General features: G+C 38.1%; 1 pseudogene; it reads right to left on the reverse strand.

Annotated features, from left to right (window-relative positions):
- Positions 1-5704: 5704 nt before the first annotated feature.
- On the reverse strand, positions 5705-38099 carry LOC144249035 (cytochrome P450 3A4-like; annotated as a pseudogene).
- Positions 38100-72089: the final 33990 nt, after the last annotated feature.

The following is a 72089-nucleotide window of genomic DNA, read 5'->3' on the forward strand; positions in this document are numbered from 1 at the left end:
AGGTCCTTGATCCACTTTGATTTGAGTTTTGTGCATGGTGAGAGACAGGGTTTAATTTCATTTTGTTCCATGTTGATTTCCAGTTTCCCTCGCCCCATTTTTTTAAAAAGCTATCTTTTCTCTAATATAATTTTTGGCTTCTTTGTCTAGTATGAGATAACTACATTTATATGGGTTTGTCTCTGTGTCATCTATTCTGTACCATTGGTGCCAATACCATTCTGTTTTGGTTACTGTTGCTCTATAGTTTAGTTTAAGTTCTGGTGTAATGATGCCACCTGCCTCACTCTTCTTTGTAATGTTTGCTTTACATATTCTGGGTCTCTTATTTTTCCAGATGAGTTTCATGATTGCTTTTTTTATTTCTATGAGGAATGTCATTGGAATTTTGATGGGATTGCATGAAATCTGTATAGTGCTTTTGGCAGTATAATCATTTTGAAAATATTAATTCTGCCTATCCAGGAGCATGGGAGGATCTTCTATCTTCTGAGGTTTTCTTCAATTTCTTTCTTTAGTCTTCTGTATTTTTATTTTAGTGGTCTTTCACCTCTTTCATTAAGTCAATTCCCAAGTATTTTATTTATTTATTTTGAGGATATTGTAAAAGTGGTGATTTTCCTTGTTTCTCTTTCAGATGATTTGTCACCATGTAAAGAAATGCCTTTGATTTATGGGTATTGATTTTACATCCTGATACTTTTCTTAATTCATTCATTAGTTCTAGAATTTTTCTGGTGGAATTTTTTTGGATCTTCTAGGCATACAATCATGTTGTTGGAAAACAGTGATAGTTTGAGTTTTTCTGTTCTTATCCATATCCATTTAATTTCTGCCACAATATAGCTGGGCACAAAATAACCAAGCCACCACAAAAACTTGTAGATTCCAACAGCAACTCTTTATTCCCGAACTCTCACTGGCACTCTATACGCACATTCTGGGAAAAATAAACTCCCTCCACTGGGCTCTGAGTACCAATTCTCTCAGAACCCCGCTAGAACTCAACGGGAACTCCAGGAGTGGGCACCTGAGGCAGCAGGATATGCCCTATTCCCAACAGGATCCACCCTAAACTCGGATCCACCCTAAACCTGGAGCCACCCTAAACCTGGAGCCACCCTAATCCCTCAGGATCCTTTCAAAGCAAAATGTCATGCGTCATTCCTACTTGGCTATGGCTCTCAGCAAATTTCTTTCATCTATATAATTAGTTTGGCTAGATTTTCAAAAACTATGTTAAATAGAAGTGGCAAAAAAAGGCATCCCTTTCTTCTTCCAGCTTTTAGAGGGAATGCATTCAATTTTTCTCCATTTAGAATGATGTTAGCCTGTGGCTCAGCACAGATAACTTTTATCTTATTGAAAATATTCCTGTTATCCCTAGTTTTTCTAGTGTTTTGAGCATAAAGGCATGATGATAATTTTGTATTTTCTGCATCTATTGAGATGATCATATGATTCTTATCTTTAAGTCTATTGATGAAGTAAATTACATTTTATAATAAATAAAGTCTATTGATGTGATTAGTATTGCCTTCATAGTGTCCCAGAGATTTGATATGTTGTGTCACTGTACTCATTTACCTCTAAGAATTTTTAAAATTATTTTCGATTTTTTGAGTAGTTGTACATGGACATCATGTCTATATTACTTATTTTCATAAGCAGTTCTAAGAATCAAACCCAGACCTTACACATGCTAGGCAAGCACTCTGCCACTCAGCCACAACCTCTAATAATTTTTAATCTCCTCTTTGATGTAGTTCACAACCCATTGTTCATTCAATAGCATAATATTTACTCTCCAGGTTTTGGAGTATCTTATATTTTTATTTTATCATTGATTTCTAATTTCATTCCATTATAATCTGATAGAATGCAGGGTAGTATCTCTACTCCTTTTTTTTTTTGCTAAGAGTTGCTTTGTGGCATAATACATGGTCTATTTCAGAGAAGAATCTATGTGCTGGTGAGAAGAAAGTGTATTCACTCATTGGTGGATGAAATATTCTCTATATGTCTGTTAAGTCTAAGTTCTTGATAGTATTAATGAGTTCTATAATTTCTTTGTTTAGCTTTTGTTTGGAAGATCTATCCTGTGGTGAAAGAGGCATGTTAAAGTCATCCAGAAATACTTTACTGTGGTCTATTTGACTCTTGAAGTTGAGAAGAGTTTGATTGATGAGCATAGGTGCTCTACTGCTTGGGGCATACATATTTATAATTTTATGTCGCATTGATGTATGGTTTCCTTAAGTAGTATGAAATGTTCTTCTTTTTCCCTTTTGATTAACTTTGGCTTGAAGTCTATTTGATATTAGGGTAGAAACCCCTACTTGTTTCCATAGTCCATGTGCGTGTGTTTTTTCCCAACCTTTCACCTTCGGTGTGTGGATGCTTTTTTCTCTGAGATGAGCCTCTTGAATGCAGCATATTGTTGGGTCTTTTTAAAAAATTCAACCTGCCACTCTATGTCTTATGATTGGTGAGTTAAGGGCATTAATATTGAGGGTTACTATTCAGACATGATTTGTATTCCCAGTTATTTTTGTTTATTTTTGGTATTTATATTTACTTGGTTTCTCTTTTGGCTGATTTTTCCTTTAGTATAATCACTCCCTTTCCTGATATTCATTGCTGTTTTTCATTTTCTTCTCATGATCTATTTTCCCAAGATGTTCTGTACTACAGGCTTTCTAGTTATAAATTCTTTTAAATTATGTTTGTCATGGAAGGTTTTGATTTCATCATCAAATCTAAAGTTTATTTTTTCTGAATATGATTTTTGGTTGGCATCCATTTTCTTTCATAGCTTGGTACATATTTTTTCAGGATATTCTAGCTTTGAGGGTCTGGATTGAAAAATCTGCAGAGATCCTAATTTTTTCCATATATGTGATCTCATTCCTTTCCCTGTGGCTTTTAAATTTTTATCCTTACTCTGTATGCTAGACCTTTTCATTATAATGTAACTTGGTGTAGATTTGTTTTAATTTTGTACATTTGGTTTCCTATAGGCCTCTTGTATTTGATTTTGCAATTTATTCTTCATGCTTGGGAAATTTTCTGATATTATTTCATTGAAGAGATTGTGCATTCCTTTGGTTTGAATCTTTGTGCCTTCCTCTATCCCAATAAATCTTAGATTTGGTCTTTTGATGTTATCCCATAATTATTGGGTGTTCTGTTTATGCTTTCTTAACATCTTCACTGTGTGCTCAACTTAATTTCAAGATTGTATATTTGTCTTTTTTTCTGACATTTTTCTTCCAAGTGATCTAATCTGCTCTTTATGCTTTCTGTTGGGTTTTTGTTTGTTTGTTTGTTGATTGTTTCCTTGATTTCTGATTTTATTTTCAGAATCTCTCTTTCTTGAAGTACTCTTTTGCTACTGGTATTTGCCCCCTTATCTCTTTGTTGGTATGATCAATGTTTGCCTGTGTTTTCTCAATTAGGTCATTCTTTACTTTGTAGGTCATTTTAATTATGTATATTCTTAATTCCTTCTCTGACATTTCATCAACTGCACTTTCCATGGATTCTATTATTTTAGTATCTTGATGTGTTTTTTCATGTTGTCTATGTGTCTTCCTTTCTTGCAGTGTAAATCTGAGTTATTACAGTTTCTACCCTATAATCCTATAGTGACCCTGAAGATTACTTGTACCTCACCTTGGTTTTGGACTTCTAGCCCCCAGTCAATGCCCCATGATAAATGCTACTGCAAATAAATGTGGTGGTGGCAATAGTGGAGATAACTCAAGATAGCTGTGAAGTTGTGTCAAAATGGATGCAACTACTTTCAGAGATGGGGCTAAAAAAGTGGGCCTTACAGTGGCTTTGGGCTGCCGGTTCTGAGATGCAGCTGCCTCCAATCCCTACCTATTGTCCCAAGGTGGAGGCTATTGCATGGGGATGGCCATGGAGATGCTTACAGGGGCCCAAGATGGAGGTGGGATAGGCCTGGGTACACCTGGGACACCTTCCTCCCTTTTTTGAATGTGTTCTTGCATTTTGCACAAAAAGTGTTAAAGGTTCAGTTTCGACTTTCCCAATTTTTAACCTTGAATCAGTCTTTTATCTAACTAGCCCTGTTTCCTATAGTGAAATATGGTATTTTTATTCAAGGATCTGATCACCAAGACTGATCCACTGGTCCTTGCTATTAAAATGTCACTGTTACCCAGTCCCTTTAGTGCAGACAAGTATGAATTTAAATTTCTGCATTCAAACACTCAAACACACACACACACACACACACACACACTTGTTTCTCTATTTTTCTATCTGGAAAAGCATGAATTCACAGTGATACATTCCATTTCAGTCCTACTTCACAGGTCTCATTCCAATTTTTTTTCCTGAACTAGAGAGTCTCTTCACCAACTTTTCCTATGAAAACTGGATTTCATTGTCCTTGATGTATTTACTTATTTAAACAATCTCTCTTTATACAGCTAAATTCCATTCATCCTATTCTAAAACCACATGCCCTCCTTAGCTCACTGGGGTGTTTTTTGCCCTATTTTGTCAACAAGTGTTTATGACAGGCTACTTCTGTCTGTGGAGCCCATCTTAGGTTGCTTGAGCTCCCATATTCAGGCAGGCTGTCCCTTCTGAGAACACCTTCCCAATTGTATCTCATATCTGACTTGAAGCCACCATTATTCCCTCCTCCACCACAAAGTGTGCCCTCACATTGCTGGACTGCATCTAATGGCATTAGGAGTGAATTATTCAGGAAGGGAAAGGAGAGTGAAGGGAAGGAAGATATGGGACAGAAATAACATGTAAAAATCCTGTGTAGCTCCTGATACAAGTTGAATCTGAGGAGCACTGCTGTAAATATGATTGACTATCAACCATTTCTTAATTCAATGCTTGTTGTGCTTGTTATCATGTTGGAAATTGAAGATGGACTACAAATATGTTTCTTGCTTTCCAGAATCAATAAGGGAGATAGGATGGGAATATGAAATCTAAACTAGAGATACAGTAATAACTACTTCAGTAGAGTGTTACAAATTATGTTCTTCAAAAATTGCAGAAGGACACTATGAATATACTTTTCCAGCAATGCAAAAATTCACAGTGGGTTAACTGTATCTATCTTACTATTTAATTTGAATTTCTGAAAAAGCTCCATGTATTCAGTGATTATGAGGATCAAAAGGTTGAGTTTTGACTTTCACTGATTCAGTTCTATATATCCCCTTAAATGGGCGTAGAGGCTTCAGATAAATTTTATAAGGATATTTTTATTGACTTTCTCATTATAATACTTATCAGAGCATATTTCAAAGAACGCATCATATATCAATGTCACTACAAAAGCCACCACAACCACCCTCATTTTCATTAAAAATTTTTGACAAATTTGGTGATAATTGTTGATTCTCTGATCAGAGATCAGGAGGAGCTGCCAGTACTAATGGGCAATGAGAGGAGAGAGACCATTAGACCCAGAAAGGGTGAGTCTTCACATGTGGCACTGAGATTGGCACCTACTTTCCATCACAAATTAGATAATATTCCTCTACACAGACCCTGAGCAAGGTCAGCAAAGGTTCAGCATCTCTTATCATTCATCGTTTGAGTAATATAGAGTCTACCTTCATTTTCTTCACAAAATAAATTTTTGTTCTCTGATGTTCTGTGTCCCCGTCTCCAAGAAGAACCATTCAAAAATCCTTTGGGAAGTTCAGGCTCCACTAATTGTTCCATCTCTGCACAAAACCTTCAGAATAATGGGCTTTTCAGGTTGAAGAAGTCCTAGATTGCCTAATTTCAGAGGAATCTGTAACATATAGCCAAGCACATGGAGAATGAAGCACAATGAATGAAACAACAGCAAACGCAGGAGCAAAGTAGAGAAGATACATTAAGTACAGTCATGCTTTACAAACATGAGAACTACTTTTAGTATCATGTATCTTGAACTCCTCCTACTCCTTCTCTAACATGTGTCATGATGGGATAGTAAAATTATTCATTTATGTGAAAAATTATTTCATGAATATCTCTTATACAAGGCCTGAGACAAAATGAGATTGACTTATTCACTTTATTGATAAAATTGTAAATAAAGGACTGGAGTTGTGGCTTAGTGGTAGAGCATTTCCCAAGCATGTGAGGCACTGGGTTCGATTCTCAGCACCACATATAAATAAATAAGGTCCATAAACTAAACAAAAAGTGATTTTAAGAAAATTGTAAATTTAAAAAAATGTTTAAAAATTTAAAATAGATTACTACACATTAAGGCAAACTTTTAGAGAACTGTATAAAGTTAATTTTGTGCCTTCTGAAACTTAACAAAGAACCCTGAGGAGGTTTTATACACTTCAATGTCATGAGCAGTCTTCAACTTCCAAAGGGTCTGTTCACTTCTTCCAGTTGAACTCAATCTGTAGAATGATGGAAGTGGCCTTAATTCCTTAAGACCATTATGCTTTGCTTTGCTCTTTGGGAATCTCCTCTTGGCTTCTAAGCACAGTGCAAATGGGGAACTTCTGATCCCTTCAGTGTTTTGACTAAATCCTCATGCCATTTCCAGAATCACTCAACAGGGCTGGGGGATGTCCAACAGAGTACTCTTTTGCTCTCAGTAAGAAGATAATCATTGTTTAGATTGAGAAGTACCAGCCTGGAGAAGACAGAGCTTGCAGAAAGTATCTGCCACATTCCTGGTGTGTCAGAGGACCCCTTTATATCAGCCAATTGGCCCTGAAACCATGTCTATCCTCCTCTCCCATGCAGATGGCCCACTGAGAAGGAAAAGTTGCATATTAAACCCAGAAGTCCTGGAAGTGAACCACTATCAATTGAGAGGTTGTGTAAGTTCTGGTGAGGACAGCTTCACTCAAACATCATAACCCTGTGGTCACCACACCTCATGACTGTGCACAGGGTCTCTCCAGGAGACTTAAAGCTGAATTTACACTGTGATCAAGTTCACAGTCCATACATACACGTCACACTAATCTGCATTAAGCCCATATGTTTTTTATACTTTGGTCTTCATAAAGCCATATACTTAGAGCCCCCACAGTGAAGAATTCTAAAATCTCAAATATGATGCAAAAGAGACTCATTGGACTATAGATCTAAGATGAATGAGCATATTTTTTTTTCTGTGACTAGGTCCCTCTGTTTGGGAAAACATCTTCAAGTAAAACATTTATATGGAAATCTACTGACCTGTGTTTCCTTACAAGGTTGAAAGGAGAAGTTCTGCATTAATCTGACAAGAGCAAGTTTCATGTTCATGAGAGCAAACCTCATTCCAATGCAGTTTCAGGGGCCATTTCCAAAGGGCATGTACACATAAGGATCGATGCTGTCCTTGTTCTTCTTACTGAACCTGTTTCCACAATAGATGACAAGTCAATAAAACATTAAAACCACAACAGTTACTTGTTTCACAATGTCCCTTAGACACCCCCAAGCAATGGTGTAAAGGATGCTTTTCTGGGCTGATTTTTATTGAAATCCAGCTGTAGTTTTGCTATGAGAATTGTTAAGCTATGGAATTTTTCCACCTACCCTCCTCCCTTAACCTATAGGATCTTTCAGTCATTTTGAGATGAGATTAATGCTGTTTAAAAGGAATCATGGTAAATTTGAGATAGTAAAGGAAACAAAACAAACACAAAATATAAGACATATAAAACACAAACACATAAAATGAAATGATATAGTGGTTATATCAGTTTTGGCACATTGTATAAAATTTGAAAACACACACACACACACACACACACACACACACACATGCGTGCATACACACAAACACAGTCATGGTGCCATATCTGAGGAGGATTAGTTTCAGCATCAGGCCACAACAAAATCATGGGTGATGATGTCTCTTATAAAAATAATAGGGAAATATTTGTATACCCTAAGCACATACTGAAATATATTTTAAATCATCTCTGGATTGCATATAATAACTAATAAAATGTACATACTGTATAAATACTTATTGTATTAGACAGTTTATAGGGAAATGACAAGAAAAATGTTTATATTTAATTGAAATCATAGATGCAAAACCTGTACATACAGAGTGTCATCAAGTGATAATGGAGAATTTACTGCTTATTGTTAAACATTTGTTCAAAATAAAATAAATTTGATACAATCTAGTTTTGCAAAGAAGTCTATATTTACACAGAAATATATTTCTGAGAACACAATCACATTATTAACTTGTGATTATTTAAAAAATTTTAGATACTGGATGGACATAGCATCCTTTTTATTCCTTGTCACAAATTTATAGCATTTTGCAAGAAAATGTCATGTTTGTAACATAAAAACAGCTTAAAATAAGAAGACATACATGAAAATGATTGCACAGTTACCTGTATGTCACCTATGCTAATAGATACAAGGATATGCTTGAATCAGCCTAGCCCAGTTTGTTCCCTTTCCCGGGGTCCCTGTACCTTTCAGGGCAAAACTCCTCAGGCTCTGGCCAATACTTTGGGTCTCGATGAAGAACAAAGATTGGTATCATCACCAGTGTCCCCTTACTAATAAATACTCCATTGATTTCAATATCTTTCTTACAGATTCTCTCAAGTCTGACAGCAATTGAGTACAACCTGAGAGTTTCATTTACTACCATGTCCAGGTACTCCATCTGCATCAGGGTATCATAGGTAACTGGTGCCTGAAGGGAAAAAATGAAATTTGGGGGAATTAAGGTTTGAAACTAACTTTAAACTCAGTCTATGCTGTATTATTAAAGTGTTAGAAGATCCCAAAATATACTCACAATGGTGAAGGAGAGTGGTGCTTACAATTGACTAAGCATTGTAATAACAATCATGCCCATTTGACAACCATGTCCATGGCCCATTGAGAAGTGCAGAGCAGTTATGTACATAAGAGACCTTTGGGACAATCCCAAATTCAGTTTGTAATATCCTCAGCAGCATCATGTACTACTTTTTCTCATGTGAGGAAAAGTGACTAATAGCACCAAAAAGAGAATATGACAATTACACTCAGGCAAAATAAGTGAAAGTCACTGTCACCTTTCACTAGAAAACTCATGTATCTGTTTCAAGTAAATAGAACATAGAAAAAAGGAAATAACCATTCTACATCAGTTTATAGTTGAATAATTCTGCTTTGGAGAATATATATATATATATATATATATATATATATATATATATATATCATAGAGATAACACTACATCATTTAAAAATGTTGGGAGAAACTGGTAACTTCCACCCTAATACCTCCAAAAGAAGGCTAAGATTCGATGGCACCATGTCACACAATTTCAGTTTCAGAGAACATTCTAAGGAGGACAGGAAGCCACTCTCAGCCCCAAACTCTGTTTCTGGACCAATCTCCTGGTTGTTCTTCAGGGCTTCATTGTGAGCTCTGAAGAAGAGGCTTTGTGCCCACTTCACTGCCAAACCAGCCATGCCAGCCCCAGAAACCATATGTCTTCATATCTGATAGATTCCCTGTTTAGGAAGAGGTGTGAAGACAGCAGGCACAACATGTGGCTAATGCCTCATGTGACACTGGAAAGGACACAAGGTAGAAGTAAAGTGTTTGGCTCAGGAGCCAGAAAACCTCACTCATCCCTTGGCTGCTTCTCTCTAATACATGACTAGAGCGTGAAGATGTGTGGAGCAGAGCAGAGTCGGCCTGCCCACCAAGCCCAGGCTCACACAGCAGACAGCCAGGCAGGAGCTCTTGACACAGCTCAGCAGAGCCAATGATCTGAACACTTGAGTGACACATGCTTACACTTCCTAGGTATCATCATGGTAACTGGTAATGGGTACAATTGAAATTTCATTCTTTTCAAAATTCCTTGTAGTTTTGGGAATAACATTTTCCCCAAAATGCTGTTTTCTCCTTCATTTGTTTCTTCAGAGCCTTTCCAAATAGAGCTGGTGAAAAGAATCAGTGACTATATTTTGGATAAAGCCTCCTAGGAAGTGACGAGGAGGCAGTCTTGTTGAGGCTCTGCCTCTCTCCTCCCTCTCCAGTTACCATCTTCTTACCTTATTGGGCAAAGCTGCATCAATCTCCTGCTGCAATTTGGTCTGGACATCAGGATGGGTGGCCAGTTCATACAAAATGAAGGAAAGAGCAATGCTAGTGGTCTCATAGCCAGCAAAAATGAAGATAACTGATTGGGCCACAAGCTCCAGATCAGACAGGGCTAATGGAAGAAGAAACATCATTTAGGTAAATCCAGAAAATCAAAACATCAGGGTTTGGATGAAGAGAAATCCCATTAAAACCTACAGATAACTAGACAGGACCATGGAAAAGCAGTTCATGGTCATCCTCAGAGTGGTTTTCAGTCTAGTGTCTATCTGAAAGGGAGACAAGAGAAAACTTTTTAAATCCAATTTTCTGAGTTCTACACCATACTTGGACTTGGCTACTAACTGTGCCATTCTCAGCACCACTAAAGATAGGTAATTTCAAGAGACCCCATTTCTATCTAAGATATACAGTATGATCAATATGTCCCTTAGATTATCATGAATCCACTTTGTGTAAGTACAAAAGTGGATGATATTCTTGTCCAGGACAATTTTAATTATTCTAGGTAACATATAGCCTGAAATACTAATTTGATTGTTTGTAATACTAAGGTTTCAGTGTGTGGGAAATTGAAGAATCTTTCATCTAAGCATGTTGGAGGAGATGTATGGAAATATTGGGCAGAAAAGGGACTGTTGCTACTGAAAGCCTGGTCTATAGACAAGCAGCATCAATAGCATTTGGGAAATTATTAGAAACACAGAATCTCAAACCCATCCTAGAACTACCAAGTCAAAATATGAACTTCCATTTTATGAACTTCCATAAAATGTGATGATTCTATTCTATTGAAAACTGTCAATAGAGCGGCAGTGGGCATTACATGTGGGAAAAAGTGGGTCAATTTTAGTAAAACAGAACACTTATTCAGTCACGACTGAATTTCACCTTCCTTAGTACATTCTCTCTTTCTGCTCTACATCATGCACACCAAACAGATCTTCTCATAGAAGCTGACCTCTATGATGATTTTTCTCTTGACAGAAGCTAAACACAATCATGAAATTAACTCATGTATCTTGGAATGCATCAGGATGTTTAGATACATGGGGCCCTGAAATAACATGGTCCCTATGCCAAACATGCAATTCAAGATAAAAAAGAATACACAAAATAAGTGTTTGAAAGGTATACAGAGTTCAGATTTACTGATGTTTTTTTTCTATGGTGTTTTTCTATGATGATGTCATGAGAGCATCTAATTATGAAATCTTTTATCCCAGTGAGTTTGAACCCCATGAAGTAGGACTATAAAGTCAATGTTTGGGCCAGGTACTGTGGCACACACCTGTAATCCCAGTGGGAGGCTGAGGCAAGATATTCACGAGTCCTCAGCAACAACAAGGTTCTATATAACTCAATGAGACTCTGTCTCTAAATAAAATACAAAGTAGGGCTGAAGATGTGGCTCAGTGGTTGAGTACCCCTGAGTTCAATCCCTGGTACCCCACTCCCCAACGCAAAAAAAAAAAAAATCAAGGTTTGAAGTTGGATGTTTGCATTCGTAGCTACCAACCATATGTGAATGTTTAAATTTTAATTAATTAAAAGTCAATACACTTCAGTTCCTCAGTGGCACTAGCCACATGTCAAATGGTCAGTAGGCACATGTGTTTGGTGGTTATTATATTGAAACAGTTAAACTATAGACTGTTTCCATCATCACAAAGAGCTGAATAGAACTGGGTAGATACATATAGGATAGATGGATGGATGGATGGATGGATGGATGGATGGATGGATGGATGGATATGCACATGTGAACACAAAAATATTAGGGGCTGGAGTTATGGCTCAGTGGTAGAGTGCTCACCTCACATGTGCAAGGCCCTGGGTTTGATTCTCATCACCACATAAAAATAAATAAATAAAATGAATATAATGTGTCCATCTCCAACTAAAAAATGAATATTAAAAAATTATGTACAATGGGGTTAGGTTTATGGCTCAGTGGTAAAGCACTCACCTAGCACACGTGAGGCACTGGGTTTGATCCTCAACACCACATAAAAATAAAATAAAAAATAAAGATATTTAAAAAAATGTGCACTGGCAGGCTGTAGTAAGCCCAGCTCTCATCTCTAGAATTAATTGTTCAACATTCAGGATTTTTTTCATATGATTGTCAAGACAATGGGTACCAAAGATTAGAACTGCAGGGCTGGAGATGTGGCTCAGCGGTAGCGTGCTAGCCTGGCATGCGTGCGGCCCGGGTTCGATCCTCAGCACCACATACCAACAAAGATGTTGTGTCCGCCGAGAACTAAAAAATAAATATTAAAAATTCTCTCTCTCTCTCTCTCTCTCTCACTCTCTCTCCTCTCTCACTCTCTCTTAAAAAAAAAAGAACTGCAATGGGAGTATTTATGTCACAGAAATAAGTTCTAAATTAGAAAATTTCTTTTGAAAGAGAGAGAAAAATAGTTTATATCACTGGATGTGAGTAGATACAGAAATATTTCTTTCCTCTGCTTCATGTAGAAGTATTTCATGTTAATAATCTTATCTGCTGAGAGTATCTAAAAGCAAAAATTCACAAGATGATCACAGATTTTGATTTCTAAATTTCATTAATTACTAAATAAATAAAAAAACCCTAAGATCCATTGAAAAACTGATTCCAAAGCTGTCAGGAGAAACAGAGCAGAAACCTGAAATATCTTAAATCAGAAAGGAAGACAATACTTGGAAAATAAATGAAAAGGGCACAGAATATACTGTATGTTTCTATAATGTAAATACATGTCAGAGAATGTACAAGACCAAGAGCAAACTTTAAGGAAATCTGTGGACTTTAAGTGATAGAAGTGTGTCAATACAGGTTCCTGAACTCTGACAAATATAACTCTCTTGTGGTGGATATTAATAGTGAAGCAGTGTATTCAAGACTACATGGAGAACCTCTATGTTTTCAGCTCAATATTGTTATGGATGTATAATTTCTCAGAATAAACAGAAGCTACTTTTTAAACAATCACAAGGAAAGGTGACAAGAATAATAGAGGACTCAAGAGCCTACATGAAACGGATTCCAGTGGACAAATAAGGGAGAAATTGAGCATCAAATAAAAATATTAAGAAAATAAGTTGAATAAAAATATCATGCTAGTGAAATAAATACTTGTTTATATCAGCTTCAATATTGAACATGGCTCTAGGTGTCTTTCCAGAAAGTTCCTCAGGCTACTGTATATAATATCCAAGCATGGCCTTTCTGCAACTTGGTAGAAATGCTCTTCTTCCTGGAAAAACTGCTGAAAATTTCAAGAACAACCCTTCCCACTGAGTTTTGCCATAAGTAGACAAGGTAGCAACCTTGGTTACCTTTATGAGATTCCACATCTTTGGAATTCTGAGAATTTATCATAAGCTGAAGAAAATCCACCCGATGCTAGAAACAGAGTGATTTCAAAGATGGAATGTTAATTATGAAGTCAGAAATAAATTAAGAGTGCAGAACTTATCTACCCTTCTGGGACTATGACTTCTTTAAGTACAGAAGTCCAGCTGGAGTTTCCTATGTCATCAGTGAAGAAAAGTATCCATCTATAAACTTTGGAGAGTAGGACATTTCCCTGAGTGAAAACTGGCTGTGGTGTCCAATAGCTACTGGTCTTTGCTCTCCCTGCTTGTGAGCTCTGTGGATTCTGAACACAGCCTCCTGGCCAGAGAGTGGTTGGCTTTGTCTCCTGTTACATTTGTTTTCTCAGGGAGAATCCCTGGACTGCAATATTTTGTTTTACTGCCTTAATTCTTCACCAAAGATGCCACAGATTATTCTCCTTCCATTTATAGAGCTTATCATTAGATTTTGGGCAAGCTTCTTGAAAGATCCCACCATGCTTGAAGCTATGAACTTGTACTGACACCTTGAGGGCCCATACTGGCTCCCTGGCCTGCACACATCCTTGTGCTGGCCTTCGTACATGAAACAAACCTTCACCTAAAGAACCCATGCCTGCTCCATCAGGGGCCAGACAGTACAAGCTACACTGAGGATGCCTTCTGTGGAGAATTTGTAAAGTGAGAGGTTTGGAAATACAATGATTCTTTGTCAATATGAAATCTGATTCAATTAAAGCACCAGGAAAAAATATTATGTTGAAATTTTATCTATTGAAGACAAGGGATATGATAATTTTTTTCCTCTATTTAAAAATTCATTTCAACTGATGTAAAAAAATATTTAGCTATACACATATTAACAAGGTACCTGATTACTTTGATATATATGCTGTTTGATGTTTATGTCAGTTTAGACACATCTTTAATTGCATTTATCATTTCCTGATACTGGATATTTCCAAAATCCATTTGGCTTAATTAATAGGAACAATTTTTAAATAGTGCAGCAATAAACATGGGAGTACATATCCCTCTTTGACATACTGATTTCAATTTCTGTAGCTAGATAACCAGTAGTGAGATTGCTGGATCACACAATGGGTCTTTATTTGATTTCTGAGGGCCCTCCAGAGAATTTTTCATAAAGGCTGTCCTAATTTACATTATATTTAATAATGTACAAGGACTCCTTTGGGACTTTTTCTATCAGCAATATTTATGCCTTGACAAATTAAATTCCATGCCCATCATTTAATTGTAAATGTTTTCTCTTTGGTTCACTATTTTTTCAATATTTAAAATATATAATTTTATTTATTTTAATCTTTTTATTAGTTCTTTTTAGTTATGTTTGAGAGTAGAGTCCATTTTGACGTTATTATAAGAGCTTGGAATACATCTTACTCTAATTAAGTTCCCTCTCTGATTCATTCTTTTATCTCAATTACCAGATGCTAAATTCGTTATTCTCTCCAAATGAAAACCATCTACTACTCTCAACCAAGAGTTCTTCATCTACTTTTTAAAAATATACAAAGAAGTATGGAAGTCATTCACCCATAGGCAAATAAGATATCAAAAATGAACCTCCTCTGTAACCACCACTGGATTTTACCTGTTGTTTCTCTTGAAGGCAACTTTCTTTCATTCTCTTTATAGCTCTCTTTAAAAAATTTGTGACATCCTTTGGAAACAGAGAAATATTCATTGCCTCATAAATCGGAGTAAGGAATGGAAAGATTGCTGCAGGGAAAAGAAAAAACAAAGGACACTTCAGTGAAAAATGTAAAATTTACCTGGAACAATTACATCTTTTCTACCAATCAGAAAAGTGAAAGTCATAAGGGTTCCTAAAGAAGAACTGTTCCTGTTAGGACCACTGATTGGGCTGCAGGCCCCTGGCTGAGCAAGAGGAGGTCATATATAGGGCCACCATCATAGCAGTGATATCAGTGGCCCCTTGTGCCTGTGTGGAGTGACCAAAGGAGCAGGATAAAAACCCTGACCCCTTTCCTCTTCATGTACTTGAATAGAGTGTCTTTGGATAAAACTAGGCTTTAGTCTGGGACTGTGGTTAATCATGCTCTTCAAGAAAGAGCAGTCAGGATGGGATAAAGAGAATCCACCACAGGAAGAATCCAGAAGACATTATTAGAAAGAAAATTGGGAAACTCAATGTATGGGAAAATTGATCAATATTCACCTAAATAAACTCTGGATGAAAGAAGAAATATAAAGTGAAATGGATAAAGTACTGGAAGGAAAAAAGAAGAAATAATATATTAATCTTATGGAAAGAAGAAAAAGCCATTATTATGTAGTGGAAAATTGTTATCTATTAAATAAAAACAAAGATCACAAATGAACAATAAAACTTCACACAATAAATCATGAAAAAAAGAACAAATTAAACGTAAAGAAAACAGAAGGAAGAAAATATTAAGGACCAAAGTGAAAGCTAATCAAAGAGAAAATAATGTCAATAGAAGAAGTGAATAAAAACAAAAGCAATTATTTGAAAAATATCACCAATATTGCCAAAATAATAGCTAGACTGAGCCAGAAATAGAAAGACTACAGTTACTAGCATTCAAAATGAAAATGGGAAATACTGACATTATAAACATAGAAATATAAAGATATTTTAATAATCAGATTATCACAACAACTATACAAACTACATAAATGAAATGGACATATTCCTAGAAAAACACAAACAACAGAATCTGACACAAAAAGTAATAGAGAATATACACAGACATACATCACATGATGAGATTAAAATAGAAATTAAGAACTTTTCTACAAAGAGCAGCTCAGGTCCAGATGTTCCATGGACAATTCCACTAAACATTCAAAGAACTAATACCAATTCTTAACTTCTTCACAAAATTCATAGAAATATCTAGTATTTTCTAATATAGAATACAGTGAACACTTGTAAAAGATCCTAAATGTTCATGTTAACGTAATCATAAGACTTAACACAAAGGTAACACACGACAACTACAAACTGACATATCTTATAATTATGGATGCAAAATCTCAACTAGTATTAGCAAATTAAATCCAGCATCATATAAAAAGAATTATATACAACAAAAAAATCAGCTTTGGAGGTCAGAAAAAAATGGTGGATCAGCAGAACTCACAATATCCCAGCAGTCCCTGGAGACTGAATTAAAACAACAGTTCTGTGGGGAGATGGGAATGCTATGGGAAAATGATAGCAAGCAACCCAGAAAACTAGCAATCAGGCGAAATCCAAAAATATCAACTTCTAGAATACAAAGAGAATTAATTCATGGGATAGATGGCAGCAGTTCTGGGTGTGCATTGGTTCCATGGGGGAGAGGAAGCTCCTCCCCAATGGGCCCAAATTACTACCACCCAGTTTAAGATGAAGGGTGCTGATGTCCAACAAAATCATCATCTGAGAAGAAAATAAGCTCATCAGAGCTAGCTCAACAGAGAGACCAGGCACTCTCCAGCAGAGAGTAAAAGTGGGGAAGTGGCATCAGCTAAAGACATTCTCTGTTAGTGCTTCCTGGGAGGGAGACTAGGAATCCCTGCCATTTATTTACCCTTGCTTTTCATGTTTCGCTCATTTTTCACTTTTTGCTCCTTTTTGTATTGTTTCTGGTATATTTTCTTTTTGAATACCAAGAAATATGGCCACCTAATCCTTACCTTTTACTGTATTGACAGGTGTCCAGATCATGCATCAATATGGACACAGGAGTGGGACTACAACACAGAAAAGGGGAAGCTTTGTGGGGCAAGCTGCAGCTGTCTGACAGTCTGCAGAGTAAAGTGTTAAGGGCACTTTAATTTGAAATTGGCAGTCTGACCATGGCTGGCAGGAGATGGAAATCGGACAGATCAGGGTCAGGTTGAAAAGCCTGGGTCTGTGATAGCATTCCACAGCACCTGTGCCACCTCCCCAAGCTCCAGAGGGTCTGAAGGATGGAGGGAAACATTCCACACACACAACCCAGCACAGGGACTCAGGCTTTCTGAAGGAGGGGTGTCAGACACCCAGATCCTTTACTGATTCTCTTTGTTTTCTAGAAGTTGACCAACAACAATACCACACTCACATTCCCACCCCAGTCACAAGAACAAAGCCATTTTTAAAGTGAAGTCTGCTCTGAATCATACAATACTCCCACAGCAGATGCTGCCAGGCAGAGGGGTCAGAGCTCAGCACACAGACTCCTCCATCAAGTTTGGCCAGCTTGGGCCAGAGCTGAAAACAGATAAACAGCATGACATTGGTGTCACACAAAATCCTTCATAACTGGGAGATTCTAAAATCAAAACCCCACAAAGCAATGTCTTCAAATTTAAAGCTTCAACAGGAAGAAAACTGAAGCTCTATGAGTGGTCTTGCATTCACTATTGGAGATAAACTCCCAGTGTCTTCTCATTATGTATTTTTTAGAATTCATATAATTTTATTTATTTTTTGAATGAAAAGGGTCCCATGTCAATTCTGCTTCTCATTCACCTTCACTCCATTCTCCTGTGCTTCATTGTTTTTTCTCTCCTCCCTCTCCCAAGTTTTCTTTATTTTTCTTTTTATTTTATTTATGCTTTATCCTTCTAATATGGATTGCCATACTATATTGCTAATGCTTAAGCTTTTCCACCTACTCTATGTTACTCCTCACTCACTTTTCTCTTTGGTTAATAGAGTTGCAGAGCTCATTACTAATAAATGCTTAGTATATGTTGATATATGATTTGCTATTAAGTTATTACTGTTACTGGCACTTATTTTCTGAAAGTGGTACTTGTTCTTGAGCCCAAGACTGTTTACATTGATTAGATGTGTTAAAGTTAAGATATATCTTCATATCGGGGCTTAAAATGATGAAATAAATATTCATTAAACTCCCCCACATACATGAACAAAAGGAATCCATCTCAACATATACACAAATACAGAACCTCAGCAAACAGGCTGTCATCCTGTCTCCGAAAGCTTATTATCCTCCAATACTAAATTCACAGATATTGCAGTTGATGAAATCCCAAGCAAATAATTTTAAAAGTTGATTGTTAACATTATCAATAAACTAAGACATGATCTAAGGAATGAACTCTGGGTGAGAACACAGGATGTGAAAGATATTCTGAAAAGACCAAACAAATTTGAGAAATAAAATCTCAATAAATCAAATAAAAATTTAGCTGAATTCTTGCAAATATATTAGGTTACCTGGAAGATAAAACTTCACACTTGAAACATATAAACCTCAGTCAGCATTAAGGGAAACAAGAGGAAACCATGATCAGAATATCCATGAGCTCTGGGATGACATAAAGGGGGCATATAATTCACCATAGTGAATTTCATCTTTTTGCATATCCATAATGCATTGATTAAAAAGAATGATAAATGAATAGAATAAAGACCAGTAGACAAAAGGAAAGGGAACAGGTTAGAGGGAGAGGAGAGGGACAGGGGAAGTACTAGAGACTGAATTAGAGCCAATTATATTCCATGCTTGTATAATTATGTCAGAATGAAGCTCAATATTATGTGTAATTATAATGCACTGGTCAAAAATTAAAAACACTGAAGTAGCAAAGAATAGGAGGAAATTGCTTCAACATCATTAATTTCATATATGAAAATCCCAAACAGCATATGGACAAGAAAAAAAAAAGCATTTTCTTTAAAATAAGGAATAAGACAAAGATGTCCACTGTCACCACTCTTAGTCAATATATCAACTGAAATCTTTGAGCAATGAGGCCAAAGAATGAAATAAAAGGAATAGGAAAAAGAGAATTCAAATTATTATCCTTTACAAAAGATGTGATCTTAAAATTCAAAGACAAAAAAACTGACAGAAGAATTGTAGTGTTGATAAGAAATAATCCCATGTGTCTATGGTTCAAAGAATTTTGAGAAAGGTGTCATGACAGTAAAATATGGAAAAACCACTCTTTTCAATAAATGCTTTTGGTTCATCTGGACAGAGACAGGCAAAAGATTAAAGTTAGGCCCTGAATTCATACTGTAAAAAACATCCAACTAAAAATGGACCAAAGATGTAAACATAAAATTAAACCAACTCTTAGTAAAAAAAAAAAGCAATAAATTACTCATTTACAATTTTAGATCTGGAGTCTAAGATTGTGAAGCCAAAAAAAGGGAATAAAAACACAAAAATTTGGGCTGGGGATATGGCTCAAGCAGTAGCGCGCTTGCCTGGAGTGCATGCGGACCGGGTTCGATCCTCATCACCACATACAAACAAAGATATTGTGTCTGCCAAAAACTAAAAAATAAATATTAAAAAATTCTCTCTCTCTCTCTTTAAAAAACACAAAAATAATATATTATAAATATAAAAAGACGGTACTTCCAAATATACAATCAAAAAGTCAAACCAGACCTGTAGATGAGGAGAAAAAAATTGCAATACACATCACATCAGGAATCTGTATCCAGAATAAAGAAATCTTACAACTCGCCTATAAACAGAAATACAATTGTGACTTGAAAAGACCTTTATAGAAAGAAGACATAAAATAGCTCAACTTGTTCAACATATTAGTTTATAGAAATGAAAATCAAACCCACAATGAGATGCCACAATACACCCAGGAGGATAGCTAGAAAAAAAACAATGGGAAAAAGTAAGTGTTGGACAGGATAGGGAGTAACAGGAGCCCTTGTGCATTCCAGGTGGGAAATTGAGATGGGTATGGCTTTTGTGGAAAACATACTGACAGTTACTTTATTAGGTAAACATTAAATTGCTATACAAGGCAGCACTCCCTAGTAAATACATATACCCCCAAACAATGGAACATCTACATTCATCAAACTCTTCTCAATTTCAAGAGTAAAATAGACCACAACACAATAATACTGGATGACTTTAACCAGTATAGATCTAATAGATCTTCCAAACAAAGGCTAAACAAAGAAACTATAGAACTCAATAATACAATCAACAACTTGGACTTAATAGACATATAGAGAATATTTCAGCCATTAATGAGTAAATACACTTTCTTCTCAATTGCACATGGATTCTTATCTAAAATATACCATATATTATGCCACAAAACAAATCTTAGCAAATACAAACAAACAGAGATAGTAACCTGCATTCTATCAGATAATGGAATAAAATTAGAAATCAACGATAAAATGAAAAATAGAAGGTACTCCAACACGTGGAAACTAAAAAATAATGCTATTAAATGAGCAAGAGATAGAAGAAGATATCAGAGAGGAGATTTAAAAATTCTTAAAGGTAAAGGAGAACACTGATACAACATATAGAAATCTCTGAGACACTAAGAAGGCAGTACTAAGAAGAAAGTTCATTGCATGGAGTTCATTCCTTAAAAGAAGAAAAGTCAACAAATAAATGACCTAACATTACATCTCAAAGCCCCCCCCCAAAAAAAACAAGAACAAATAAAAACCAAAAGTAGTAGAAGACAGGAAATAATTAAAATTGGAGCTGAAATCAATGAAATTGAAACAAAAGAAACAACTGAAAAAATTGACAAAACAAAAAGGTGGTTCTTTGAAAAAAAAATAAAATTTATAAATGCTTAGCCACACTAACAAAGAGAAAGACAATGAGAGAAATCTTAAATTACTAAAATCTGTGATGAAAAAAGAAATATAATGATGGACACTTCTGAAATACAGAAGATAATTAGAAGCTATTTTGAAAATTTATACTCCAATTAAATAGAAAATACGAAAGACATCAATAAATTTCTAGAGTCATGATCAAACTGAATCAGGATCACATACACAGGTTAAAAAGATCAATTTCAATCAAGGAAATAAAAGACACCATCAAAAGGCTATATACAAAGAAGGCCCCCTACCAGACAGATTCTCACAAGTCCTTCAAAGAAGACCTAATACAAATATTCCTTAAATTATTCCATGAAATAGTAAAAGAGGGAACACTTCCAAACTCATTCTATGAAGCCAGTATCATCCTGATTCCAAAAACAGCCAAAGACACATCAAAAAAAGAAAATTTCAGACCATTATCTCTAATGAACATATATGTAAACATTCTCAATTAAATTCTGGCAAATCCCATACTACCAGAAGTGTTTTACACATTTAATGCAATCCCTATTATAATCCCGTGACATTCTTCATAGAAATAGAAAAAGCCATTGTAAAATGTGTTTCAAAAAATGAGAGACCCAGAATAGCTAAAGCAATCCTTATCAAGAAAAGTGAAGCAGGAAGCATCACAATACCAGAACTTAAACTATACTACAGAGCTATAGTGATAAAAGGCATGGTATCTGCACCAAAATAAACTTGTTGACCAATGGTACAGAATAGAGGACACAGAGACAAACCGACATGAATATGTTTGTATCATACCAGATAAAGGTGACAAAAGCTTTCACTGCAGAAAAGAGCCTATTCAATAAATGGTGCTGGCAAAATTGGAAATCCATATTGGCACCAAAACAGATTCATAGACCAATGGTACAGAACAAAAGATATAGAGACAAACCTACACGAATACAGTTATTTCATACTAGACAAAGGTGCCAAAAACATTCATTGGAAAAAAATAGATGGTCGTTTCAACAAATGATGCAGGGAAAACTGGAAATCCATATGTAGCAAAATGAAATTAAGCCCATATTGCTCACCCTGCACAAAACTTAATTCATTATGAATGAAGCACCTAGGAATGCACCTAGGAATTAGGCACTTAATAGAAGAAAAAGTAGGCCAAAATTTTGATTATCTTGGATTAGATTCTGACTTCCTTAACAAGAATCCTACAGCGCAACAAATAAAATCAAGAATCAATAAATGGGATAGATTCAAACTAAAAAGCTTCTTCTCAACAAAAGAAAGGATAAGGTGAAGAGAGAGCCTAAAGAATGGGAGCAAATTTTTACAGCATACACATCATATAGAGCACTAATATCCAGGATATATAAAGAACACAAAAAAATTAACACCAAGGAAACAAATAACCCAATCAATAAATAGGATATGTAACTGAACAGACACTTCTCAGAAAAAGCTATACAATTGGTCAACAAATATATGAAGAAAGGTTTAACTTCTCTAGTAAATACAGAAATGCAAATCAAAACTCCTCTCAAGATTTCATCTCACTTCTCTCAGAATGGCAGTTATGAAGAATATAAGCAAAAATGTATATTGGTCAGTATGTGGGAGAAAAGGCGTACTCTTACATTGCTGGTGGGAATGCAAATTGATGCAACCAATATGGAAAGCAGTATGGAGATTCCTCAGAAAAGTTAGAATGGAACCACCATTTGACCCAGCTATCCCACTCTTCAGTTTATATCCAAAGGACTTAAAATCAGCATACTACAGGGACACAGCCACATTAATGTTTATAGCAGCTGAATTCACAATAGCTAAACTGTGGAACCAACCTGGATGCCCTTCAGTAGATGAATGAATAAAGAAACTATGGTGCATATACACAATGGCATATTATTCAGCATTAAAACAGAATAAAATCATGAAATTTTCAGATAAATGGATGGATTTGGAGAATTCAATGCTCAGTGAAGTAACCCAATTCCAAAAATCCTAAGGCCAAATATTTTCTCTCATAATTGGCTTCTGATCTGTAATGGGGGGGTGGTAATTGGAGGAACTTCGGAGAGGGCAAAGGAAAGAAAAGGGAAGGGAAGGGTTATGGGTATAGGAATGATGGTGTAATAAGATGGACATCACTACCCTAGGTACATGTATGATGACACAAATGGTGTGAATCTACTTTATGTAAAAGTACAGAAATGGAAACTTGCACTCCATTTGTGTATTATGTAGTGAAATGCATTCAGCTGTCATGTATAACTAAGTAGAACAAATAAATAAATAATTTCTTTAATAAAAGGAATGAAGTACTCACACATGCTTTAGGATGGAAGAATTTGAAAACATAATGATAAATGAAAGAAGTCAGACATGACTTTTAGGATTCCATTAATAGAAAATTCACAGTATCAGCAAATCTATAGAGTCAGAAAATAGATTCATGGTTGCTTAGGCTTGGAGAATAGAGAGTTAATAATGAAATGATACCCTGCTTCTGAGTTGATAAATGGTCACTAGTGATGGCTGCATATATCTTTGTACTGAAAACCATTTAATTCTACAAGTTAAGTGAGATGATCCAAAAGTATATTAATTATCAATAACACTCTTATTTAAAAAGAGAATGAATGAATAACATGGTAGTTCACATACTTATTGAGAAGAGCAAAGGGTCAAAGAAATCAAATCTTAAGAGCCTCTTGACTTTCTCCACAAAGGGATCTTGTGGGTTGTTGAGGGAATCAATGTTCACTCCAAATGATGTAGCAGTGATCACATCCATGCTGTAGGCCCCAAAGATGCTGAATAGAAAAAGATATAGAAAGTTAAAACCAGTGCCTCTTCCCAATCCTTCCACTACACATGCAGTAATGAGTAGGAGTAAGTTCATGTGCCCAAGCAAGACAAGCAGAGAGCCACACACTGTCAACAGTTATCTGCTGGACCATCAGATGAGTCTATGATCCCTTCACACTGACCAAGAAGTCTTTATGAGTTTCAAATGAGGTACTGCCCTTGTGCTAGGAGTCATGGGGACGTGAGGTGACTTAGACTCACCTTTGAACTCAAGAAGTTCACCCACACAGGGATAAGATCCATAATCAGACAAACTACAGTAGCACAAATAGAATGTAGATGATGACAGTTGTATACAAACTGAGCTTCAGCAGGACAGGGGTGGAATAACTGAGTCTTCTTAGAGGGCTCAAAAAGGTGACCATGATCTTGACAGTATTTTGTCTTCTAGTATATCCAAAGTCATAAATAGCAGCCAAACAAACCTTGGTGGATACAGGAGAGATCCTTTCTCCCCCAGCTGCCCTGTATCCTCCTGGGAGCAGCCCTTTCTTAGATGAGAAGTTGGAGTTGTGACTCCAAACTTGCTTTTGACTGCTCATTGTAAAAGCTCAACATTTGGAATTCGGTTCTGTGGCAGGCAGTTGGAGGGGCTCCTGGTGGAGCTTGGAATGCCAGAGCTGCCCTGCTACTTACTCTTTTAAGTTGATAAACTTGCCCTTCTCTGATTCCAGTCTCATGTTTTTCACCAGCACATCTCCATACTGGTTAATGATGGGGAACATCTACGCACAAAACAAAAATCACCCATAGTTAAGTGAGGAGACTCAGTCCCCAAGGCTATGGTTTTCCCAGGATAAAGAAGTATGAGACATTTATAATGAATCTTACTATATCTCTTCTAAAACATAAAGACAGAAGAACATTTTTAGGAAGTTCAAATCCAGAGAACTATCCCTTTAAAAGGAACTACTATCTATCTCATTTTCTACCCATCCCCAGGTTTATTCTCTAAGTTTTCAATGAAGAGCCCTCCTTACCTCCTTGAGTTTTCCACTGGAGAAGGTTGGAGAGAGCAGTGTTCTAATTCTTTTCCACTCTTCATCTTCAGACAAGGAGATGGCTTTTTTCATAAATCCCATTGGACCAAGATTCTAGAGCCCAAAGGAAAAGAGATTTTGTCCTACATAAATGTCGAGGTCCCCACAGTTGCAAAAGTTGTTAAATAAGTATCATTTATTTAAAAAAATGTTTAGTGACTGCCTACTAGGTAGCTGGCCCTATGTCAGACACTCAATAATATTTATTCCAAGTGACATAACCTCCTGAGAGTTTGAAAGAGATACCCAGGTACCTCACACAGCTTTTGGACTTTATATTCCAACCTTTGTTTAGATGCAAAATTTCCACTTCGTTGGAAACTTTTTCCAGGGGAATAGACAGGAAGAAGACCTAAGAAGGCCTAGTACAAACTCCAGGGCTATGTACACCAGAAATTAGTTGGTGACAGATACCAGATGTTCTTGGTCAACTGTATGTTACCTAAGATCAGTTCTGTCTTTACATGCATTTATGGCATAAGCGTCTTGATAAAAGGGTGCTTAGGTATGATAATTTTAAAAATAATAATATTTGAAACTTAAAGGATTTGGAATGTAAGTGTAAATCAGTAAAAAAAAACACAAGTTTTTAATGGAAGTTGTTTCAGTATTTTCTAAAAGGGCAGAGGAGAAAAGGATGATAATTATATTTTTCACCTGGGTGCTAGACTTCCAAAGTAAAACCCTTGAAATTTAGTTCTGTCATCTAAAATATATTTTTGTGTTAAAATGTATGTTTCCATCCAGGGACAGTGGTGAATGCCTGTAATCCCAGCAGCTCAGGAGTCTGATATAGGAGGATCACAAGTTCAAAGCCAGCCTCAGCAGTGTTGAGGTGCTAAGCAACTCAGTGAGACCCTGTCTCTAAATAAAGTACAACATAGGACCACGAATTTGGCTCAGTGGTCTAGTGTCCCTGAGTTCAATCCCCAGTACCCCACTACCACCAAAAAATGTATGCTTCCAGCACTCATTCACTCTAAAAATTTAGGGGATTAGGAGCAGAGGGAAGCTTCTTCAACTTGACAGAGATTCTACAAAAAACAATTTTCAGCTAACAATGTACTTACTGGTGGGAAACTGAATGCTTTCTCCCAAGCATCAGGAATAATTCAACAAAGTCTGCTCAGTCATATACAGAAAGACAAGTAAAAATGTTCATCTGAGTGTAGATTAGTGATTTATACATGTTGGGAAGGGGTATGTAGAAGGCAAGTATATAGAGGCTGGATTTGAGTAATGTGCAATATATGCATGTATTGAAGATCACAGAAAATCCAATTATCATGCACAATTATCATATATTAATCAAAGTTTTTAAATTTTAGTTTGAACCTCAGGTCTTGTGCCTGCAAGGCAAGCACTCTACCAACTGAGCTATATCCCTAGCCCTCAAAGTTTTTAAAAAGTGAAGATAGAGATTGTATGGGAATCCACACACACACACATTGGCCTCATCTAAAATTGGGGTGAACTTTGGAAGATTAAAATCTATATTCTTCAAAAGAAATGTTCACTCTCATGGCTATTATTCAACCTCACACTGGAACTCCCAGCTGATGTCAGAGGAAAAGAAAAACAAATAAATAAAAGAAATGCAGATAGGATTTTCCCTATTTCTAGGTGTAATCTTTGTCCAATGTGGTTAACACACAAGAAATCAGGCACATTTCTAAGGTTAATGAAGAAATGGTGAAAACACATTTAAAACACAATCTAAATCAACACAAATGTACGCATGTGATACATTTGGACCGAGCTGCACACTCATTCATATAGGCACACAAAACGGGAAAAATGAAAATAAAAAGCCTAGATTGTATCAATTTCCTGTTAATATAGGAACAAGAACTTAATAAATTTATAGTCATGTAAGAAATTTTCATTGGGTAAAACAGAATAAATTATCCATGATACTGCCTGGTAATTATTTTTGGCAAGGAATGCCCTCTGAATTTGTAAATATCTCAGGATAAAAATTGAGTTAATAAATAAAATAAATAAATAAATAAATAAAATATGTTACTTTGGATTAGACAAAGGGGAACAAAGGGAAGGGTGAGGGGGTGGGAATAGGAAAGAATGTAGAATTAATCAAACACAACTTTCCTATGTTCATATGTGAATACACAACTAGTGAAACTCTACATTATGCACAAACATAAGGATGGAAGTTGTACTTCATGTATGTATAATATGTCAAAATACATTCTAGATTCATGTATAACTAAAAAGAACAAATAAAGTCTTAAAAATATAAATAAATGTTATAATGTTGAAAAGTGAGTACTTACCCTCCGGTTGGTGAAGACAGAATAACATTCTTTGATGAGCACTGTTTTGATAATGCTGGGCTCTGCAGTAGCCAAAACAGGTGTGAACCATCAAACAGGCTGTGTTGGGAAATCAAAGCTGATTAAATCTAACAGGCCAGATTCTGCAGCAGGAATCCAGACTTTGATCCTGATGTTACATATTATACCTGCCTACTCCTACAATACATAGGAACATGAAGTTCTGGTTGGGGATTCTCACCAGAGAAGCCACTGGAGTCTTAATAGCATAAAGGATAATGTAGGTAAAGTAGGTAGGAAGAGAAACTTAGAGACAAAATACACCTTCTAAGAGATCATAAATAGAAATAGCATTGGAACACTGGTTAAATCTAGATGGTGAATACAATAGTATTGCCTATGGTACTTTCTATAACTTATTTATTTGTTTATTTATTTACTTATTTAATTATTTTTTAATTACAGGTGGATAGAAGCCTTTATTTGTCTATTTTTATGTGGTGATAAGGATCAAACCCAGTGCCTCACTTGTGCTAGGCAAGTGCTCTGCCACTGAGCTACAGCCTCAGCCCATAGTCTCCACAACTTTTTACATGGAAAAATATAGGTTTGTGAAAAATTGAAGGCAGATAATTGACTAACATCTCACAATTACAAAGTTTTGCAAGTGTTAGCTGAAATGGGGCCTTTGGAGATTCAGTGGGGCACGTTGTGTCCTTGGATCACATGGTATCTATGGGCCATGTCAACTGAGCAGAACACTCTGGCAGCCGTATGGCTTTCTGGGGATTGATGAGAGAAGATGGAGAAGAAGAGTCAATGTCTTCTACCACTATTTTTACTGCAGAGCAAAATGATTACACCTCTTCTATGCCTCCCACCAAACACCCACCAGCTCTGAAAGGGAATAGTTGCTACAGTTAGCTGAGGCCACTCTCCAATATAAACCCCATCAATCCACCAGGGAACTCACTGGTGGAACTACATTCTATGTCTGTTCTTAATATCAAATAGATGAAGGAGAGAAAGAAATGCTTCATTGAAAAGTCCACACTAAACTTAAAAATGGCATATGAGCAACAATGATTATGACAATTAAAAAGAATAAAGAAAGTAAAGGAAATGAAAAGATGAGCAGAAATGGTTTCCCATCTGCTTCCCAGTACCTCCCAGCCTTTTGTTCAAAAACATACATTGAATCTGAAATTTAAATAAGGGAATTTTGTCTTTAAATTAAAAGGAAATCAGTGGAGGAAAGAGATAATGCTTTAGATTTATAAGCCCATGATTTTTTAAAAAAACAAGTTCTCAAATAATATGTTTTATTCATCTAAAGGTGTCAAAAAGAAAGAAAAATGGGGAAGATAGGAATAGCCAGACATTAGACACAAAGTAAGGCTGGAGACTCTGGGTCATCAAAAGCAGGAGAAAAGCCAAAACATGCAACATTCTCAACGTAAGTCAGACTGTAGACCCAGACTCCTGGTGACATGCAGAACCTTTGGCAGGAAAACACTCCAAGGATTTTGCAGCACAGAAGGTTGCATCCCAGATGTTCCAGGCTGAGGTTGTTCTCACGCATTGGGGAGCCACATCATAACAAGTCTACCAAAGAGAAATTTCCAGAATACTCACCCCCACGTTTTTCCATACTTTTTATAACCTTCTGTGTCAAAATTAGACAAACCCTAGGAAGAAGAACAAAATGAAATTACATGATTGTTGCAAATGTACTGACATTCCATCAAATGACCCAAATCCCATGAAATCAGGCTTGCTGTTCCTCACAGGTGGTTAGAGAGAAGCTCTTACTCAGAGGCTTCTGAGGAAAAAAGAGAAAATATGCAATATTTGAAATAAAATATGTAAAGTTACTTGAATTTTCTATAACTATTATACATAATCAACAATTCCCCTTGTTTATGAATACAACATGCTTCTCTTCTGCAGTATTTCTTTGTCTGTTTGTGTTTTCTCAGAAATACTGGGACCTTCTGAATTATCACCTCCATAGGCACACGAGGAAACCCAGAGTGAGAGAAAATGAGTGTTTCCCAGGGCCATGCATAATCTTTTATCTCCTCATCAAGTATCATTTTAATTTATCTCATGTTTTGTGGTAGAATTCTGTTAGAATTAGGGAATAAAGACACCAGAAACCTCTTCTAGCCTAGGAAATTTATATTATCACAATCATGTTGTTGAGTAAGTAAGTAACATACTGAGCAAATAAAAGTGGACTTGCCTTCCTGTGCTGGAGCTCAACTTAGAAAAGGGGAGATGCTACCTCTCTGCACATAAGACACAGATAGCGCTCGCTCTGGGAGCAGCTGCTTCTCCCGCCCGGTCCCTAACCACGCGGCCGCAGCTACCCGGCTCCAGAGGTAGCACCGCGGTGGGTGCAGAAATCAAGTCTCGGAGCCAGCAACCGCTTTTGCAAGCGGTGGTCACCCTGAGCGCCTTGGGACGCCCCGCCCGAACTTGCAGTCGGCCTCCGCCATCCGGGCTCCCCCGGGAGGCATAGCGCTCGCTCTGAGAGCAGCTGCTTCTACCGCCCGGTCCCTAACCACGCGGCCACAGCTACCCGGCTCCACAGGTGGCACAGCGGCGGGTGCAGAAGTCAAGTCCCGGAGCCAGCAACCACTTTTGCAAGCGGTGGTCACCCTGAGCGGCTTGGGCCGCCCCGCCCGAACCCATAGTCGGCCGCCGCCAATTTCCAGCGAAATCGAGGGGCTCCAGAAAGATTTCCATCGTGCAAAGTTCGACTGCAGGAGCTCCTTTTCTCCTCACGGAGGGGCGCATAGCCTGATAGGCAATCGCCCTGCGGCTGGAGTCTGTGGCGCGCACTGGGGAGCGGCAAGGTGCCGGAGCGGGGGGAGCAAAGATACCTGCAGCCCACTGGAAAGACAGGCCAGGGGGTAAATTTCAAAAACACAACAGTTGCACCAAGCAGAAAGAAACGCGAGCAGTATGAAAAGACAAGGAAAGAAAGGACTACAAGCAATGCAGGTCAACTCAACATTAGAAGAGGTAATAGCTGCAACTGATGGAATGTCAGATAAAGAGTTCAGGATATAAATGCTTCAGATTATCTGGAGTCTCAAGGAAGACATGAGACAGCAAAATCAGACAATGAAAGATCACATTGACAAACAAATCCAGGAAGTAATAGATCAATTTCACAGGGAGACAGAGGTAATAAAAAACAAACAAATAGAAATCCTAGAAATGCAAGAAACAATAAACCAACTTAAAAACTCAATTGAGAATACTACCAGCAGAGTAGATCACCTAGAAGAGAGAACATCAGACAATGAAGACAAAGTATTTCAACTGGAAAAGAACATAGACAACTCAGCAAGTCTGCTAAGAAACCATGAGCAGAACATCCAAGAAATATGGGACAATATCAAAAGACCAAATTTAAGAGTCATTGGGATACAAGAAGGCACAGAGCTCCAAACCAAAGGAATAAACAGTCTATTCAGTGAAATAATACGAGAAAACTTCCCAGACTTGAAGAATGAGACAGAATCCCAAATCCTAGAAGCCTACAGGACGCCGAATATGCAAAATCATAAGAGATCCACAACTAGACACATTATAATGAAGATGTCCAACATACAGAATAAGGAGAAATTTTAAAAGCTGCAAGAGAAAGAAAGCAGATTACATTTAGGGGTAAACCAATCAGGATAACAGCTGATCTCTCGACACAGACTCTGAAAGCTAGAATATCCTGGAATAACATATTTCAAAAACTGAAAGAAAATGGGTTCCAACCAAGAATCGTGTATCCGGCGAAATTAAGCTTCAGGATAGAAGATGAAATTAAAACCTTCCATGATAAACAAAAGTTAAAAGAATTCGCAGCTAGAAAACCATCTCTTCAAAAAATCCTTGGCAAAACATTACAGGAAGAGGAAATGGAAAATAACATTGAAAACCAACAATGGGAGGTAGGACAGTAAAGGGGGGAAAGTAGTCAAAGAGGATAACAAATCAGGTTTAGTAACATCAATAAACAAATATGGCTAGAAGAACAAACCATATCTCAATAATAACCCTAAATGTTAATGGCTTAAACTCACCAATCAAGAGACACAGGTTAGTAGAATGGATCACAAAACAAGACCCAACAATATGCTGCCTACAGGAGACGCATCTGATAGGAAAAGATATTCATAGACTGAAGGTGAAAGGTTGGGAAAAATCATACCACTCATATGGACTGCGGAAACAAGCAGGAGTGGCTATACTCATATCTAATAAAATAGATTTCAAACCAAAGTTAATCAAAAGGGATAAAGAAGGACACGTCATACTGCTCAAGGGAACCATACACCAACAAGACATAACAATCATAAATATATATGCCCCAAATAATGGCGCAGCTGTGTTCATCAAGCAAACTCTTCTCAAGTTTAAGAGTCTAATAGACCACCATACAATAATCATGGGAGACTTCAACACACCTCTCTCACCACTGGACAGATCTTCCAAACAAAAGTTAAATAAGGAAACTATAGAACTCAATAACACAATTAACAATCTAGACTTAATTGACATATATAGACTATACCACCCAACATCAAGTAGTTACACTTTTTTCTCAGCAGCACATGGAACCTTCTCAAAAATAGACCATGTATTATGTCACAGGGCAACTCTTAGACAATATAAAGGGGTAGAGATAACACCATGCATCTTATCTGATCACAATGGAATGAAACTGAAATTCAATGATAAAAGTAGGAAGGAAAAATCAAGCATCAATTGGAGAATGAACAATAGGTTGCTGAATGATCAATGGGTTTTAGGAGACATCAAGGAGGAAATTAAAAACTTCCTAGAGTTAAATGAAAACACAGACACAACATATCGGAACCTATGGGACACATTGAAAGCAGTTCTAAGAGGAAAATTCATTGCTTGGAGTTCATTCCTCAAAAAAAGAAAAAAACAACAAATAAATGATCTCATACTTCATCTCAAAATCCTAGAAAAAGAAGAGCAAAACAACAGCAAAAGAAGTAGAAGGCAAGAAATAAATAAAATCAGAGCTGAAATTAATGAAATTGAGACAAAAGAAACAATTGAAAAAATTGACAAAACTAAAAGTTGGTTCTTTGAAAAAATGAATAAAATTGACAGACCCTTAGCCATGCTAACAAAGAGAAAAAGAGAGAGAACCCAAATTACCAGCATATGGGATGAAAAAGGCAATATCACAACAGATTCTTCAGAAATACAGAAGATAATCAGAAATTATTTTGAATCCTTATACTCCAATAAAATAGAAGATAGTGAAGGCATAGATAAATTCCTTAAGTCTTATGATCTGCCCAGATTGAGTCAGGAGGATATAGACAACCTAAACAGACCAATAACAATAGAGGAAATAGAAGAAACCATCAAAAGATTACCAACTAAGAAAAGCCCAGGACCGGATGGGTATACAGCAGAGTTTTACAAAACCTTTAAAGAGGAACTAACACCAATACTTTTCAAGCTATTTCAGGAAATAAAAAAAGAGGGAGAACTTCCAAATTCGTTCTACGAGGCCAACATCACCCTGATTCCGAAACCAGACAAAGACACCTCAAAGAAAGAAAACTACAGACCAATATCTCTAATGAACCTTGATGCAAAAATCCTCAATAAAATTCTGGCGAATCGGATTCAAATACATATCAAAAAAATTATACACCATGATCAAGTAGGATTCATCCCTGGTATGCAAGGTTGGTTCAATATACGGAAATCAATAAATGTTATCCACCACATCAATAGACTTAAAAATAAGAACCATATGATCATCTCAATAGATGCAGAAAAAGCATTTGACAAAGTACAGCATCCCTTTATGTTCAAAACTCTAGAAAAATTAGGGATAACTGGATCATACCTCAACATTGTAAAAGCAATCTATGATAAGCCACAGGCCAGCATCATTCTGAATGGAGAAAAATTGAAGGCATTCCCTCTAAGATCTGGTACAAGACAGGGATGCCCTCTCTCACCACTTCTGTTCAACATAGTCCTCGAAACACTGGCCAGAGCAATTAGGCAGACAAAAGAAATTAAAGGCATAAAAATAGGAAAAGAAGAACTTAAATTATCACTATTTGCAGATGATATGATTCTATACCTAGCAGACCCAAAAGGGTCTACAAAGAAGCTATTAGAGCTAATAAATGAATTCAGCAAAGTGGCAGGATATAAGATCAACACGCATAAATCAAAGGCATTCCTGTATATCAGCGACAAATCCTCTGAAACGGAAATGAGGACAACTACTCCATTCACAATATCCCCCCAAAAAATAAAATACTTGGTAATCAACCTAACAAAAGAGGTGAAAGACTTATACAATGAAAATTACAGAACCCTAAAGAAAGACATAGAAGAAGACCTTAGAAGATGGAAAAATATACCCTGCTCATGGATAGGCAGAACTAACATCATCAAAATGGCGATATTACCAAAAGTCCTATATAAGTTCAATGCAATGCCAATCAAAATCCCAACAGCATATCTTGTAGAAATTGATAAAAGAATCATGAAATTCATATGGAATAATAAAAGACCCAGAATAGCAAAAACAATACTAAGCAGGAAGTGTGAATCAGGCGGTATAGCGATACCAGACTTCAAACTATACTACAGAGCAATAGTAACAAAAACAGCATGGTACTGGTACCAAAACAGGAGGGTGGACCAATGGTACAGAATAGAGGACACAGTAACCAATCCACAAAACTACAACTATCTTATTTTTGATAAAGGGGCTAAAAGCATGCAATGGAGGAAGGATAGCATCTTCAACAAATGGTGCTGGGAAAACTGGAAATCCATTTGCACCAAAATGAATCTGAATCCATATCTCTCGCCGTGCACAAAAGTTAACTCAAAATGGATCAAGGAGCTTGATATTAAATCAGAGACATGGCATCTGATAGAAGAAAAAGTTGGTTATGATCTACACGCTGTGGGATCGGGCTCCAAATTCCTCAATAGGACACCCATAGCACAAGAGGTAACAAATAGAATCAACAAATGGGACTTACTCAAACTAAAAAGTTTTTTCTCAGCAAAAGAAACAATAAGAGAGATAAACAGGGAGCCTACATCCTGGGAACAAATCTTTACTCCACACACTTCAGATAGAGCCCTAATAACCAGAATATACAAAGAACTCAAAAAATTAGACAATAAGATAACAAATAACCCAATCAATAAATGGGCCAAGGACCTGAACTGACACTTCTCAGAGGAGGACATGCAATCAATCAACAAGTACATGAAAAAATGCTCACCATTGCTAGCAGTCAGAGAAATGCAAATCAAAACTACCCTAAGATACCATCTCACTCCAGTAAGACTGGCAGCCATTAGGAAGTCAAACAACAATAAGTGCTGGAGAGGATGCGGGGAAAAAGGCACTCTTGTTCATTGCTGGTGGGACTGCAAATTGGTGCAGTCAATCTGGAAAGCAGAATGGAGATTTCTCGGAAATCTGGGAATGGAACCACCATTTGACCCAGCTATTCCCCTTCTCGGTCTATTCCCTAAAGCCCTAACAAGAGCATGCTACAGGGACACTGCTACATCGATGTTCATAGCAGCTCAATTCACGATAGCAAGACTGTGAACCAGCCTAGATGCCCTTCAATAGATGAATGGATAAAAAAAATGTGGCATTTATATACTATGGAGTATTATTCTGCATTAAAAAATGACAAAATCATAGAATTTGGAGGGAAATGGATGGCATTAGAGCAGATTATGCTAAGTGAAGCTAGTCAATCTTTAAAAAACAAATACCAAATGACTCCTTTGATATAAGGGGAGTAAACAAGGACAGGGTAGGGACGAAGAGCTTGAGAAGAAGATTTACATTAAACAGGGATGAGAGGTGGGAGGGAAAGGGAGTGAGAAGGGAAATTGCATGGAAATGGAAGGCGATCCTCAGGGTTATACAAAATGTCATATAAGAGGAAAGGAGGGGTAAGACAAGTTAATACAAATGGAAGAAATGATTTACAGTAGAAGGGGTAGAGAGAGAAAAGGGGAGGGGAGGGGAGGAGAGGGGAGGGGGGATAGTAGAGAATAGGACAGACAGCAGAATACATCAGACACTAGAAAGGCAATACGTCAATCAATGGAAGGGTAACTGATGTGATACAGCAATCTGTATACGGGGTAAAAGCGGGAGTTCATAAACCACTTGAATCAAACCGTGTAATATGATGTATTAAGAACTATGTAATGTTATGAACGACCAATAAAAAAAATAAAAATAAATAAAAAAAATAAGACACAGATAGTTAGACACTGGCTGTGAGTTTTCATCATAAAAGCTAAGCAATTAATCTTCCTCATGCTAAGTTTCATTTGTAATATTTTAACTGTACAAATAAAGCATTCCAGAGATATGAGTGTACTTTCCCAGAATCTGCACTGAGAAAAACAGAAAAACTCTGTGAGAATGATCATAGTCTGAACTTAAAGTCCACAGCTTACATTGTTGATGTGCCAGAGTCCTGAGCTCATCAACAGAAGTGAACCTGACACTATGAGGAGTTGTAAAGAGAGCCCCAGAGTAAACCTGACTGTGCTTTGGATGGGGCCCTCACACAGTTTCTGAAGCTTAAAATCTCAAAACTTCTCTCAGGGAGCTAAATTTCTACTGATGTAACTAAGCAGGTGTTTGCAACCAAAAGAGGCAAAACAGGGAGCTCAAATGACACTCACCCAGCGATAATTAAGAAGAGTTCCCAAAAAAGGCAGAGGTGTTGGCCCTGGAATTCCCAGCTTCTTAAGATATCCATGTGAATAGGTCCCATATCTATAAAGTGGAAGAGAAATCCAGGTCAAGGGATTGTGACTGTGTGTATATAGTGGCTCACGAGTCACTGATCAAGAATGGGAACAGTGAAGCCAGGCAGGTAACATGTAGGCCCTAAATAACAAAAACAAAAAACAAAACAAACTCCAATGGCTCTAATTACATATGCTCATCATCTCCTCTCTCACATTCCCTGAGAGACCACAAAAGTCATAATAGTTAGCTCAAAGCAGCTGATTATTGTTGAGTTCCATCATTAGGCTCCCAATGCTATAGTGAATATCTGATATAAGTCCCCAAACATGAGTTTGAAAATTCCTGAGCCATTCAGACTAGATTTGTTCTAGGTCACTTCACTCACTGCTGTCAATTTAGGAAGTTGACTTGATGCCATCATGTTGGCCCCTCTAGTGGCCTCCAGTGGGGACCGTCCCCACTCTGGGACTTCTTAACTGATCAAACAGGAGTATTCTCCCACTTTTTCGTAACTCCTATATGGATGCCTTTTATTGCATCCCTGGTCCACATTCTCCCTTACTCATCTGCTGTAAGAGATTAAGAACACTGGTATATGGGAAACTGTTGAGTAAGAATAACCTGCTGGGCAGCTATATTTAAAGACATGTGCAATCTACGTCATGGTTGTATGTATTAGATTAATATTCCTTCAATTGTTCAAAAAAATGAGGCCATTTTTAAACAGGTTGTTTTTCACAAATACAAAATCCAAGGGTCCTATTTTGACCTTCAGAATGAACATGAGGAAATTACCTCAAAGAAATTGTACTATTGAACAGAATAAAATTAAAACATTTTCATTAATTTTACAATGCCACTCGAGGGAAAATAGATGCAACAAAAGCCTGAATATTACCCTTTACTTCAATTGTTACAACCAGGTTTATATTTTCTATTTTCACATCATTATGAATACCTACTCTTGTAAAAGTGGATTTAAGATAGAAGTCAAAGGTCTCCTTGGGGCAATGTCTTCTACCCTCAGTGAGAAATAACTGCTCTCTTCCCATGCTCCATGAAACCAGGAATCCCTCCATTTTTAAAAATATTTTTATAGTTGTAGGTGGACACAATACCTTTATTTATTTATTTATTTATTTATTTATTTATTTATTTATTTATTTATTTTTATGTGGTGTTGAGGATTGAACCCAGTGCCTCACACATGCCAGATGAGCTCTCTACCACTGAGCCATAACCACAGCCCAGGAATCCCACTATTTAAAGGAATTCTTCTACTAGATGGTTTTATTCATGCTCCTGTACTGGAATTTCATAAGCAAATATTTAAAATACAAAAAGAGCTTGGAAACTTCTGTCTCTTGAAGCTGTCATTAGATTTCAAATCAAGGGAGAAACAAATCTCTACACTGATGCTAACTTAAGGCATAAAACTTCCAAATTTCTCCAAGGTCTTTGCTCAATATTTTCATCATTCAGCAGTAGTTGCATATTGCAGGGTGGAGCATTTGAGTTTTTGGAGGAGGGCTATTCCAGAGAAAGGGAAGATATCTGAGGGAAGAACTGAGTCTGTTCCTGTGGTAGCACCTGAGCTGCACTTCATGCATTTTACAAATGGTGCTGGGATGTGGGAGGAGGAGCAAGAACCACCTGTTCCACAGGAGACAAGCCTCCTATACGTCTCTTCTAGTGCACATAGAACACAAAAGATAAACAATGACACAGAAAGACCACTCTTTACCCCCAGAATTCTGAAAGTTTACAAAGGGTGCATCACTTTTCCAAAGGTGTCCAGTTGTTTGTAATCTGCATCTACTGAACTCTTCTGGTTGATTAATCTAGGTTCAAACTGAGACTCACTCCGAAGTTCATCCTCCAGATCAAATCATATCACTAAACCTCCTAGTCACAGAAATGGGATGTTTCAATAGGAGAAAAACTGGGACAGTTACTCACAGATAGAGGAGTAGAGGAGCACCAGGATTATTCCCAAGAGAACCCAGGTTTCCATGGAATAGTTTGGGATCAGGTCCATCACTACTGTCCTTCCAGATATGTGATCTATAAGTGCCAAGCTTTCCTTCTGTGAGCAGCTGTGATTCAATGCCGTCAAACTGGCATATTTACATGCTGGGAAAGGAGGTGGGTCTGGGTGTTCAACCAATAGAAAAAACTATTGGTGCTCCACCCATTATTCCAGAAGCCATGTGCCCCCTCCACCTTGGCAGTTGGAAGTGTGATATAGAGACATGCCTATTTTGATCTTTGAGCTCAGATTTTATAAAAAATTATCTATAAAAACTTCGATGGGGCTGGGGTTGTGGCTCAGTGATAGATTGCTCACCTAGCATATGTGAAGCACTGGGTTCAAACTTCAGCACCACATAAAAATGAAATAAAGATATTATGTCCACCTACAATTAAAAAATAAATATTTTTAAAAACTTCAATCAATGTAATCATTATGCCCAAAGGTAATTGCTTCTTATCAGAAACTCAAGTGAAACATTAGAACTAAATGTCCTCTACTCAGTTTTTGTCTCCATGAGTGTTTTCATTACAAAATCCTTGAATTCCACCCAAAAAATTATATCTAAATAATTACTCATGAACTTTCCTCTGCTTTCAATGCCCTCATGCCCCATAGAAGACTTTTTTAAAAAATATTTTTTAGTTGTTGATGACATTTATTTATTTATTTCTATGCAGTGCTGAGAATCAAACACAGGGTCTTACACATGCTACGCAAGCACTCTACCACTCAGCTCCAGCCAAAGCCCAGAAGACTCTTAATCATCCTTCAAACCCAGCTCAGTCAAAATTTCATCTGGTAAAGGCTTTCAACACCACCTCTCCACACGGAGCCACATCCTCCCCTGGACAACTTCTAGTATCCCTGGAACACATTTCTCTTATTGTTGTTCTCTTAAATGTCCTACAACATAATTGGATTCCACTTTTGTTTAACTTTCCAGAATGTGAACTTCTCTGGATAAGGATTTGTGTACTATCCACTATTATGCCCCTAGTCCCTAGCAGAGTTCTTTACAAAGAGCTGGTATCTGGGACGTTTGGTCATTGAGTCAGGTAAGATTGCTGAGTCTCTGCAAGTTCTTTCCCTGGGAGTCTCTGGTGACCACTTCATCTTCCTGGTTTATTAATACAGAAAGATGATTTGGCTTGTTTGGGCCACAGCCACCTTTCCAGCACATTCAGGCTGTGTGCCAGTACCCTGATGGCTAGAAGTCCATTAAAAAAATTGGGATGAACAACATGACACTGATGGATGCACTGAGTAATGTCAATCCATGCTACTTCCTGTGCAGCCAGTAAGAGATCCCTGAAATAGCCACCACGTAGATTTTTGAGCAAAAAATAGCCTCTGTCTCTGGAAATAATGCATGTCCATGACCAATGGGTGTGAAAGGAAGAAGAAAACAGTATCCTGCATGGCCAGATGAACCACAAATCTCTACCCACCAATCTCATTGCAGATATCACTACAGAGAGCACATAAAGCACCCAGAACTCCAAAAAGATAATCCCAGATTTTTCATTAGGCCAAGAGGTGTCTGAGCAGGTGGCTTCCTGCTTTTTGGTAAATGGGTGGTTGTGGGTGGAGAGCAGACCTTGGGAGCTGGGAAGAGGAGGGTTGTAAGAACAATTGTCACTTGTGAGATTCTCAACAGATTCCTGATGCAAGTGATGCCATGTCTGAGTGTTTGAAAATTATACCAGTTCATTATCTCAAGTCTGAGTCAAATTCTTTGTCTGATTAGCCTGAGAAATGGAGGATTAGGTAACAAAGTCTCCAAGTTCTCAAAACATAACAGAATGAGAAGACATTCAAGTCTTGTGTGCTTCCTTCTCTCTTTCTTCTTACTCTGCACCAACTGATACTCACCCTTCACGAAACCCTTCCAACATCTCTGGCATGCATTCAAACAAGGAGAGATTACAGTGTCATTTGATAAATATTGACAATTAACAGGCTTCAAACAGACTGAATTTGAAGGCACCCCTTCTGAAATTGGGAATGACTTCCTCATGCTGAGAGTAGGAGTTGAAGGGCCATGGAGCTTCCACCTCCCACCCTGACAGTCACCAAAGAAAATGGAAATGAAAATTTCCTTCCTTCTGGGACAACACAGACTAACTAAATCTGCATCTTTGTATTTCCTTCCTTTTTTTCCAGATTGCTCCCTCTTCAGATCAACCAAATATACACATGTCTATCACCTAGCTTTTGTTTCTGTAAATTATAATTGTGTCTGTGGGATAGGTAAGGAGTAGAAATCTAACTGCTTCCTCTTGGGCTGATCGAACTGCATCAAGTTCAATACACATTTTACCATCTATTCTCTATTTATCATGTGGGAAGGCAACTAAATCCAGTCAGCTAGGATCAAGGTAGCTCCCAGGGTTAGGCTGTCAGTAACAATTTTACCATAACACAAAATCTTTTTTATATTTTCTGTATATAAAACCTATATGGAACTAATATAATTTCATCTTCCTTCAAATAATGTATTTGGCTATTATGATTAAATAACCAGGGCTAATGTGATTTTACCCCTGTCTTTCATAGCTCTGATCCTGGTTGGACTGGTTGGGATTTGTACCAACAAGAATGGGTTACCCATTCCTTGAGATGAAAAACGCATCCAGTGCTGGGCCCCAACTTATGCAAAGATTCTTGTTCTGCAAAGGGCAATCAAAGAAGACATGCTCTAACTAGGCAGGGTGGCAGACATCTGTAGTCCCATCTTTTCAAAGATTCCTTGAGCCCTGAATTCAAGGAAAGCCAGGCAACATAGGGAAAAGTCATCAGAAAGAGAGAGAGAGAGAGAGAGAGAGAGAGAGAGAGAGAGAGAGAGAGAGAGAGAAGAAAGAGAGAGAGAAAGAGAGAGGTCTTCACTTGCCAGATACAAATATATACCCAAAGCCATGCCCCCAATGAATCACTTCCTCCAGTCCCACTCCATATTCCTACTGTTCCCACTCAGTTAATGCAATCAGGGACTAATTCACTGATTAGGTTAAGGCTATGCTATAAAACCCAATCATTTCTCCTCCATACCTTCTTGCATTATCTCACACCTCAACATTTGGGGAAAACTACACACCCAAACCATAACAGAGAACATCATACAAAGTAAGATAAGCCAGATTCAGAAAGTCAAAGGTTTTATGTATTTTATAATACGTGGAAGCTAGAGAGAAACAAGGAAAAAAAGGGGAACTCAGGTAAACAGAAGAGGGACCAGTAGAGAAATGGAAATGGTGGAGGAAAAGGGAGAGCAAAGGGAGGGATTTTAGAATGAAATAGACAATGTATGCTATGTGCATATATGAATATAACACAATAAAAATCACTCAACTAATTACAATGCACAAATAAAAATTTAAAGCCACAAGAGAAAAAAATAACTGAGAAATATTAAATAAAGAAGGAAAGATATATTTGGACTCACAATTTAAGAGATTTCAGTCCATAATCACTTGGATCCATTGATTCTGGGCTGTGGTGAGGCAGATTGCCATGGCACAAGTGCACCATGACACAAAGTTGCTCCCCTCATGATGACTGGGAAGCATAAGGAGGGCAAGGTAGGGGCCAGGGATTTGATAAGTTCTTCCAGGATATGCACCCAGTGACCTAACTCCAACTAGGCCCTTGGCACTGTCCTCTCCACACCTTCTGATAATGCCATAAAATTGTGAACCCATCTATGGATCATTCACAGATGAGATTAGGGAAGCTCATGATCAAATCACCTACCCAAAATCTCCACTTCTGCACATTGCTGCATTGGGAACCAAACTGTTAACCCTTGAGCCTTTGGGAACATTCCAGTGTCAAACCATATCATGATATTTCCTTTATCCCTTAACTCCCTCCTACTTTGTAAGTTATGAAAGCAGAATACACAGGACTTGAGGGGTTGGTTGTGTGAGAACTTGGGTATGCTTAGCTCTAATTCCTCATCTGACTGTAGAAGGGGCTCAGTAAATATCCTTCAAATCACAGGACCCCAAGGATCACCTGCCTCTCCCTACCTCTATGATTCTCTTGTATTTTTATAAACATGCCACCTCCACATTATTCTCTTTATCTTGCATATCACTGAGAGTCCCCCAGACCCTCCAGTCCAGCCAGCAACCAAGAACTCCTGAGGAAAGGATGAAACACAAAGACAGCAGAATGGACTTGACCTTGAAGAAGACATCTGCCAAGGATGTCCTAGCTTTAAAATTCTAAACTGGTTTCTCAACTAGGAGTACAGGGTAAAGGGCATCATACACATGCACGCAAACACATATTTGCCCACAAACACAAATGCATGCGTACACACACACACACACACACACACACACACACACACCAATTTTGGTTTTTTTTTTACTAGCAGTGATTGAACCTAAGGTTGATTAAACATCCAGCCACATCCCCAGCACATTTTATTTTTTTTATTTTGAGACAAGCTCTCACTATGTTGCTTACAGCCTTGCTAAATTGCTGAATCTGCATTTAAACCTTCAAACACATGATCCTCCTGCCTTATCCTCCAGAGCCCCTGGGATTACAGATGTGTATCACTGTGCCCAACACACACACAAAATGTACCTCAAGCAACAATAGTGTTACTGAAAGCTCAGTCTTGTCCCTGGTGTCAATTCAATAAAAGGAATGGTTTTGAGAAAAGGAGAAAGTTTTATTATTCTACTGGGGAAGGAGAAGCACAGGGGACTCCTGTCCCAGAGGCTGTGATTCTGCCCATCAGGAAGAACAGAGGGTTTGGCGGGTTTTTTGTTTGTTTGCTTTTGGTTATTGTTTTTTGTAGTGGTAGATGGTCAGAATGTCTTTATTTTATGTGTTTATTTTTATGTGGTGCTAAGAACTGAATGCAGTGCCTCTTATATGCTAGGCAAGTGCTCTGACTCAACCCAACAACAGAGGGTTTTTAAAGACATAATCCGTTCCAGGTGTTCCCTGTGAGAGGTTCGATTCACCTGTTAATTTGGGAGATAGCCATTCTTATGGCACAGGTCCTGAAGTCCGAATTACTTTGTTCCTATGGTGGGTGTATGCTCAAAGACAGATGGATTACTCAGCCTAGGATGGGAAAAGATAATCTTGTTCCCCATCCCCAAGTTATGAAGAGACAGAGGGATATGAGGAAAATAAAATCCTGTCCATTTTAAAATAAACCTCAGTGACAAAGCAGTCAAAGCATGAGGTGGATGACTGATACAATAGGTGAAATTTTTGTCTTAAAAATTCTAACTTTTTTTCTATTTCCTGAAATAAATTGAAGAGTATTGGTATTAGTTCTTCTTTAAATGTCTTGTAAAACTCAGCTGTGTATCCATCTGCTCCTGTGCTTTTCTTGGTTGATAAACTCTGATGGCTTCTTCTATTTTATCACTTGATAGTGATGTGTTTAAATTGTGTATATCTTCCCAATTCAATTGTGAAAATTGTATGACTTAAGAAATTTATCAGAATTGGGGTTGTAGCTCAGTGGTAGAGTGCTTGCCTAGCATGCCTGAAGCACAGGGTTCGATTCTCAGCACCACATACAAATAAATAAAAACATCCATTGACAACTAAAAACAATTTTTAAAAAAAGGAATTTATCAATGCCTTCAATATCTTCTATTTCAATGGAGTATAAGTTTTCAAAATAATTTCTAATTATCCTCTGTATTTCTGTAGTGTCTGTTGTGATATTATCTTTTTCATCATGAATGCTGGTAATTTGAGTTTTCTCTCTACTTCTCTTCATTAGCATAGCTAAGGGCCTGTCAATTTTTTTCATTTTTTCAAAGAACAAACTTTATGTTTGTCAATTATTTTCAATTGTTTCTTTCATTTTGATTTCATTGATTTCAACTCTAATTTTAATTATTTCTTGCCTTCTACTGCTTTTGCTGCTGATTTGTTCCTGTTTTTCAAGGGATTTGAGATGTAATGTGAGGTCATTTATTGTTAGCTTTTTCTTCTTTTAAGGAATGAACTTTATGCAGTGAACCTTCCTCTTAGTACTGCTTTCATAGTGTCCTGGATTTTGATGTTTTGTCTATGTTCTCATTTACCTCTAAGAATTTTTTAATCTCCTCCTTGATGTCTTCTGCAACCTATTGTTCACTCAGTAGCATATTGTTTAGTCTCAAAGTGATGGAAAAATTTTCATTTTTTATTTTGTTGTTGATTTCCAATTTCATTTCATTATGATATGATAGGATGCATGATTGTATCTCTACTTTTTGTATTTGCTAAGAGTTGCTTTGTGACATATTACATGGTCTATTTTGGAGAAGGATCCATGTGTTGCTGAGAAGAAAGTGTACCTGTTTGATGCATGTTGAAATATTCTATTTATGTAAGTTAAATCTGCTATTGATTATATTATTGAGTTCTAGAGTTTCCTTATTCAGTTTTTGTTTGGAAGATATATCCAGTGCTGAGAGATGTATGATAAAATCCCCCCAAATTATTGTGTTGTGTTCAATTTGAACTTGAGAAGAGTTTGTTTGATGAACATAGATGCACCATTGTTTGGAGCATATATATTTATGATTGTTATGTCTTGGTGTATGGTTCCCTTCAGCAGAAGGTAATGTCCATCTTTATCCCTTTTGATTAACTTTGGCTTGAAGTCTACTTTACTTAATATGAGGATGCACACCCCTGCTTGCTTCTGCAGCCCATGTGAGTGGTATGATTTTTCCCAACCTTTCACCTTCAGTCTGTGTATGTTTTTTCCTATCAGATGAGTCTCCTGTAGGCAGCATATTGTTGTTTTTTAAAATATAGTGTCCTAGCCTATGTCTTTTGATTGGTGAGTTTAAGCCATTAAAATTCAGGGTTACTATTGAGACATAGTATTCCCAGCCATATTTGTTTATTTTGGTTATTTAACTTGACTTGATTTTCTTTAGGGTACTACCACCCTCTGCTGATTTTCATTGTTGTTTTTCATTTCCTCTTCATGGAATATTTTGGCAATGATATTTTGTAGAGATAAATTTGTAGCTAAAAATTCTTTTAACTTTTGTTTATCATGGGAAGGTTTTTACTTCATCTTCAAATCTAAAGTTTAATTTTGCTGGATACAACATTCTTGATTGGCACCCATTTTTTTCAGAGCTTGATATATGTGGTTCCAGGATCTTCTCTCTGTGTTTGTGGCATTGGGGTCTCAGGTGGCTGAGAGGCACAGCCTAGACTCCAGAGAATATCTCTCTGGGGCTTCCAAATGTTAAGGCACTATTCCAAAATCCCAAATAAAACTCTGTGTCTTTTTGAAGTAAAGATAAATAATTTATTCTGGCCAGGGACAAGGGAAGACAAAGCCACCAGATCTGCAGCCCAAGAATTGAATGCTGGTGGGGGGCATCTTAAAAACACAAAAAAGCACAAAGAAGGGAGGCAGGGGAGGCAAGTACAATCATAAGACATATTTCACAACGTGGAAAGCACCAAGTTCTCAGAATTGGCACCTTTTTGTGCATACTCAGGAAGCAAGCTTGCATTAGTTCTACAGTTATGGACATTGTTTTCAGGGATCAAGTTGGTAAGGGTGGCAATTTCCGCTTCTATGTGAATGGGCTCATGCAAAACTGGAGGCCAATTCTGCCCAGGGTGAATTGTCTGAACAAAATTGGGTCAGACTGACTTAATTTTCTAATCATCTCATAACAAATCCATTTACAATTTTTTTATTAATGTCCTATGGAAATATGTGATGGACCCACTATGCCACACCCATGCGTGCACATTCCATGTTCAGTGAGATTCATTCCACACTTCTTCACTTTTTATGTCCCTTCTTCTTCCTCCTCAACCCCTCCATCTACTCTACTGAACTTTCCTCTATTTTTTATTAGTTGTTCAAAACATTACAAAGCTCTTGACATATCATATTTCATACATTTGATTCAAGCAGATTATGAACTCCCATTTTTTGATGAAATTACCTCTCCCTTCTTTTGTTCCCTCTCTCTTTTTCTTGTATTTTTTTTTATGTCCTCCTTACTTGCCTGACTTTGTATTAGCTTCCCCTTAGTAGAGAAAACCGTTGAACTTTAATGTTTTGGGACTGGATTATTTCACTTAACATGACTTATCTTCATTTTAACCTTTAGCTTTGATAACCTATAACAGAAAGGAGCAAAGATCTACCAACAAAAATAACTATTTTATAGATTTTTTAGTGTTGTTCATATACTTACTTTTACCAAAATTCTGGATATTTTCATATGGTTTCATGTTAATATTTAGCAAAAAAAAAATAGTATCTGTTTCATTATACTAGTCACAGGAGGCTATGCAGCCCTTCTCTCGTTCTGGTAAAGTATCTGAAACTTTCTGACTTTGTTGTTGCTAAAATAATTCATCACCATTGGGTTTTATTGATTAAACACCCTAGAGAATTTAATGGGTGTGAACCATTTATACTTCTGCAGGGTTACAGGGCCTTCTCCATGGCAAATAAGATTTGAGTTCCAACTGTTCTTTATGACAAGTGGAATCTGGGCCCAAACTGGTGTGTTGTAAGGTGACCAGTTAATCAGTCTGCTGATTTCACAATCTCAATGGGCCTGATTAGGGTGATTAAAATATGAACTTCCTAAGTTTTATGTGTAAGTTGAAGTCGTTAGATAATAGTCAACCAGGATTATATCTACAAGGTAGAAAAACATTAGATACATGTCATGATTGGTGGCAGTCAAGGTCTGCCTTTCAGGACTCACTTTGATATATATCATCTGTGACAAATTGTTAATGAAATCTTGACTTTTAGTGACAGGCTCTAAAGCAATGCCTAACAGCATGTTCCTGGGTGATACAAATTCCCATTCTTACCCTACCTGAACTGGTTATTGTCTACACTTTCTGAGGTTTTTGTGGTCACCTGAGGTTGTTGTTTAATATTCAACCAGAATTTTGCTAGTGAGATAGTGTTGCAAAAAGCTATTGGATACATGTCATCCTTGCTGACATTGTTGGAATTGTGACATCTTCCAGCCGGCTGCCAGTCTCAGTCACCTCACTTACTTTCTCTGACTAAGAACATGTAGTTGAAAGATTTAGACTTATAAGAATATAGATTTATTCCCATGGTCAGGTGTGTGAGTGATAGCTTTGTGTCTATGGTGTCTGGATTCCTGAAATGATTTCCCCTCGATACTGATACTATTTCCTCCTCTTTTTTCTAAAATTCCATGTATGTTTTCATCTGGCTGTTTCCCAACTCTCCCAACCTATGGGCATTTTGCAATTCTAAAAATGCTTCCACTTTTTCAGTTTAGTTACAGTAATGACCATATGCCTCACTACCAATTTCTCTATAAATCTGTATTTTATTACTAAAATGAAGAATTTGAGGCAGGATATTTTGTAAAGAAATGATGCCATTCAGTCACATCCATGCTGTCCCAAATGATAGAAATTCATCATTTTTAAGGCTGAATAGTGTTATCTCTTGTATACATTCCACCTTTCCTTTTATCCATTCATTAATTCATGGACACTAAAGTTGATTTTTATACTTGGTTATCATGAATAATATTGCAATAAACATGGGAGTACACATGCCTCTATGACACATATTTCATCTAGATAAATATCCAGAAGTGGGATGCTGAATCATATAGTAGTTCTATTTCTAATTCAATATTTGTTGTGTGCTTGTAGGATTAGCATCTTTTTCCTGTTACATGTTAAACTCCATGAGAGCAATAATTCTGACCTTTATATGCAGTGCTGTTGCATGTCCCAAACACAGCAGGCATGCAGCCGAGCCAATTCATAGTGTCACTGAGGTAAGGAACACACCTCCTCCAATGCCAAGAGAGAATGCCATGGGACCTGCCACTTTCCCTACAACATCCAATCATGAGGCCTACAAGACTTGGTTGTTCCCCTTCTTCAGCAATCAAAGCTAAATACCACCTGGTTTCCCAAATAGACCTAATCAAGTGTGCCCCTACTGAGAAGTGTAGGCAATTGAGAACAGAGTTAGAAAAAAATCTTGTTTGCATTTAAAAAATCACTCTCTTTTTTTCACAGTCAAGATTAGAAATTGTGAAAATTGAATCTAACACTCAAATCATTTCAGCACAACACTGCCTCCCTGCAATGAGAGCAAATACTTAAACAATGGAAATCAGGACAGGTTTCCCATAAGAGGAGAAACTTGGGCTAACAATGTAAGGTATAATATCAGATTCATGGAGATCCTTACAATACTCTGAATCCAGTGATGGGATCTGAGCCTAATGCCCTGTGAATATTATTTGAGACTCCACATTGATAGTATATTAAGAACACTGAGACAGAAACTCAAATATTCAATGTTGACAAAGACATTTATTATACTTGGATGGTTGCTGTAGCTATCTGTTTGTCATTATTTTTGGCCAGAACACCTGAATCTTAGTCATCTTTGTAATCTCAGCACTTAGAGCAGACCTCTAAAAGTACAGGCAGATGCTTCAATACAACAAAGAGTAGATGGGAGACGAGGGGTGGTTTGGGTGCTTCCTGTATATGTTCAAATAAATTGTCAGTTTGCAAAATTTTATGTTAGAAAACATTGCTTCTGGGGAATCAAATGGCACAAAGAACATGTCTCTTATTATTATCCCCTGTAGGGTAAGACCATTTGCATTTGACTACATTTCATTCCCTAGTAATGATAGCTATTGCTTTTTTTAAAACACATCAGAAATTTATTAGTTGCTCAAAACATTACATTGATCTTGACATATCATATATCATATGTCTCTTATTTTTATCCCCTGTAGAGTAAGACTATTTGCATCAGTTGGGAAATAGTTCTGATTACATTTCATTACCAAGTAATGATAGCTATTGATTTAAAAAAATCAGAAATTTATTAGTTGCTCAAACATTACATTGATCTTAACATATCATATATCATACATTTGATTCAAATGGGGTACGAATTCTTATTATTCCAATATTTACAGATTGCAGGATCACATTGGTTATACAGCCACATTTATACATACTGCCATACTAGTGTCTGTTGTACTCTGCTGCCCTTCCTATCTCCTTTCTATCCCCCCTCCCCTCCCCTCACCTCACCTCTCTCTACCCCCTCTACCATAACTCATTTTTTTCTCTATCTTTTTTTCCCTTCCCTTCACATCCTCTTATATGTATTTTTGTATAACAATGTGGGTCTCCTTCCATCTTCCATGTAATTCCCCTCTTCTCTCCCATTCCCTCCCACCTCTCATCACTATTTGATGGTGATCTTCTTCTCATGCTCTTCCTCCCTGCTCTGTTTTGAGTCTCCCCTCATACATCAGAGAAGACATTTGGCATTTGTTTTTTAGGGATTGGCTAACTTCACTTAGCATAATCTGCTCTAATGCCATCCATTTCCTTGAAAATGCCATGATTTTGTTATTTTTTAGAGCTGAGTAATATTCCATTGTATGTGAAGTCTAAGCACCCTGGTTAGGGCTTAAGATGACAAGGGCAGAGGAACTGTCACATTGGACTTGGTAATGGCACAGTATTTGTAATTATATGCTTTGGAGGAAAATGAAAACATATGAATTTCCACAGGGAATTTATTTCCAAAAAGAATAAGGAAGGCTGTGGGATTAAGTTGCCAGTGGTTATAAGATGACACTCTGACCTTGTTTGAATGCATTCTGTGGACCCCTCTGATGGGATCATAGAGGATGGTCCTACTCATCAATACCTTCAGTATATCCCTGATTTTCCTCCCTCTTTATCCCTGCTGAGGGAGGGAGGGAAGGAAGGAGGGATGGGGGGGAGAGAGAGAGAGAGAGAGAGAGAGAGAGAGAGAGAGAGAGAAAGAGAGAGAGAGAGAGAAAGGGGGAGAGATGTTCTTACTTCTGAAAATGCCACAGGGGAGCTGCTGAGGGAATAACTATGGGATAGGAACCGAATCTCAACTGATTAGCTGTTGCAGTCATGGATCTGGCTATGTCTGATGTTGACCCTGTCAGAGAATGGCAAGTACTGAGAAATGACAAGCAGAAGACTTTTCAAACTCCCTTCACGTTAGCTCCATCTACCCTATTGTGTTGTGATCCACAGCTGTTGTGAAGCTATTTGCATTCACTGAGCCTCAGTTTCAACCTCTGTGAACCAGGGTTCACTCTATGAAACAGAGTCCATTAAAGTCAAGGAGAGAAGTCAGGCATATGTAAGAATTTCCTGGGCTATCAATCCCACCATGCCTGGTGATTGAATTCCCAGCTTTTCTTTCCTGTCCTTTTCCTTGTCTGTAAGTATCTCTGCCACATATATCCTTAATCACATCTCTGCAGAGTGTCATTTTTTCAGACATTCCACAGGAATACCACAGGCATGGCTCTATCTGAGCCCATTTATGTGTCTTCTGCTCACATAAATCTATTCCTGGGTAAGGAGACTGTGTGCCAGGAGACTCTACCTGGTACAGCACCTCCCCTTGGCCTTGAATCAATGCATGGATAAATAGATGTATTTCCTTACTGCATTTTAAATGAGGAGCTGTAGTGTCTTTCTAGTGTCTCCTGAAGAAATCTTTCACTCAAAAGTGACAAACTATGATCGTCAATATTTCGTGCTGATTGATAAGCTCCAAAGCAAAGAAAGGAGGTTGCCGATATTTAGTATTGAGATGTCCACGTACACAGGCCACTGTTCAGCAGCCCATATGCTTAAACCAAGAATAATGGGGTGAAATGGAAGTGGTTATCTGTAACCACTGAACTTACCAAAAACACTGATTGAGGTGCTTATTGGCTTCCCACAGAATAAGCACTAAAAGGAGGTCAGACTGAATGTGTACATTTCTTTTCCAATTACCAATGTGGGGAGGGAACTTGGATTCTCTAATTATAGGTCATGCATAACCTATAGTTATAGTTACACTAAGAGAACTGCTTATTGTTTTTACATAGAACATGCATTCAGATAAAGTCAGAGTAGGGGTGTTTATGACCCTTTTGCAACTGCCAGGGTGCTGAGGGCATTCAACCCCTCCAACTTCAGGTGGGGCACAGGTGGCCCTACTCCTGGCTGACATACTATCTCCATCTCCTCTTGCGTAATATAAAAATGTAGGCTGGCCTCACCAAATACATCTGGGCACAGAAGGGAAGCTCTGCAGGGACAGCCTTGCAGAGGGCAGTCCTAAAGGTTTTCATCTTCAGCTGACAAGAAAATTCAGTGTAGAGAATTGTCCATGGAAAGCTGTGATAGACCTGATCCCCCACTTCTCCATGGAGATCTGGATTCTCTTCACAATCAGCTTGGTGTTTCTTAGTCTATGAGTAGGTGCCCAGGCCCTTCTCCTCTGTAACCCTGGAATTGAAGTGGTTTTCAGGGTCTTATTTTTTTAAAGTGTTTGGAAGGTCAAAACAGATAATGCTAGAAATGCATAAGTTTCTATTAATCTTAACTAGATGCTTAATCTCTGCTTGAGTTCCTACCCCTTCACTCAACTTCCTGTTCCTGTGTCTATGGGGGTTATTGACAAAATTATTTCCTGGGATGATCTGATTAACTGAATTTTAGACCCAGAACAATGATCCAGAATACAATGGAGGCAAATTATACAAAATAAAAAATTTTAAAAAAATTGACCGCCATGTGCAGTAGGAACCTCGCCCCTTTCTCTATTCACTTTGGGAATTCTGGAGGCATCTGGGTTATTTGGAGATTTGTTTTATTATCTTTACCTTCTCCATTATGTCTGCTGGAGGATATATGTGGTTGTCTTGTGGATATCATCGTTTCCTGTTCTCTTCCCTCCTACTCTCCAGCATCATTTACAAAAAGCTCCACAGTGCACCCCCTACCTAGTGGGAGGGTCACACTCCACTTTTCCTCTTTTCTGTGATCTTCCTCTGGAACCTCCATCCCCTCCTATAACTCAATTTCTACATCATGCAATGTGCAGAACCACTTACCACTAAGTGTTGAACTCTTAGAGCAGAGAGAGCTGTTGGAAATATGGAGGAGGAATCCCAGAGCCCAGCTGGCCTTGCTGAGGAATGCCTGTGGATCCTTTAAACACAAGTTTTTCCTGAAATAAATTTTATGATATTTTACAAGAGTTACTAGATTTTTACAGAATATTTGACACACTGTCTGCTTTGAAGGCTCATCTCTGGAGAAGAAGATGTTAATTCAACCATCTGGAACACATCACAGTTTCTCTTTTGATATTGCACAGTGCATCTCTTGCTATGAACAGGAAGAAACTTGAACTTCAAAGGGCACCTCTATTGTAACTGAAAGGTCTCTTGGGGAACATTACTTTCATACACATAGAACTTTTCATACCTTCCCCATTTGTCACTCTGGGACCAACCTTCTGGGAATAACAGCTACAGGCTTCAGTGGTTGCTGGAAGCCTCTTTCCTCTTTCTCTCTTCTTTCTTAAGTTTGCCCCATGTCAGCCACATTGGAGTAAAAAGGTTTGCAGTATCCAGAACCCACAGCTGTGGGTTTCAGGACATGACATATCAAAGATGAGTTGCAGGCAGGCCTGCCCTAGGGAGCCTCAGCCCTAATGGGTTTCATACAGAGGTAGTTGATGGACAGAGGCAGCAAATGAATGGCTTTGTAACTGACCCTCTTTATAAGTGTGAGCATGGCTGGCACTGTGCTGACCATGCAAGAATCACTGCTTGTAGATTTCATGAGGAGAGGAATGGCCTCAACATTGTCTCCTTGGTAACCTATTTTTGTGCCCAGTGCCACTCAGGTGAAATGTGGAAAATCAGCCTTCCCTAGATGTCAAATTACATGGAGTGTCTGACGACAGCAATTTGGGTATCTCTGAAGGTGTTCAGATTTCTCTGATGTCTAGGGAAGCCTTGGACCCAGTTGTCATTCTATATAAATAAGAGCACTGTGAGCACTCCCAGATCTTTCTGGGAAGACAGATCTAACTGCCAGATCCTAAAATAGGAGCATGCTTTAGAGAAAAGGAAAATTATAAAACCCTCAGAACAAATTGTAAGAACGATATTACCACAGGTGCGTCATGACTTTGTGATGTTGAGAAGATGCACTTAAGCAAAATATTATCATTCGAGGAAAAGAAAAAAAAATCTTTCTATTTCTACTGCACTTCTTATTCCATGAATGAGAATAATAATTTCATGGAATAATCAGTTTCACCAATTGACATAGGCAAATCAAATGCGCTGGCAGAATTTCAGTCTGAAGCTCTCAGGAACACTTTAGTTTGGGGATGCTTATCAACTATTCATTTTAGGATGGGAGCATAAAGAATTCAGGGTCTTTTCGTTAATCATGAGTTTTAGGAGGTCCCTCACTGGAGGTGGAGGGGGAGAAGGTGAGTGAATGCAATTATTGCATTGGGGATTTTGCTGTCATTATATCACCTACATGTCACCTCCCTGGCTTGACTGCTCTGGTTTCTGAGTCTGTGACAAGCAAATCCCACATACTTTCATAATTCCTGTGACCTGGCTTTCTCTTTTACAGTATAGCTATGGGACCTCCTCATGTGGACTTTTAATGGAGCTGGAGATTCTGGGACCAAAACTTATGTTGTTTGGGGGAACTATTCTGGCTTGCTGCAAGGTAAGTCTTGCTTGAGTTCCCGTTTTGCTTCTCCTGGTTGCAAAGATCCACTTAGTTCCATTTAGATGCTGCTTTTGGGGAAGAAGTGCTGAGGTTTCAGAAACTGTGTGTGGGCTCCACAGAGTATAGCCAGGATTTCCCTGGGGCTCTAACCTCATTTCTTTGGAGCCTAGTGTTTGCCTCAGGTGCACAGCCCAAATCTCTGGTACATTAAGAGGATTTTGTTTGTTCCAGTGAAGGACTCCATGCATTTTCTCTCTGAAGAAGCAATAATTTCCTCTCCATTTATCCCAAATGAACTTTTCAGTAGATGTATCCCAAAATCCACATTTCTGTGACCTACTTTTGCATTTTAACAATGGAAAGATTTATTCTTAACTCTCAAAAGTGAAAAATCAGAGCAAGTGTTGAACTTGCCTTGTCTTTGTGTAGAGGTGGCAGTTCTCCATTTCTCCATGCTGAGTGAGAACTCAGGAGGCAAGTTTTCTGATATTTGCTCACTTACTCACTTTCTACTCCACACTATGCCTGGGATGTCCATAAGTCTGTTGGTCTAAGCAGACCACTGGTGTCTTCAGTTTCCTAACTCTATGAAAACTCGAGTGGAGAGCTCATGAGGTAAGAGGAAAGCATGCCCCTGGAGGAGGTGAGCATATTGTCTGGTCTTGCTTTTTAATCCAATCTGCCAATCTAGGTCTTTTGATTGATAAGTTTAGGCCATTAACATTCAAGGTTATTATTGAGATATGATTTGTATTCCTTGTCATTTTGCTTCTGGTTTTCATTTTGATTTAGTTTCTCCTTTGGTTGAATATTACTTTAGTGTAGTTTCTCCCTTTGCTGGTTTTCACTTTTTTTTAACTTCATCCTCATGAAATATTTTGTTGAGAATGCTCTGTAGCTCAGGCTTTCTAGTTATGAATTGTTTCATTGTTTGTGATCATGGAAGGTTTTAATTTCATCTTTATACCTGAAACGTAATTCTGCTGGATGTAAAATTCTTGGTTGGCATCCATTTTCTTTTACATCTTGAAATATTTTATTCTGGGAACTCATATCTTTGAAGGTCTGGGTTGAGAAACCAGTTGAGATCCAAATTGGTTTCCCCCATATGTAATTTGATTTTTTTCTCACAGCCTTTAAGATTTTACCTTTATTCTCTATGTTAGTCATTCTCATTCTAATGTATCTTGGTGTGGGTCTGCTGTAATTTTGTACATCAGGGGTCCTGTAAACCTCCATATTTGATCTTCCATCCCATTCTTTAGGTTTGGTAAATTGTCTGATATTATATCATTAAATTATTGCTGCATTCCTTTGGTTTGTATCTCTGCTTCTTCATCTATTCTTATAATTCTTAAATTTTGTCTTTTCATGTTATGTCATAAATCTTGGATGTTCTATTTATGGTTTCTGACTATCTTCTCTGCACAGTCAACTCTATATTCAAGATTATATATTTTGTCTTCATCACCTGAGGTTCTGTTTTTCAAGTGGTCTAGTCTGTTGGTGATGCTTTCTAATGAATTTATAATTTGGTTTATTGATTACTTCATTTTGAGGATTGTGTTTTTTTCCCAGAATCTCTATGTGTTTCTTGAAGTAATATTTTGCTACCTGTATTTTGTCTCTTATCTCATTATTGGAGTGATGTACTGTCTCCTGTATTTGCTGTCTTACATTATTCTGTGCCTTGAAAATCACTTTAATTGTGTATGTTTTGATGTGCTTCTCTGACATTTATTCTATTGAGCTGTCAATGTATTCTATTATTGTACCATCTTGGTTTGTTTGGGGTCACTTTCTTCCCTTTTTTAATGTTGTTTATGGGTCTTCCTCTATAGCAGTATAGATCTGAGGTATTACAGTTTCTACTCTATAATATTGTAATGTCCCTGCAGGTTACCAATATCTCAACGTTAAGGGGTATATTAATATGTTCAGCATCAAAAGCAAACAATATGCAGCCTTAAACTACATAATTCCTACTTAGACAATTATAGTCTTGTCACAATAAACAGAAATAATTTATTCAATTAGTGTCCACATTAAAAATAGTAGGTTTGCATAAGGGTATACAGTATTGAATGATGAACAAAACGGAGGCTATAGGATGTGGGATTTGTGAGGTAGAAGGTGAGACTATAGAGATATTAGGTCCTAGGGAGAGTGAAAGGGGTATGAAGAGAAGTAGGCTAGCAAGGATACCTCTGGTGTAACCAGGACAGAACCTTGGTGATGGTCTTCCAGGTCCTGGATGTTGTCTCTAGATGGAATTGAGCCAGAAGAGCCATGCATTGGTAGATATGGTTTGGTCTTTTCCTCCACATGTGCATGGTTGGTCACCTCTTTCGCACACGCAGCTGTGGTCAATCTCCTTTTCCGCCTCCATGTGTCTGGCTGAGGTCAGTTTCCTCCTCCTCTCCACATTTGGCTGGGGTCAGTTTCCTCCTCCTCTGTGTGTCTGGCTGTGGTCAGTCTGCTCTTCCTCTGCTCTGGGGCTGAGATCTCTCGGATCCAACTCCTTCATGTGTGGGAAGGTTGGTCTGTTCTACTTCTTCCACATGTTGTCCCAGGAGATCTCTCCTATATCTCTTTACTTTCACCAAGGCAGTTTCTGATTGTTAACACTGTTTTCAAATGTATAAGAAATTTAAGGATATCCTTTGATTTTTGTAAACCCATGCAGAACTATGATTTTTGTACTGTACTCTGGATACTAAACTCTACTGTAAAAGTTAAAAATAGTAAAATGTAAAGCTTAAGAGAGCACTTTGCCATGTTGATGTTCTCCAAACTAAAATTATCAGTAACAAAAGTCTCAGATATATATAGGAATAACAAATTGGGTTGATATTTATTAATGTCATTTAATGTTTTACAACCAGATAAAGTAATCTGTTGTCAATAAGTTATATATAAAATTTTGTGTTACTCTTCACATTACAATTGAAATTTCAATGCACTTTTAAAAATAATGAGAGCCTTATCTGTTTAAGGTAAACTTACAAACATGAAAACATTTTGCCACCTACCCACAAAAAAGGAAAGTTAACAGCCCCCTTAGCCTTTCTCTGATCCAGGTTTTAAATGTAATGTTATATTGTGTTAACTAATATTCATATAGTCTCAGGAAATAATATATGCCAACTTTATAAAATGACATTTAAAAAGGCAAAATCAATCTCAATCCTAAAACACATTACCTAAAATTTGTCAAGCCTCACCTTATCTGAGACAAAACTCTGCCTTCCACCTACTACATGTTAAAATGGCTCCAAAATGAGCTGGACTTCAGCTCAAATAAAGTTATGTTTAGAAGAGTGATACATTTTTTAAAGATTGCTTTGATCTCAAAGAGGAATATAATGTATAAGATAGTCAAACTTAAAGATAGCTATTACACAAACTAAACATATTTTTAGTCTTGTTAATTTCATTATTAAGTAAAACAAAGACTATGAATTTGTCTATGTCAAATGGTTTTACAAAGTATTAACATCTAGTTGGATGGGAACTTATTCACTAATCCTGACTACCCCAATGGCCATGAAGGTAAATGAACTCACAGGGTGGATTTATCTCACCTGAGTCAAGACAAAAAAATCTCCTGCAGAAGATTTGACAGACTAAGAGACCTCAACCACCCTCTAAAGATAAAACTAAAAAAAAAAAAGAAATGAAAAGTTAATTATGTTTTTTTCTCTTACTCAGACTGTGTTCTAAGTCCAGAATTAATAAAACAACATATTTTGTAAATCAATTTCATATATATATATTGGCCATTACAACCCCCTACCTCATTCAAAAGGGGGAAAAGTTATGGGCCAGGATATAGGTGCCTTAACCAGACAAACCATTTTACTCTGAGACTCCATTTTATATAAGAAATTCTTTTGCCAGGAGAAAACCCTGCCACTGCCATCCTGATCCTGCTTAGCACACCCTGCTTAGAAATGCAAATGTTTCTCTTCTTCTTATACAATGTAAAATTATTCTCTTTTTGGTTCCCATTTTTCTTGGAAATGTACCCTAACCACATAGAATGATTGTCTAGATATTAGTAACTATTCTTTCAGTTGTACTCATCTGGGTTTGTTTTGATTCATTTCCCCCTCTGCTTATGATTTTAGAGCTTATGATTTATGTGTATGGTTTTGAATCATAGTTACAGCCATTTATGTTTAATGTAGGACATGCTTTACTTGTGTTTTTTAACTATAAATGATGTGTTGCAACCCCTGGAGTGGGTCAAGTAGTGCAGACAGTGGTGAATAAAATTTCCAATTCCTATATTGATTTTGACACAGTGATTTATTGTAATCTCATTATAAAAATAAAGAACTAATTTTCAAAAAGTAGAAATAAGACTAGTAGAATAGAAAAAATGGTAACAGAGAAAATGAGAATAGGAGGGACAGAGAAATTACTATGGTCTGGAGTGGAGCAAATTATATTCCATGTTGTATGATTATGCACATCAATTTTAATGGGAATCCTGTGCTTACAGCCACTGGGTGATTCTTTATAGGAATTATGAGAGAGCAGAAGAGGAGCTCTTCACCACCTCTCTGGTGAGTCAGCGGAAGAGGTAGTTGGGGTACATGATGCCCTGTGTGACTCCTGAAAGTTGGTTAGGAATTCACTTAATGAAAAACAGGTTGGGTCACTCCAGGAGAAGACTATCCTGTATAGAGAAAAAAAACAAGAACATGTCACATTTAGGGAGCTTGGGATGTGATAAATGATAACAATCCCTTAAAACATCTTATGGAGGTATAGAGTGAGACAAGACTGAAGAGGCCAGCATGACTTAGTAAAGAAGAATCAGGTGTTGCTGAAGGCAATTCGGTTTTATCCTGTGGGTGTTAGTTGCATTTGGAGGGATTTTAGTACAAGAGAAATGTCAGCTGGGCATCGTGGTACACTCCTGTAATCCAAGTGACTCGGGAGGCTGAGGCAGGAGGATCACAAATCTAAAGGCAGCCTTAGCAACTTAGTGAGGTCATAACCTACTTAGCAAGACCTGGATTCAAAGAAAAAAGTAAAAAGTCTGAGTACCAAAATCAATAAATAAATATTCAAAGGCCCATTTTACACGGCTCTTCCTGGTGCTGAGCAAGGCATTCCCTGGATAAGACCAGCCTGCAGTCCCATCAAGCAAGTTATAAATTCTCTGTCCCATGTGGAGGGGAGAGTGTGCAGGTTTTGCAGTGCTTTTCAACATGACCCCATGATGCTCATCTTCTCCTTACTCATTTTCTCTTTCATGAATTCTGGTTTCTCTTTGATTTATTGGCTTTGTCCTCATTTACTTCTTGCTTTCCTGACTATCAAAATGATTCAGATTATGAAATGACTGAACTCTTTCTACCTCTGACTGCTGACTCCAGAAATTCAGTAAATTCACATTTAGTAATAAACTAAAGGTTGTCTGTGGATTTGTGTTCACAAGCAGTTCTGCACCATTTCATAACTATGTTGGGAGAATGCTGGGAGGTGTGAAAAGAAATATTTAACCTATGTGAGGCTGACACATCAACCAGGTTTTTGAGAGAATCCCTTGCACCATCAGCACAATTTGGAATCACAAGTTCTGGCTCCAGGGCCCCACTTCAGGATTAAATTGCCTCAGTAATTTTCATAATCAGTGTTGGTTTCATGGCTATAACAGGGGAATTAAAACAACCCAACTCTAATTGTCTCACAGAGTAGAAATAGGATCTATCATTAAGAGAGATGTAAGTGAGCTTTCTAAGCTATGAGGTACTCTGTTCCCTTATTGGTTATTTTCAAAAGAAGAAAGGCTCAGGGATGGAGCAGGATGTGAGCAGCCATGATGAAATCTTCTTACTATTAACCTCAAAATCTTCAGAAGGTTTCCTCTTCCAGAGTGAGGAGGGGAGATAGTGCCGCAGTCTGGCTGGGCACAATTCAGTAGCCACTTGTCAAAAGAAACTAACTTTATTTTTAGAACTACAAACGCCAAGCAAAACAGCTCCTCAGGAAAAGAAACCCTCAGAGCCCAACTGCCACCACCGGCTTCCACAAGCCTCTCTCCACACAAACCACACCACCTCCCACAATCCTCCTGCTCTTGAGGCCGATTGGCTGGGTCGTGTGGGCGGAGCCAAAGAAGTCCCCCAATGAGCAGTTCCGTAGTCTGAAGGGCAGGGAAACAGCCCAATGAACATCACCGCAGAGGAGCCAATCAGCTAGATGTTGCTGGGGCCGCTGTGAGCCAATCATCAGCTGGCAGTCTGAAGGGCAGGGAAACAGCCCAATGAACATCACCGCAGAGGAGCCAATCAGCTAGATGTTGCTGGGGCCACTGTGAGCCAATTATCAGCCGGCAGCTGGAAGTTTGCTGGCAGCTGGAAGTTTGCTGGGGCCCCTTTGGCTGTGGCTCTCAACAGATAGGATATCCCCCATGGAGCTAAAATGGTATCTTCAACTTGTGCCTTTGTAGGAGACAGAGCTCTGGGCACAACACTTTCAGAAGATCTGGGCCACATTCCAGTCCCTTATCTCAACATATATTGCAGTAGTTGAGGCTGATCCCATGTTGCAAGATTAAGACCCTGGGCTCTAGAGTTAGAAGATTTAAATTAGAACAGTGGTCTGGTAGTAATATCTAGGTAACCATGGGCGGGTGAGTTAAACTTTGTGGGACTTAGTTTACTCATTCATAAAATAATGACTATAACCACACAAATATCATAAAGTTGTTGGATGGATTGTGCCAGATAATGAAGAAGAAGTTCTTAAAATAAACAAAAAAAAAACGTACACTAGGAAAGAGAGTGGAATTAATTGAATGTCACCTTCCTATGTTCATATATGAATACAAGACCAATGAAACTCCACATCATGTACAACCATAAGAATGTTATTCTTATTAAAATATGTTATACTCCATGTATGTATAATGTCAAAACACACTCTACTGTCATATATATCTAAAAAGACCAAATAAAAATATAGATAAGTAAATTAATTCTAGCTATTCTTTCCTGAGTTATTGATTTCTGTGTGCGGGGCCTTTTTTTTTTTTTTTTTCACTCCGAATTGACAGACCTCTGTAGATTTTACAGCTCAGGACATCTGCAGCAGGTGTGTCACCTTTCACTTCCAGTTAATTCCACCTTTTATGCATCCTGATCATAGGATCTCTTGGTTTCTGCATGAACTGGAGAAATTTGGGGACTATAATATTCAAGATAATTAGAATAATGAGGAAGGGGTGTGTTTCATGCCAAACCTGAGATAGGCAGGCAGTGCTGACTGGGTCTTCTGATTGAGATAACAAGGCTTTTGGACCTCTTAGGTCAACTTCTCCCACATGAGGAAAGAGATCCAGGCACACCCAATGCCTCACACTTTCCATGCCTCCAGTCCCATTAATCCTGTTGTTTTTATATTTTTCAAAGAACGAGTGATTTGAAGAAAAGAAAGGATGAATGTGTCAAATCCTGCTGCAAAGATTCAGTAAAGGATTCTTTTACTTCACAGAATTTATCCCAATATGTAATTCAAAATCTGTATGAGTGGAATTTTTGTTGTTGCTGTTTAGTGTCTCTTTCACCCAGGAAAGGTTAAAATTCATGAAGGCCAAGGTTCTGCCTGGCTTATGTGTAATGCATGGCTCAGATCCTAAACACAGCAGGCATGCCAGACCAGTCACCCTTCAGTGATACTGGGGTGAGGTATATACTTCCTCCTTGCCAAGAGGGAATGTCCCTAGATCTGAACCTCTCCTCACCAACACAAACAAAAAGGCCAGAAGATTTGGCCATTCCCTCTCCCAGCCACAAAGCTTAGATAACTGCCCCTCAAAACTGGCAAGATGAAGGTAGTCCCTACTTTTAAAAAAGGGCATTTGAGAACTGAGGTACACAGATAATATTTCTCTTTTCTTTTATTCATTTCTTTCTTTTTACCTTTTGCATTTTTAAGATTATGACCTTTGTGTTTTGAATGTAAAGCATAAACCAGTTTATTCCACCTTTTATGCATCCCGATCATAGGATATCTTGGTTCCTGCATGAACTGGAGAAATGTGGGGACTATTCCACCATGAGCAATTTACTTGCCCCTGGATGTCAGAACAGGCTTCTCAAAGAGATGTCACATGTGCTGACAAAGAACAAGGGGACGGACCATCCCGTGGCAAGAAAGAAGCTCCACCATTCAGGATTGATAGGATGCTGTTTCTAATTCCACTACGATTACTTTATTTGGCATCCTGCAATTACCTGTTTCTGTGTGCCTCTCTCAAATCATCAAAATATCTGGGGCTGAGTTTCTATGTAACCAAGTACTTAGAGCAGAGATTTATAGATGAACACTGAACCAAACTTGGTGCCCTTCAACAGGTGAATGGATAAAGAAAATGTGTTCTATATACACAATAGAATATTACTCAGCCTAAAGGAATGAAATTATGAATTTTTTAATATATGAAGGGAGCTGGAAAATATTGTGCTAAGCCAATCCCAGAAAAACCAAAGGCCGAATGTTTTCTCTGATATGCAGATGCTAATTCACAATAAAGGTTGGCAGTTAGGGAAGAATAGAGTTACTTTGGATTACACAGAAGGGAGTGAAGGGAGGAGAGGGGATAGGAGATAAGAAGGATAGTAGAATGAATCTATTGGTTGTACACTATGTAGAGATACGAGGGTTGTGTAATAATTTGCATAGAGTAATAATGTCTGATTCATTCTATTATTCTTCCCTTTCTATGTTTTATTTTGAGAAAAGGTCGATCTAAGTTTCTTAGGACCTCACTGAGTTTCTGAGGCTGGTTTTGAACTTGCAATCCTCCTGCCTCAGCCTCCAGAGTCTTGGGTATTACAGGCAAAATATAAATTGTCCTACTGTTTGAGATAAATAAGGAAAGACTCTACCAAATAAGTGCTATAGGAGATGTGTTTTGGAGGCTGAGCAGGAATGTTTTATGAGGCACAAAATCATACTAGGCAGATGAAACGGTGTGGGCAAAGATTTAAGAATGTTTTGATGAAAAAATTTGTTTTGATGAAAGTCTGTTTTTAACAACAGCAGCTATGTTGCAGACACAAAATAAGGAGATTTAATGCTAGTGGCTTTGCTTTGGTTTCTCATGATATCAAATAACCTATGGCATTACCAATTACACAATGATTTATTGATTTCCCACAATATATGAACTAAAAGTATTACAGGAGTTCCAGGCCAGGTACAAAAGCCGGGTCTGGCCACTCACCCCCAAAAAAAAAAAAAAACCCAAATGTTAATTGTGAAAAGCAAGAAAAGAACTTTAATACCAGCCACAATGGGATACATGTTTTAGGCATATATTCAGCATGCTGACATGATCTGAAGGTTTAAATAGAAGAAGAATTGGGGAAGTGGGGAAGAGGTATGCATTTTGAAGTAGTCTTGGCCAAACTGTAGTCTGATGGATCATTATCTCAATTCTAGCACTCTGAGAAGTCCTTATCACTTAAAGTGGGTACATTTAACTTACTGCCCAGTATGTTCATCTACCAGACCTGGAATGCTAGAAGGGGCAGTGTAGGTCCCATTAAATGATTGCTCCTGTTGAGGAAATAATCTCCTCATGGTGATCTGTCTATAATGCTGTGTCATTTCTGGAAGGGATTGAACAATGACTGAAAACTTATAGGCGTCACACCAGGTCTCTGAAACAAGGTACTGTAAAAGTTGATGACCGAATGTTCCCTCCATCTTGCCTCAGTTTTCAAGGGGGTATCAAATATATTAGGTAAATTCGGGTTAATAAATGTGGTATTTCCAGTTTTTAGATGAGCACCCCTTAAATGATTAACATGCCTATCTGCAGAGCTGAGCAGTCAAAAATATTAAGTTAGTAAATGATACCAAATAAAGTCATAACACCAAGCTTTATCCTACTTTTAGTTACCCATTGAGCAGTGGACCTCAGAGTCACTGCATTTACCAAGGGTAGCTTCTTGAAGTTCCTATTATAAAAGGACACTGTAAGACAGTGCATGATTCTTTGCCAACTGCAAAGAGGACACCTGACCCTCCAATTTCAGGAAACGGAGAGAGTGGCCTTTCTTCTGGCTGTAGCTCTCACCTCACCTCATTTCCCAGCACATAAACTGGCCTTGCACAGCTTGGCACAGAAGGGATGCTCTGCAGGCAGAGTTCTCCAAACAGCAGCCCCCAGAGCTGAAAGGAAAATTCAGAAGACAGAAGTGTTGAAGGAAAGTGGTGATGGATCTGATCCCAAATTTTCCATAGAGATCTGAGTCCTCCTATCTATCAGCCTGGTGCTCCTCTATCTATAAGGAGCACCATTTGGAGCACCAACCTTATTAGGCCCCCAACTCCAGAGGAGAGGAGGCTAGCAGCACTTAAGAGTGAAATTCAGACAGAAGTCCACACAGGTTATATCTGACTTCTGTCTGAATTTCACTCTTAATTGCTGTCTAGCCTCCTCTCCTCTGGAACCCTGGAGTTGGGGGCCTAATCAGGTTCCTGTTTCCCTTATGTTTGGAAGATCAAAGAAATTATGCAATTGAAATTACTATGAACACTTAAGAAGTTCCTCTTCATCTTAGGCAGACTTCTTGATCTCCTCCCCACCTCTAAATCCATATTCCTGTGGGTAGAGGGATTGGTGGTGAGGTTTGTTCCTGGGGATTATCTGATTAGCTCTGAGTTTGCACCTAGTATAATGAACCAGAAATAAATATATACAGCTAATGAATAAGTTATTACCATGTACAGTGTAAACTTCACCCTTTCGAGCTTTGGGAATTTCGGGGACAACCAGTTTGCTTGGGTTTTGCCTTTATCCTCTGGGTTTTCTGTCTTCTGCAAAACAAATGTAAAAGGAATATCTCTCATGCATGTGGGGATTCCTGACTCCTCCTGCCCCCAGCACTATTTATACAATGAACCAATTACACCTGAGCCTCCCCCAGGAGGCTAACTGCACAATTTCCTGTTTTCTGTGAACCACTCCTGGCACTCCCCTCCCTCCTAAAACTCAATTATTCCACCCTGCAATACAGAATACTGTTTCTTTCTATATGATGAGTATTTAGAGCAGAGTATACCTGACAGAAATTTTAAGAAGTCTTATTCTTTTGCTTTGTATTAATTAGCATGAGTAAAGAGATGTATTTCCCCCAATATGAAATCTGTAAGCAACCTGAATAACACCCCAAAGCCAATTTGATTTTACAGTTTTTCCTCTATACTCCAGCATGAAAACATAAATAAATATCATTAGTAGAAAATTGCTCTTAATAATGAGATCATGATATCTTGAAGTTGAGGGAGAGAGAGAGACATTACTTTGATGTGTGTGTAGGAGAGATTCCATGCATGTTATATTGAACTTCTGTTTGAATTTCATTCTTAAAAGTAGGGAATCACAATAGCATGAAAAAGGAAAATGTAGATCTAGTTTCAATTCTCTGAAAGTAAAGGTGTTAATTCAGGGTGTTATAGTGACATAATCCTCTCTCTAATGACATTTTCTAATGAATTTATGTAGCTTAATTTTCTTGTATTTAGTTAAATGATTTGTACAGAAGTGTATGAAACCTACATTGCCTTCAACATTATCCTCTCAATAAGTAGCATCAAGTGCTTATTACAGCTGTTTGGAACTCATCATGGGTTCTTGTTTTATGTTGCATATTTTCTGCTGTGTCAACAGGACTGTACCTGAAATTTGGAAGGTACTTCCATGTAGCTGAATGGAATTGCAGGGCTATTGAGCCATTTATACTTGCCACGCTTTCCTTCTCTGCCATTATGGGGCCATCTATACAGAATTAGATGTTTCATGATTAAAACAGCTGGCAGTGGGCTGGGATGCAGCTCAGTGGCAAAGTGTCTGCCTTGCATTCGCAAAGCCCTCGGTTCGAACCCCAGTTCCAAAAAAGACACAAAAAAAGAACCACACCAAAAAAATAAGATTAAAACAGCTGGCAGAAATCTCTTTTTCACCTTTTCTTCTTCCCCTGGTCTCTCATCTTTGAGTAATGCTGGGGTAGGGCAGGAGTTTTAGGATCCAGAATACTCAGGAATGGGGGCTGGTCAACATGACACATCTGAGTTGTTGATATTCAGCCCAAGGTGGCACCAGCCTTTGTGGACTTTCTTACACAAAGAGTTTATGTATGGAGACAATAAAGAAATTGCTTTGTGATTGACCACTTTGGTGAACATGAGCATGTCTGGCTCTATGCTGCTATTTGACCATTACCAGTTGGAGGAACACATTCAACAAGAAGAGGAATAGTCTGGAGATGATTTTTCAGTCTTTCATTCCTCAAAGTAGCACTTAAAGGATGTAAGGGAAATCAGCCTTCTTTATGGCTCAATTCAACCTGATTGTCTGACAACAGACTTGTGTGTCACTCAACAGATCTCACATTTGTGTTAGGCCAATGGAAGTCTCATTTTTTAAAAAATGACACATTTTTCATTCAATAGAAATAAGAATACTATGACTGCTTCCAAGTGCCCATGTGAAGTCAGATTTAAAGTAGTGCTGGATGCTGAACCAGGGACATGGCAGAGAGAAGAAAAAGCATAAAAGTTTCGTGAACAAATTGCAAGGAAAAAAAATGCCACCATATTCTCTCAGTGGATTACCTAAAATTGAGTGGACTTCGTTATCCAATATCTCACCATCAAAATAATGTCAAAACATCAGATCCCCACCTTTTTTACCTAGACTAGAAATTTCTACATTAAGGAAGTGTCATAGCAAATAAAATGCCCTGGCAGAACACCAGCCTGGACCTCTCAGGAGCACTCACTTATGGGAATGTTTAGCAAGTACAAAACCAAGAATTTGGGCCATGAAGACTAAATATTTTTTAACTAATTATTGTGCTTTTGGGGTTGAGGGGGGGTGTTCTCTAACTGGAATTGGAAAGGAGAGAATGTACTGATGAGGTTTTCAATATTATGTGTCATATACATGTTACCTCCCTCTCTGCCTGGTCCAGTTTCTGGGTCAGAGACTGGCCAGTCCCCTATCTATAGAATGACAGTCATGGTGACCTGGGTTTCTCTTTCACTTTATAGATACAGAACATCTTCACATGGGCTATTTAAGAAGATGAGAATTTCTGGGCCAGCACCTCTGCCTCCCTTTGGAACTTTCTGCACTACTACAAGGTGATTGTTGTATCTAGGGTATCTAGGGTATTGATGTCCATCTCTTTCCACCATCTTTCCTGCCCTCCCACACCCTGCCCACCCTGCCTATCCTTTGCCCAATCAAAGTTGTTCAATTTTTCCCATGTCTCCCCCCTCCCTGTCTTGGATCAGCATCCACTTATCAGAGAGAACATTCAACCTTTGAATTTGAGGCATTGGCTTACTTTACTTAGCATGATATTCTCTAACTCCATCCAATTGCCTACAAATGCCATGTTTTTATTCTTTTAAGGCTAAGTAATAGTCCATTTGTATATATACCACAGTTTCTTTATCCATTCATCTATGTACAGGCATCTAGGTTGATTCCAAAATTTAGCTATTGTGAATTGAGCTACTATGAATATTGATGTGGCTGCATTACTATAGTATGCTGATTTTAAGTCCTTTGGGTAGAGGTTGAGGAGTAGGATATCTACTACTAGTTGGTGGTGGTTCCATTCCAAGTTTTCTAAGGAATCTCCATACTGCTTTCTTGATTGGTTGCACCAATTTGCAGTCCCACCAGCCATGTATGACTGTTCATTTTCCCCTACATCCTTGCCAATATTTATTGTTGTCTGTATTCTTGATGACTGCCAGGTTGACTGTCATGTGATGAAATCTTGAGTAGTTTTGATTTGCATTTCTCTGACTATGAAAGATGTTGAACATTTTTTCATATATTTGTTGATCTTTTATATATATCAGAAGATCAGAAGAAAAGCTTATCTATGCTCAGATTTCCTCTCCCAAAAATCTCAGACTTTTTAAATTCAGATTCTAATTCTATAATTGTAGACCTAACGTCCACCTGAGAATTCTATACTGCTGTTCCCTCTGTAAAAGCAATCATTTCCTTCTCATACTTCCCCAGTCATCTACTTACTAGACAAGAGCTAAGATTCACATTATTGGAGACTCCCTTTGCAACATGAAAATATCACCCGTGAAACTTAGCAACAGGAAGATGTGTTTTTAAGTATCATAGCAAAAACCTAGACCAAGTATTTAATTTGATGACTCATGTATATTGGTGGCATTTCCCCTTCTTTCCTACACTGAGCAAGGAAACTTGAAGTTGACTCCATTTTGTCATTCATCACTCATTTTTCTCACTTGACAACATGTTTGAGGACCACTGTTATGTTTCAAATATGAGGTGTCCCCAAAAGCTCATGTATGAGACAATGCAAGAAATGATTTGTCCTCTGTTTTATTTTAACTTTATCTACAAGTGTAAAATCTTGGGAGTGATTAATTTGTTTTTAATTGTCAAGTGTTTTCAGCAGAAGTGTATACAGGGATTTCTTTGCCAACATCATTCTATTGACTATGAAGAATGGATGTCCAGTACATATAAATCACTGTGTTCCCCCAAGGGATCTGGTAGAAGTTAATACAGCTAATTTCAGCAGCTGTTTCCTTAATGCTGTTTGGTGAAAGCAGCTCCAGAGGTATAATTGTAGTTCTTGTGTGCTATAAGCAAGTGGGAGAAGGCTTTGCCTCTTCCTACCTCTTCATCTTCTCTCATCAAGTCCTCAGGAACTGCAGGGAGGGCCATAGCATCCTGACTAACTGGCATGGATCATAAAGGGCATGTGGTCAAAGGGAAAGAGCACACAGGGCTGAATCTCCACTGATACAACCCCAGTATCTGAAGCCCTTGTAAGGAATTAATAATTACTTGCCTTCAAATTTTCACTAATCCAATACTATTTCACAGCAAAAGATCAATCAAGAATATGAACCAAGAATATACAGAAGAGAAAATGGTTGTCACCTGCATCTCATTTATGGTTTTAATTTCCAGGATATACAAAGAACTCAATAAGTTTAACACCAAAAAAATAATAATAATAATAACTCAATCCATAACTTGGCAAAGGAACTCAACATATCTTCTCAAAAGAACAAATACAAATGATCAATGAATGTATGAAAAAATGTTCAACATCTATAGCAATTAGAGAAATGCAAACTTACAACTCCACTGGATAATTGGGCTATATTACAATGCTCTTTTCCAGGAGAGATAGATAATCACTATCCTTCACATCCTCTTATTACATTTGTTAAGGAACATCCTATCATTTTCCCTAAGATCACTTCTTCTACGCCTATCCCAGGAGCTGCAAATATCTTTACAGATGGATCTAAAACTGGTATTGGATCCTATGTGGTAAATGATCAACCTCCTATCCAACATCAGTTTGCTCCTGGCAATCCACAATGGGTGGAGCTGCAAATTGTCACAAAAGTATTTGAACAATGTCTGTTTCCTTTTAATTTAATCTCAGATTCTGTTTATGTAGTTCAAGCTTTAAAGGTGTTGGAAGCAGTGGGTCCCATACACACATCAGGAGTAATGTCTTTCCTTTTTCTCCGTCTTCAAACATTGATTTGGAATCGCTCCGCCTGTTTTTACCCCTTGCATATTCAAACCCACACAGGTTTACCGGGTGCTCTTTCTGCTGGCAATGCCCAAGCTGATGTTGCTACTCGTCCTTCTTGAGTGTTCCCTATTTCCTCCTTAGATCAAGCTAGAAACTTTCATAGTAAATTTCATGTTAATACACGAGCACTTCAGAAGCGCTTTGCTATCTCCCGTGCTGATGCTCGGCAGATTGTATTGGATTGTCCTAATTATATCATTTTATATCATCCCTTTTCTATGGGCATAAATCCTCGTGGTTTGTGGCCTTTAACTATATGGCAAATGGATGTCACTCATGTTCCCGACTTTGGCAAACTTAAGTATGTCCATGTGTCTGTAGATACTTGTTCTGGCATTATCCATGCTTCTGCTTTGTCTGGTGAAAAGGCTGGAAATGTTATCACACATTGCTTGGAAGCCTGGGCAGCCTGGGGATTACCACAGACCATTAAGACGGACAATGGTCCAGCGTATACTGGACAACAATTTTCTTCCTTTTGCAACCAGATGGGTATCCAGCTTGTCCATGGTTTGCCCTACAATCCACAAGGTCAGGGTATTGTAAAGTGCGCTCATAAGACTCTAAAAGAGATGTTAATAAAACAAAAAGGGGGAATTGGCTTAGGCCACACCCCGAAAGAGCACCTCTCCCTGGCTCTATTCACTATTAATTTTTTGAATCTGGACATCCAAGGGCGCTCTGCTGCGACTAGGCACTGTTCGCCCTCTGCCCCGAACTTTGGGCACGTTAAGTGGAAAGATGTACTTTCTGGACAATGGTATGGGCCTGATCCCGTGCTGGCATGGGCACGAGGTTCTGTCTGTGTTTTCCCACAGGACCGAATGGAACCGTTGTGGGTGCCAGAGCGCCTCGTGCGGAAAGTCCCTCAGGCTCCGTCAGGAAGGAAGAATGAAGATGAACAAGATGAGGTGCTTGATGCTTCTCCTGATGGTGATCGGACATGAGGTCATCTGGACTGCAGAACGACTCCTCTGGGCGGTGGTCAAGACGTGGCTATGTCCATTGCCTGTTACTTCTCAGGCTGGTGTACTTCCATTTTTCTTCACTACTAATGGCTCTGCTACCATGGATTGGCCGACCTTGCCTATGGATACTGTAGCAGCTATTGATAATTTTTCTACTGTTTCATTGTTTGACACATTGTGTTTCTCTGTACATGTTGATTACTCTGATTCCATAATTTGCCTGTATTATTGCAAAGAAACAAAAGAGACTTTGGTATAACTGCAGCCATTGTTGCAGCCGTTGAAGCTTCTGCTGTTGCAGTGGCCACTGCCGCTGCGGCTCTCGCTACTGCTGTGCTTGCTGCTGATGCTATGAACAAGCTTGTGGGTACTGCTGCAACAGCCATGGAGACTTAGACTATGGTGGATCAACATCTACATCGTGGCATTGTGCTTCTAAATCAGCGGGTAGATCTGCTGCAAGACCAAGTGGACATTTTGGGTCGGGTGCTCACTCATGGGTGTTTATTGCCCATGGATGGACTATAAGAAATTGTTAGAGTAAATAAGACGCGAGTCCATATTGCTCCCATGAAAGATGTAAAATCATGGTTGTTTAAGTCTTTTAGTTTCTTGAAGCAATGGGCAGGCATTGGGTGCGCTGGCTGTGGTCCTGGTACTTGCCATTGGATTGTGCCTGTGGTGTCTGGTTCCTATGCGCAAGCGGCAGCGGGTGCAGAATCTTATGCTTGTACAAGCCTTTGCCGCTTTAGAGGCAGGACAGTCCCCTCAAGCATGGCTCACCATGCTCAAGTGACACAGCACAGGGTGCGAGGCAAGGCACTGCACTTGGGAGCTCTAGGTTTGAGTCCCAAGAAAAGCATGTCCTATTGCATGTGGGTTTGATGTCGACGCCCCACCTCCATGAAAAAGGCATTGGTCAGAATGGTGACTCGCCTGGGGAGGCGCCCCTCAGGAGTGTGCCATTATTTATGGCCACTTTTGCAAAATGGAGATAGGACCTTTACTTTTACCTGTTGCTTGTAAAACAGAAAGGGGGAACTGTTGGGAGCCGGCGACCGCACCCTGAAAATGGCGCTGGCTTCCTGCTTCTGATGACTTAGCGGTTGGAGTTAGAAGTAAACAACTCCTTGTAAGGCTGTGGGCTGGGCTCTGGCCTGCTTCCGCTGCACTGTACCTATTAGACTCCTCCACGTAGTGCTGGTTCATTGGCAAGGCTGGGTACTTAAGCTAGGGCAGACCGACCGCGAGCGCGCACGCTTTCTTCTCTTGTTCCTGTTTTCTCATCATGATTCAAAGGTCCTGATTAAACTGCTGAAAGAAGAATCCTGTGTCATGTTTCCCTTGCCGGCGAGGGGTCGCGACACCTCTTCAACAGATGGTGCAGGGAAAACTGGAAATCCATATGCAACAAAATGAAATTAAACCCTTTACTCTCTTTCATTTGTCTAATTCCTCTGGCCAGTGTTTTGAGAACTATGTTAAATAGAAGTGGTGAAAGAGGGCAACCCTGTCTTGTTCCAATTTTTAGAGGGAACGCTTTCAATTTTTCTCCATTTAGAATCATGTTGACCTGGGGATTAGCATAGATAACTTTTACAACATTGTGATATGTTCCTGTTATCCCTAGTGTTTCTAGAATTTTGAACATGAAACAGTGCTGTATTTTATCAAATGCTTTTTTCTTCATCTGTTGAGATGATCAATGGTTCTTATCTTTAAGTCTATTGATGTGATGAAATACATTTTTTGATTTCTGTATGTTGAACCAACCTTGCATCCCT

Source organism: Urocitellus parryii, chromosome 9 (assembly GCF_045843805.1).
Source record: "Urocitellus parryii isolate mUroPar1 chromosome 9, mUroPar1.hap1, whole genome shotgun sequence".
In the NCBI taxonomy this organism is placed as follows: Eukaryota; Metazoa; Chordata; class Mammalia; order Rodentia; family Sciuridae; genus Urocitellus; species Urocitellus parryii.